We start from the raw sequence: 72,089 nt of genomic DNA on the forward strand, positions 1-72,089 counted from the left end.
CATTTTGACTCCACTGATGGTAAGGTGTAGGTTTAGGGTTTGGGGGTACAGTTTAATAATGCATTTCTCTTCACTGTATGACAGACTGTACAGCTGAAAACAACTCGCTTCACAACTCACCTCTGGCGCCCCTCTGTGGACATTACACCCAGAAAACGGAGCTCACACGTGTCCATACGCCCAACAACACTTACCGCGTTGGCCACTAGGGGCAGTTTTTTGCATTTTGGCAAGCACAGACCGACTTTAACTAAAGAAAGGTCAACCTACTGTTTCCAATTTCACTGTGAGATCAGTCTGCATATGCTGTAGATGGCTCCAAAGCTAACAGACCTGGACTACATTTTTTATTTCCAGTTTTGATTTCATGGGGTATTTAAGTAAGCAGACACACCACCACCAGTAATTGCCAAAATATATATCAGATAAAAATCAAGGATTTGCTGGTACATTTTGTACAATTATACACAATCTGTCATTCAGTACTGAGATTTCCACTGACCGACTGTGGCACTCAGACAGGAAGTGGCCACCCTTCCCTTTCTGTTCTTTCACTTGTTCTCTCCGTCCCCCTCTTCCCCCCAGGATGGCTGCCTGATCTGGGACATTTATAAAGTGCTATGATTACTCTGCAAATCATGCCAGCAAAATAATTCTACAATTTTGTTTTCGTCATTAGAAGTTTCAGAGGTCAACCAACGTGATAGGGTACAATGGGGCTTTTTACCCCATATACTATCCTTCACTTACTGGACAGTTATTGAAAAACTTTTGAATGAATCACCTTGAACGAAACTGAGAACGACAATTAAATACTCTGTCTGAAAATAAATGTGATAATTTTAGGGATTCAAATTAATTTGCAATATTTGAAAAGTTATAACATTTTAGATCAAATTCAAAATAAACACTTAGACCAGAGTCACCAGACTGATCTCACAGTGAATTCGGAAATAATAGGTTGACTATTCTTGAGGTAAACTCGGTCTGTGCTTACCAAAATTTGAAGCTGTTTTTAACCTTAAATTATGTAATACAGTGAAGAAGAATGCATGTCATATTAACATTACCCCCAATCCCCAAACCTAAACCTAACCATCAGTGGAGTAAAATGCAATGTTAGAGGGAAAACAGAACCTCTGAATTGTGCTTGTTACTGTTTATGTGCATGTGATCACTTCCTGGTTTGAACATGGGACGAGAACCCGGGTGTCCCACGTTAATGATGCAACTTGCTATCGCGTCTGAAATGTCCATTTAAGTGAATCAGTTCGACCCTGATTTAACGATATTATTTGTATCGTCACTCAAAAATGTTCACAGAAGTTTCCATGTGGCATTCTTCATATATTAAAATGTTAGTTAAATAATGCTGTTTATGATTTATTGTTAAATTGGTACATATACATTACAATAATTAAATATCATTCTTCCCAGTGTGGAAAAACTTGCCTTGATTAATTTTAACTAATTTTTTTATGTATTTAATTCTTACATTAAACATTTTGAATCTACTTGACAACAATGGCTTGGTTTGTTTAAATGCTTACCCAAACCTAACCATGATGAGATGCTGTTCTGCTCACTACAATTGTACAGAGGGGTTATCTGAGTTACCATAGCCTTTCTGTCAGCTCTAAATAGTCTGGCCATTCTCCATTGACCTCTCTCATCAACAAGGTGTTTCCGTCCGCAGAACTGCCCCTCACTGGATGTTTTTTGTTTTTGGCACCATTCTGAGTAAACTCTAGAGACTGTTGTGCATGAAAGTCCCAGGAGATCAGCAGTTACAGAAATACTCAAACCAGCACGTCTGGGACCAACAATCATGCCATGATCGAAATCACTGAGATTAAAGTTTTTTCCCCATTCTGATGGTTGATGTGAACATTAACTGAAGCTCCTGACCCATATCTGCATGATTTTATGCATTGCACTGCTGCCACATGATTGGCTGATTAGATAATTGCATGAATAAGTAGATGTACAGGTGTGCCTAATAAAGTGTTCGGTAAGTGTATGTTGATATTAATGTATTAAATTTCATCAAAAGGCTGAAAAATATTATTATTTTATTAAGACATGTTCAAAGTTCAACTTTTTTTGCCCCACTTGGTGGACATGCAGTTGGTCTTCAGTTAGCCAAGTACCTAAATCTGGTTGAATTACTTCTGTATACTGCTGTAGAAATGGTGAAGCATGCCACCACTCTCAGTTTCCCATCTCACATGCCATGCAAAACCATTGCAGCTCAGCCGTTGACTCTTGATTATTGATAAACTTATGAAAACATTTCCTAGAAGGTTATTTTACCAGCTTTAGCATTACAGTTTATAGCCGAAGACTGACATATGGCTAACAGGTCTATCAAACAGTCCTGTTTGTGTGTGTTGAACGGGAGTTCCTCCCTCTGTATTTCCCTGCTGCTGTTCAAGTATTATCGGTTAGATACAGTTGTGTTGCAAAGCAACAGAAAGGCTGTGGCCAAAGTCATTAATGTTCCGTTTCAGCGGTCACTAACTTCTTCCTCTGCTCTTTTGTGAGGCTTTGCTTCTGCTCCTCCTTATAGGGTGGTGGCGATTATGCGAAACAACATCAGACACCATCAGCATCTGTGCTGTAGACAGTAGGATTACAAAGAGCCCCTCATCAAGCAGAGTCTTCTTTTCAATGGGCTACCTTTGGTATATCCACCTTGGAGTAAGTGTGATGTTATAAAATGCAATCAGTAGCACTACAGATGCAGAATGATCTTCAACAAATAGCAGTTGTAGTTGTAGGTCATGCACCAAGGAATATATACAGTAAATATAAGCTTAAATGATTACGAATATAAAAGTTTCAAAGCTGTGTGCCTTAGGTTCACCCAAAAACTTCTGTCATTATTTATTCACCCACTCCAAAACTGTCATTTCAAACCTGTACACTGTTACCTATTTTTTTTCTTATGTGAAACAGAAAGGAAAGGCTTTGAATAAATTTCACACAACTCTTTTCTCTACAACAGCCCACAGTCACCATCATGAACTTTTCCATTAATGTAGAGTGGACTTGCTTTTCAGGGGAATTTTTGGCTTTTATGAGCAAAATATTAGGGCATATTTTTTCTAACCATACAAAATATAACAATACTACGTTACTATGGTTTTACTAAAAATATCATGGTTAAACTATGGTTACAGTAGTAAAACCATGGTTAATTTTCGTAAGGGAATGTCACCTTAATTAAAAATATAACTATCAGGTGAAATTACTGAATTCTGCAATCAATGCAGAATTAAATCATCTGGTTTTTAGACATCTAAAAATATGGTCTTCTTTAAATAGGTTCAATGTAGTTAACTTACTTATAACTACTTTTTTAAATGTAGCATGAGTGTAGTTAACTACATTATGTACTGTACTAACTTAAAGGTGCACTCGGTACTCTTTTCCTCATTAAAAAGTTGTATTCCTAAAGAAATGAATAGTAATTTTGAAACATATGTATACAATAATTTTCACATACAGTAAATGATATGAAGACTCCAGTCATATCAGGAACATTTTAAAAGTGGTTTTATTCTACATGGAGAGGGTCCGCTCATGGTGGCTGCCATGTTAGGATCACATGATCAGCTGAATACTACTCACTTAATCTCAGTAGCCACCCTGTTATTGGACACTTTCACTCATGGATTAAATTAATCATGGCTGACTGTGAATACTGAATTTCTACAATGGCACCTGTAACTGAATACTATTGTGTTTGAATGATGCAGCCTCCTGGCCACTAGGTGTCAGTGTAAGTCGAAGGCGTCATGCATAAAAAACTACTACTGAGTGCACCTGTAATGTAGTTAAGTTAGTAACATTGCTACTTTAGTTACGTCACTCCCCAACACTGGACAGATGTGGTCAACATTTAAATTTACTGTATGGAAAAGAGCTTCTTGACTATTCTTCAAAACTTCTTTTGTGTTCCAAAGAAGAACTGACAGCTTAGGAGTTTGGAATAACATGAGTGTGAGTAAATAATGAACCACTCCTTTAAATACAAAGAATATTGTAAAATATAGGCATTTGATGGGAATATTTGTTAACTGTTAGTTTGCTGTTTTCCCCAAGAGCTGTTTGGAGTCAGCATACGCTTAAGAGGGGTCAGTTAAACTGGAGCAGTAATCACAGGTCAACAGCAACAAACCTTTAAGTGACCCTGTTGGGCATTGTGAGACAGCACACATAAACAGGGCGAAAGAGGAAACTCTTGCGGGAAGCATTTCCAGGGCCGGTTGCTGAATGGCCCGATCGCCATGGCAACGGGATCACTTCATCAGTTGAATTGAACAGATGGTGGGTGTGCAACAGGCAACATATGTTCCAATGAGCAGAGGCCATTACTACAGATGGAGGGTGGGGAGAAGGCTGGCTCTGAAACATAACCTGACATTTCCTCCTCATTTGACACCGCATTGTTACGAAGCACAAAGAGAGATTAGCCCCAAGCAGTGAATAGCAGTGCAAAATCTCTTTAAAAGGCAAATAATTAAGAGTCCCTTGCATTTCTCCACATGCTTTACTTAACCAAGCTAGGTGTATGGGCTGTATTTCATGCGGTGGGCTGAGACAGAGGAGGGTCGTGCTGCTCACTGTGACTGATATACAGCTGTCATGTTCCCCTTGGAGATATTTTATGCCATTTCTGAGGAGGTGGGGCTGCTTTTACATGTCTTGGTTTGACATGCCTCCACAAACAGCAACAGGTCACTGCAGCATCAACAGCAGGATTTATCCAAACATCTAAACTTAAAATCAACATGAATAGATATAGAATAGATGGTACTATAAAATAAACTGTAAGTTTCAGAACTCAAAACTTCCTCCTCAATGCAAAAAGAGCATTTGTTGAAACCAAGCTGCCAAAACTCTACTTCCTCCACATTGTGAAGTCACACTGTTGTAGACATTTGTATCAGATCGCCTCCACAACACATCAGCCACTACTTTACATGATCACTTCTATAGCCCCGCACAGTAGCGGTGAGCAGAGAGATGGCAAGAGCAGAGAGAGCAGGTCAGTCAAGAGCAGAGAGCAGGTCAGTCAAGAGCAGAGAGCCAGTCAGGACAGTGGGCGTTTACTGTCACGTCTTAAATGAGAAGCAGCACCAAAACTGAGCGTTTCTGACAGAGGGTCAGAATGTTGGTGGAACATGCGGTTCTCCCGCTCCAGGCAGTCCTCTGACCCTTCCGAGTTTTAGCGGCTGGTAGGTGTCTCCTCCTTCCCTGGCAGCGGTTCTCCCGCTCCAGGCGGTCAGCTAGGAGCCCCTCCTCCCCTCGCGGTCAGCGGCCGTTCCTCCACTCTCAGGCGGTCCGGGCTCCTCCGTCCCCCGGCGGATGGCCGCGGCTGCTCCGTTGGGGCGGATGGTAGTGGCGAGGACTCTACTACAGCGCATCCCTCCTCCTTCCTGGGTTGCGGCACCAGTGTAACAAGGTTACAGGGAAAGGAGGAGGCGAGAACCGGCTTGACAATATAAATAATAGTTTAATAATAAACTTAAACAAAAAGACAAACACAAACACATGCCGGGCAGCTGCCCGTAACTCTCTCTCTCTCAAACCGCCGTCTCCGGTTGCCTTTATACCTCTCGGTTTTGATCAGCCTGATAAGAGGCCGGGTGTGCAGAATCACGGCCCGGCCCCACCCTCCGCCCTGCCACAAACACTAACCACATAATTTTTTCATGTTGCAATGCAAGTTGGGAACTCGTAAATCAGCAACATTGTTCAATATGAAACTGTTAGTTCAGACAACTCTGTTAGGCTAGTTGGGACAACATTTGGGGCGTATTGTTGGTCTAACATGTGTTTTTATGTTGATGCAAAATAATTCACATTTCGTAGTATCTATGACTCTAAAATCCCCATGAGCTGGATAAAATGTAATTATTTTTTTATTTTTTTTACAGTGTACCGACTCAATCATGATGCTTCACACCAGGTATAATGGCATTGGCACCGAAATGACCAGCATGATGTCATGAAAATTACGCGACTGTGGCGACATTTTTACAAAATGGTACTGTCATTCCGGACATGGTGTGGCGCCAAAAGCAAGTTAGATTTTGTCCCAAACAGCTAAGGCTGTCAATGGCTAAGGCTTGTTCTATCAAGTTTTAAACTGACAAAAAATAGATATTGTTAATAACAGATCTATGGAAGTGTTACCTATGAAAGAGATTTCTACTTAGGAATGTGAATGTTGCTCTCTTCATCGGTATGTCTTAAGCTTATATAGGATATTACTAATACAAACAATATTTCAGCAAAACAGCCAACATTTATATACAACTTTGATAGCATGAGCAATGTGAATCATATATAGAGATTTGTCCCTAGTCTGAAAAACACAATGTTATTATTTATTTTTTTTAGTTGTCTATTTGTCTTTTGTTGGTTTGAATCTTGGTATGAGTCCACATACAATTACGGCAAGAACTGGGGCCAGTTCCTGAGTTTTACAGCCCTCTATTCATAGCTTCTGCTGTAAATATCAGTGGCTATATATGTATTCACTACACTTCAGTATTTTTAGAATCATGTGAATTGAAAGCAGTGTTCTCAGAATATAATAACACTACAATACCTGATGTTACTGTAAAATTAGACTTTCCTCTGGTCAGGAAGCAATTACACATCTTCCAAAACAGTGACAGTGGGTCATTTTTAACTATGGAACGACTTTGTGTTTTGACACAAGAACTGCAAGCGAAGTCTTAGGAGGGTGGTTATTACAGAAAACAGAACCAACTATCTATAATTACCATTATTACCACAATCAGAGAAATATAATGAGCGGCATAGTGAAAAGAGATTCGAAAACTGCAGTGGAGGAAAACATTTTCAGTGAACAATTACTTACTTTTCTACAACAGCGATTTAGGGTCACGCTAAAATAAAAAAATCTAAGAAAAAAGTAATAGTATTACGAGAATAGTCTAAATGTTTTGAGCATAATCTAACAACATGCCTTTTATGAGAACAAAGTCATAACATTATCAAATAAAAGTCGTAATATTTTGAGAATGGAGTCAAAATTATTAGAAGTCGTAGCATTATGAGAATAAAATACATTATATTGCGTGAATAAAGCAGAAATATTTCGTTTTTTTTAAAGAGTTCATCATCACAACGATAGAACGGACACCGAGCCAGCAGCTTTATTGATGCAAAAAATTGATGTGGAGGATTTAGCTAAATCATACTTTAGGATCTGATATAGCAATAAAGAAATGCTTTGTCATCTTTTGGCACTTCAGCAGTTATTATCAGCATCCAGATACTACAGCAATTATTTTGGAAATTGAATTTAGGAGAAAGAACCAGACAGACATTCACACAATTCCGTTCGGCGTGGGTGATGCTTGGTCTGCTTTTTTGTTGGTCTTTGCTCTCTAAACAATAGAGTAACTGAGGGGATGTTACCACATATATTGTATTGAAATGGGCCTAATTAATTCACAGCAATTCCAGTTATTTTTCGCATCTCGCGCCTCCATTGACATGCGCCCACAGGTTGAAAACTCTTATACTAATGCACACCTCATTCATGAACACAGAGCTTGCAAAAACTTCCCACAAATTTAGCTTGGTTTACTAGGTAACGAAGTTGCACAGCCAATGTTATCTCCCTGGTCAGTGTATGTTAAGACCCAGACGCTCCACTTTGCTTTTGCCCACCACATCTGTTTGATGTTACTTTCCTTACAATTTATTCTCAAAATACTACAACCTTAATGTCACAATGCTACGACTTTATTTTCAATAAATTACGAATTTAATCTCTAAATGCTACGACTTTATTGTTGTAATTTGGATTTTTTCCTCAACATATTATGACTTTATTCTCAGAACATTATGACTTTATTCTCAAAATGCAACAACCCCATAGTTGTAATTTCTTTGTCATTTTATTACGTTTCTAATTCATAATGCTATGGTTTTTATCGCATAATTTTGACTTTATTCTCAATATATTATGACCTTAATCTCATAATGCTACAACTTCATTCTCATAATTTTTACTTTTTCTCAATATATTACAACTTGAATCTTATAATGCTTTGACTTTATTTTCTTAATTTTGACTTTATTCCAAAACATTAAGACTTTATTCTTGTAATGCTATGATGTTATTCTCGAAATCGCAGATTTTTATTTTATTTTGACGTGGCAGTAAAATGGCGTGGTACATTGCGGTCTGTTCCTCTCACAAAGTTAGCAAATGGCTTCAAAAGAATATAGTCATATGGACTATTTTTATGTTTTGTTTTGCCATTTTGGAGCTTCACAGCCATGGTCAGTCAATATAAATTGTTGTTGTTAGGAAGAGCTGCTTGATGAATCTTTAAAATTTCTCCTTTTGTGTTCCACAGAAAAAAAAAAATTACAGCATAAAGGTTTGAATCAACATAAGGGCAAGTAAATAATTTCGCGCCTGTACAGTTGCTGTTTTTTTGGGGGGGCGTTCTATCTGTCACAGCTAAAACTTCTTTTCCCCAACCCAAAGACGCATCTCTGCATGCCCTTTACGCCACGAGGAGAAAGAGTATATGAATATGTGTGTGAGAGTGAGAGAAACAGTGCCAGATAATTGTTAGCTCTATGCTGTCCCTCCCTCCATCTCTCTTGTGTTCTATGAAGGAAACAGTGATGACAGCGTGCCAAAGTCTGGCTTCTTGTGGCAGCGCGTGTCCCCACCTCCATCCCACAGCGCCGGCTGCGAAACAAATGCTCTGTTCCCCACTGAGGCTGGGAGACTACTGCTGCCCACCCTGAACGGACCGGCACCGGATCGCCCTCACGCTAACTCCAGCGTCAGCCCACTGAGCTGTGACCACACTGCCATGAGAATAGAGGCTATATTTACCATTAGTGTACACACACACACACACACACACACACACACACACACACAGACTCAAATATAAGCTATAATTAAACAGATGAAAAGGACAATGTGTTGCAGTGTTACTAATCTAGTGGTTTTATTTATTTAGTTTGAAAAAGGATAGGATATACAATTGGCACATGGCCTGTGCCAAGACAGCACAGTCTGAATAAACAGATATATAATTAAAGTCAAATACTTCTGAGGAAATAATTTTGTGCATTTAAAAATAAACATCCCTGTCCGGTCCAGCAATATCCCTTTCCAATTGCTTTTGGAGGCCTTAAAAGACAGCGTGAAATAAAAATGGGAGTTTTGTGGCTTTTAGTGCTTGTCTGTTAGCATTGTGGTCATCTATATGCAAGTGTACTCCTAACACTTGGCAAAATAAACTTTTAGCAGATACTGTATATGCATTTAAAATTTAAATCTTTCTCTTCAAGAAAAAAACAAAAAACAGACAAAAAATATCGATGACTCATCTTGTTCACAGGCGCGTATACAAATTTGATTGCTTAAATATGTCCCACCGAAACCGTTTCCATGGTTTAGCATCCACTATGTCAACACTGTGCTCATAAAGTGATTTCATGGGGCTTTAACACTCTTCGTGCCGCCCTTTGGTTTTAATATATGTTTTTATTTTATGTCTGTAACCCTGACTAATACTGAGGTACTGGCAATAATACTAAGTTGCAATGTGAAGTGTTCACACTGAAATAAAGTGCAACAGTCTTTTTCCAGAAGTAAAATCCATTAATTATTCCATAGAGGAATTGATTATTGCAGATAACTTATAAACAGACCTACCGTGAGCTCAGAGGTTGTTAATCATTGGTATATGCTTCTGCTGAAGCCATCAGATAGAGTTATTTAACTTAATTTAAAGAAAAAATACATTTAATTGTGGAGTTCCTAGTGAAGATCTACACTGCCCATGATCCTAAGGCAGAAAATCCACCAATCAAAGAATTGCAGCAAACAAAGCACGCCAAAAGAGCTCTTCAGCGACCAACCACTACCATGTCGCACTGTGCAATCGAGTTGAATATTTTGCAATAAACTTAAAATATTTTTTCTATAATTGTAATCAGCAACGTTAAATCATCAGTTTTATATTTTTCCATCGTTTCAATTTCACAATGCTTCATGGGATTGTATTTCATTCCCTCATTAAAGATGTTAAGTCTTTTGCCTTTGTCTTTTTGTGCAATTTTAAATTTTTGCTTCAAATCAAAGTTTGCAATGTTGTGATTCACCTCAGAGCTGGTTGGTTTATTTAAAAAAAAAAAAAAAACTTCTGGAACCAAGGCGGCTGAAAACATGGGTGTACACTGTTTCACTCTATATTGTGCTTGTGCTTCCTAATGACCATTTAATTCAATATAAATGGCTAATCATCTCATATTTTATTGTGCGATTTTAATTTTATAGATTTATACTTGATCTAAAACTCACTGTTTTTATTACATTCGTCTCTAAGGATTATTTGAGTTCGGAAGTTTGAGAATTAAAAGAAATGATGGCATCACAGTCTTCAATTTCAAAGCTCCTTGTGTCCATTTCAGAACCTGCAAATCTTGTCATTTTATTGGCCAAACAACTTTTCTTTTTGCATTAATAAATCTGTTGCCTCCATTTCCTATGCATGTTTGTCTAGTGCTGTTTTTCATTCCTGTGGGTTTCGTTTTCTGTAGATAAGGGGGAGAGCTGTGCTTTGACCACTTGAGCTGAGGAACTTTCTCCAGATCCTATTTCCGCTCTTGGGTATTTAACAATAGCTAGCAGAGTGACCGTTTCATGGCTTAATGGGCAAAAAGAGGAACAGAGCCAAAAAAAACTCTTTATCTATAAACTGTGTTTTGATCATAGTACATGGTGTTTTTTCTTAATCAGATCCATAAATTACAAGTATCACAATGGGGTTTTTCACTTTGGGAAAATTCACTTAAGAATGACGAGACATTAGCTGATAATGAAAAAACGATTTTTATTTATTTATATCTTTTAATTGTGCCTGAATAGAGGTATCAACCATTTTGTAATGCTTTCATGAAATACTGCCTGAATAAACACACAAGTTATTATGCAATGTTAAAACTTGTGATAGGCATTAAACTGAATATCAGTACAATACGTGAACATTTTCACCACAATATCCTAAAACCACAATCTCAATGGTTCTCAATAATATCAATTCCTGATGCCATTACATAGATTATCATTAACAATTTTCTGTAGTACAGCTGACTGAAAATTCGCCACATCAAAGTGTGTTGAGGGAGGCAGACAAATAATCATTGGAGTTGTGTACAATTGGAGTCAATGCCAAACCAGCAGTTGAAAGGTACGAGATCATCGGAGTCTAATTAGGGTCTGTGCTGAATATTCATCATATATGGGTTTGGCGCATACATTGGGAAGCTTCCTTTTTGGTCACTGATTCATATCATCCACATGGGGGGAAAAAAGTGACTGTAATCTCACTGTAAGACATAATTTTAAGGCCATTTCAGGATATCACTGAAGAGGCAACGGGAGGGTTATAAAATTGCACATAAATGGACAGTTTAACTGTTAACATTGTTTAAGATAGCTCATGTTTTAGTGTGAATATTAATTGATACCGCAGAGACTTCCATCAGTAAATAGCTATAGACAAAACAAAGGAGCAGGATGTAAATAAAGGTGTTCATGAATTTGGCCAATCACACCTGAGTGCAAGGCAAAGCATTTTAATCAGTCAGACAGTGAAAAGCCGATCTTTAGCTTTGAGAATGAGGCCATCTATAACAGAATAAAAAAAAAATGTATTAGGTTTTCAAATGCTTCACTACAGATTGTTTGAAGAATCATCAAACTGCTACATCTTCACACATTTCTAAAGCTCTGTAAAATTACGGATACTCACAATGGCATGCTGTAAATAATCTGATCATTAAGATTATGTTCACATACACAACAATACGCTGATAACTATTCAAAATCAGTTTATTTAAAAACCCTGACAATGCAAGAAAATTGCGTTTACATCAGATTTAGAATTACCCTGTGTTTTTTGTCCTATGCAGGTAAATGTGTTTACAGCAGGGTTATGGGCAAAAATCTACATGCAAAATCTTTCACCAATCTTGCTTAATAACCTGACAATGTGTAAGGTCATGTAAATGCCTTGAACAGGGTTCTTTTATCAGGGAAAGTCATAAACCATAAAAAAAAAATAAAGAAAATAAAAAAATATCAGCACTCATAGATTTTGTCCTATTACTGCGTTTTCACTCTGCATGTTAACACCTTTACCAGCATTCTGCCAGCTTATTCAATGTGCGCAAGCCTGTTTATTTATTTTATCCTAGAATGAGCTTAATTTTGGTAGTTACCAGCATATTGTTGTACATATATTGCCAAAAGTATGGGGCTACCCCTTTCTAATTAATGGGTTTGGCCATTCTGGTACTCTCTGTGAGATCAACACTTAATGCTACTCCATATACAATGATATTTTTCCCAACTGTGTGCTTCAAACTTTGTGGCATCAGTTTGGGGATTGGTCCTTTCCTGTCCCAGCATGACAATACCCCTGTGCACATAGCGAGGTCCATAAAGACATAGTTTACAGTGTCTGGTGTGGAAGAACCTGACTGGCCTGCACAAAGATCATCTCCTAACTAGGGCACGTGTCAAGGTCTGGATAGATTAGATGGTAAGCGAACAATCAGTTCTCGTAGTCAACGTGTTGGATGCAGGAGAAATGGGCAGGAGTAAAGACCTGAGCAACTTTGACAAGGACCAAATTGTTATGGCCAGACGACTGTGCCAGAGCATCTCTGAAATGGCAAGGCTTGTGGAGCGCTCCAGGTCAGCAGTGGTGAGTACCTACTGACAGTGGTCGGAGGAGGGACAAGCAAAACAACTGGCAACAGGTTGTTGGGCACCCAAGGCTCATCGATGCGTTAGGGCAACAAAGGCTATCCCGTCTGGTCCGAACCGAAAGAAGGTCTACTATAGCAAAAGTCATAGAAAATGTTAATGATGGTTACGGGAAGAATGTGTCACAACACACATTTCTGGGAGTGTGATGCTCTGGACAATGTTCTGCTGAGAAACCCTGGGTCCGGCCACTCATGTGGACGCCAATTTGACATGTGCCACCTACTTAAATATTGCTGCAGACCAGGTATACCCCTTCATGGCAATGGTATTCCCTGATGGCAGTGGCCTCTTTCAGCAGGATAATGTGCCCTGCCACTTCGCACACATTGTTCAGGAATGGTTTGAGGAACAAGATGAAGAGTTCAAGGTGTTGCACTGGCCTCCAACTTCCCCAGATCTCAATCCTATTGAGCATCTGTGGGATGTGCTGGAACAACAAGTCTGATACACGGCGGCTCCACCTCGCAGGACTTTCAAGGATTTGCTGCTAATGTCTTGGTGCCAGATATCACAGGACACCTTCAGAGGTCTTGTGGAGTCCATGCCTCGGCAGGCCGGCACTGTTTTGATGGCACACGGAGGACCAACAGCATATTAGGCAGATGGTCATAATGTTTTAGCTCATCGGTGTTTAGCAGCAAATAGAGGGATTTAATGCCGCATATGGGTGTGGTGTTCGGGTGCCCATATACTTTTGGCCATTTTAGTGTCTTACACACTACAATATACTGTATTTTGATGTAAAGGCACTAACTGATACATATTGAGTTTAGTTGTCCGCATAGAGCTCACCTGGGTGCTAGGTGATACCTCCCTCTCTCTCTTGGTCTCGGTCTTGGTCTGTAACCTATGGTAAAGATGAAACATCCAAGTTACACTTTTATTGACTTTCCTTACAAGCCTCAATCATGGTTTTTCTACTGCACTTATGATACCTAATCATGAACTCAGAGTTTAATAGTAGAGTTTGGCTGTGCAGCACACACTACACACACAAAGCTCAATATCTTGCTGCTACCCCTTTTCCACCAATAGGGTGCCAGTGCCCAGTCTGGAAGTTTTCTGGGTGGCAACAAACAGGTGGTTTTCATCAGGAAAAATCATCTCTGCTCTGACGCCTTAAACCCCAATGTCCTCATCAGGTACAATAACAACTTAAAATGCAAAACAAAAACTAAATCGCTCAAATTATAATCAATAGCTATGTTTCCATCCAAGTTGCGAATTTATTGTATGCGTGAAACAATAATATCACAAAAACAATAAGCGAATAAAGTTGCGTTTCCATCCCATGTGTTAAAAAAACCAAAATCGTCACTTCTGGAGAAACTGTAGTCACAGTGACTCTTTTATTAATAAAATACTCACGGTTTAGAGCACAAGACCAAACACTGTAAAGAACTTGTCTCATGTCTGGGAGTGACAGCGCGTCACAGAGTTCTGTGAGCACTATGTGTGCGGTCCTCCATCTTTATGATTTTACCTTGCAAATCTATAAGATATTTTTCAAAAGTGCCAATAAACCTGATCTTCGGCACAGCTCAAGTTTGTATTAGACTTATGTGCCCTACAAACTCTATGCAGCCATTAGATTTTCAGGACACCATATTTCAGGATGATCAGAGCAACATTTCAGATGCGACAATTGGTCTGCTGGTTAGTCCAGTTATGAACAAATTATTTAGACACATGACTTTTTTTAATGAGCATCTTGTATTCCTAAAAATTTCAATAGGAGTTTATTCGGTAAATGTGTTTCCAACATAGTTCATAGTCAAGCGAGCGTATACGTTTTTTATGTGCATTCTGGAGATTTTATTTGCATCTTGGTGTTTCAATCCAGCAGTTTCTATCCAATATCCCAAAATGTGCATAAAATACGTGGATGGAAACCCAGCTATTTCGGTCTACGCATCAAGCGTGCGAAGCGGCGCCCCACAATGCAATGTGCATTCAGTTCATGTACACAGTTGAGTTCATGTTTTTGTCACAGTGCACAGTTACATCAACCACTTTATTTTTGCTGTCCATCTGAGACATGATGTTTTTATTTAAAAATATCATGTGTGTGAATTGATTACTTTACATTTTCCATATTTCAATCACGTCTGACCATTATATCAAAACCAGCTTGTAATTGCAAAACTATGGTGACTTAAATTACTTTGGATGTTCAAATATTCTTTGGATGTTAAAAGTTCTTAAAACAAGGAGTAAACAAAGACTGCGATGTGCTATCTTTGTTATGTCTGTTTCTGGACTAGTTATGTAGTAACATTTCTACGTCATTGATAGCCTCTCAAGTCGTTGGAAAAGTGGGCCGCCCCAGCCCAGCATCGACTTTGGCACCATTTTGGTGGAAAAGAGGTAAACTGTGTACCATGTTTTACCTTGCTGGTAGTGAACAGGACCTCTGTGCAGCTGGCTGAACTCCTGGCGTCCAGTATGATGGAGCTGGGGTCGTCTTTCTCGATTCAGATCATCAACATCCACAGGCCTCTCTGAGGGAATAAAAAAAAAAAAAAAACTTTCAACAGTTTTAATTAGGGGTTTGACTCTCTCCGAATTAGTATTTGCAGTGGAGCAACACTGAAAATACAAAATGTACAATTCTCTGCTGCCTGAACTCCACCACCACGTCTCCAAACCACCGCCTCAAATGCAACATAAATTAAAACCAGACCGTTTTAAACGTCTATCCCGACAACATCATGCAATTGACACTTTAGACAATCTGAGATTCCACACAATCCTCTTTGTGCCAGAGAAACAACAGGATGAATTAACTTCCTGTAGATTAGGAAGAAGAAAAAGAAATGAGATGAGAATTTTAGACGCTTAGAAGAACCACGCTGAAACACAAACTCGTATTTACACTGTTGGGCTTTGAATGCTTTCGCCTTTCAGGGCAATTGTGGGATGACGGTAGTTCTTTTGTTTCTGCTTTGGATTTTCAAGTTGAAAAAACAAGCATTTCTAACCAAAAAGTGGTGCAGTCGATTCTTCAGATCGTTATGATGTTAAAAAACATGTTGTGGAACATAAAAACTCTAGGAACAGCATGTGAAGCTGTTTATCCTGTGATGCATGCTTGAATTCCACACGACCAAAATCAAGTATAAACAAAAGAACATTATTCTCTCTCTCACACATACACTCACACATAAACCTATAGATTCAAAACAAATGCACTGGGCCACTCGGCCATAATGCGACTAAAATATCTGATGACAAAAAAACAGACGGTTTGCCTCTAAGACACAACATGAGCAGTCCATGAGCTGTTCGACATCAAGAGAAAAAACACATGGAGACAATTTCACCATAAGGTCTCTTTTAATCTTTGGACAGAACCACAAAACTCTGGATGGTGGTGAAAAGCAAAAGGGGCTCAAGGAGTTTGTAAAAACCACCACTTTATAATTTTGTTGTCTTGTTATGATACTTAATATAGATCACCTCCTATAAAAAGCAACCCAAAATTATTCTTGTTATGACAAAGCATCCCCTCCATTTAAACTGGTTGTGCCAAACAGAGTGTTTTCACTGTCACAGTCCAAATGGAGGGTGTTATGAAGACTGCTGGCTATTGTTTATATGCAAGTAATGTGGACATCTTGGCATGTATGTATTCCATTTGTCTGAGTCATAACCACATGGAATCTGTACCCGCACAACTCTGCAGATTTCCGTAGAATTGGACGATCCCATATATTACACATATATCCAACCCCTTAAATGGCTGAAATGAACTATTTCTGGCTAATCTGATAATGCTTTTGGCTACCAATAAGAGAGTAGTGCACTCATCTCCATTTAACACATTTTACCATGTTTATAGATATTTTTACCCAAAATCAGTGTGGGACAGTAAAAGTGGGATGATAGAAAGGTCTTTGATATGTCATTTGTTGTGCGTAAAGTCTGGACAGTCAAAAGCCAGACGCATACTTTACGCAAAAACGTGTACGAATAAGTGCTTGGCCAATGCATTGCCAATGCACGATCTGGTTGAACACACATTCTTGTGTTACTGTGGCGATAACAAACCTCAGTACTCAAAGGGGCAAGTAACATTCAAAAGTCTGTGCCATTAAGCTGGATGTGTTATTATTCCAGTAAGTTGCTATACATATATTGCCTTCACCTTGTTGCTCAGCAATATTCTCTTCAAACTGTTGCTTTTAAAGAGAAAACTCAACGTAGAAGCCAACAGTTCACACTAATGTCCGCCATAGCACCCCTTGTGGCAACGGTGAGAATGCAACATTCTTACGTTGTCAAGCTTGCTTTGCAATAAGTGTCTGAGTTTGCGCACTTGTGTAATGTTTAGGCCTCAAATCAACTCTCAATCCAAGTGTTACACAGTAATAATCTAAAAGATCTTCACAAGGGCAGTTTTCATTCCTGTGTTGGTGTATTTCCTACCGAGATAGGAACTTGAGGTGGGATATATTGAAGGGCTCACTGCATTTAAAAAAAAAATAGCCAATAGCATTTCATTTACGTCACTGCTGTGAACCGTGATTTGCTACTTAGCGTTTCTAGCCAGAGGCAGATGGAATCAGGGGGAGGAACATCCTCATATTAGAAAGCATTGGTTTGGACAAAAATGTGGATACGTTTGTGAGTAAAGGATGAGTTATCTGTACTTTAGTTCATTTTTCTGGGAGACACTAAGCTTGAAATGTGTATGTCTGCTAAATATTGTGTAAGCTTTTAGGAGTACTAGCATATATAGTAGTAAAACATTTTTCCTTAAAGGAATATTCTGGGTTCAATACAAGTTAAGCTCAACCGACAGCATTATGTGGCATAATGTTGATTAGAACCAAAATTATTTCAACTTGGCCCTCCTTTACTTAAAAAAAAAAAAAAAAAAAGAAGAAGCATAAATCGAGGTTACAGTGAGGCACTTACAATGAAATTGAATGGGGCCAATCCATAAACATTCAAATACTCAGCGTTTCAAAGGTTTAGCCACAAGACGTAAACAATATGTGTGTTAACATGATTTTAGTGTGATAGAATTGAACCCTAATCTTTTCTGTTTAAAGTTATATGCAATTTTACAACTTTGTTGCCATGACGACGTAATGCTGTAAACCCTAAAACAATTGTAAAATTATTATATAAACAGCTTTCTGATCAAATAAAACACAAGTGAGTTTTAATAGAATATTTAATGTAAGTGCTTTTATAAAATTATAAGCTTCACATTTCTGCCTTTAAACCCTCCAAACATTGGCCCCATTTACTTCCATTGTAAGTGCCTCACTGCAAGTCAAAATATTTTTTTGTGGTAATCATCATTATGCCACAAATGCTGTCGATTGAGCTTGAACCTGGAATATTCCTTAAAGACAGAGTTTTGATGTTCTGTTCTATACTACCATGGTGTGAGGATGAAAATTAATTTAAATCAAGTCAACAGTGAGTGGATAAGAGATGTATGAGGAAGTTTATAGTGATTTAGTGAGGCCACACCCTCACTGTACTGCAGTCTGCGTGGTTGGCTGTGGACAGAGACACCGCGCCTCCTGCAGGCTCCCAGCACCAGCTCTCTGACGGACAGGTACAAAGATGTCCAGGAGGGCTACAAGACAATCCAAAAATGGATATAAGTTGACAATTCACAGTCTCAATTTAACATGAAGCTATTAATACTTGGATATTCAAAGTGTTTCAATACCTGTGATAAAATCATACAGTGGCCTCAAAATGTATTTGGACACTTATGTCACACTTAAAAATGTATGAATGGTGTTGCATTAAATAAAATAAAAAAACATCAAAGCAAGTGCAGTTTACTTTAGAGATATATAGCACAAACACACTTTCCAAGTAAAGCATTTCACCAAAAGTTCAAAATGAAGACCAAAAAGTATTTAGACACTTTCTGGTTGTCAAACGTTAGGTAGGTCCATACACTGCAAGTGAATGGTGACCAGAACTTTGTAGCTCCACAAATCACATAAAGAAAAACATAAAAGTAATCCATACAACTCCAGTGGTTTAATCTATATCTTCAGAAGTTATATAATAGGTGTGGGTGAGAAACTGATCAATATTCAAGCCCCTTTTTTACTCTAAATCTCCACTTTAACTTTTACATATGAAAGTCATATGTGGTACCTGTTTAGTTTCAATTTCACATCTGAAAGTGAAAGTTAAAATGAAGATTTAGAGTAAAAAAGGACTTAAATATTGGTCTGTTTCTCACCCACACCTATTATATCACTTCTGAAGACATCGATTAAACCACTTGAGTCATATGGATTACTTTTATATTTCTTTTATGTGATTTTTGGAACTACAAAGTTTTGATCACCATTCACTTGCATTGTATGGACCTACAGTGCTGAGATATTTTTCTAAAAATCTTCGTTTGTGTTCTGCAGAAGAAAGAAAGTCATACACATCTGGGATGGCATGAGGGTGAGGAAATGATGAGAGAATTTTCCTTTTTGGGTGAACTATCCCTTTAAGTGTCCAAATACTTGGGCCACTGTGAACAGAAAAGCGGTTATATTTTGTTATGTGTTAATCTGCTAATTCAAGTAACTGGAGGCAGCTTAATGTTAACAGCAAATCTGTTGGAGACCTCCATGAGGATGAGAGGTTATTCGAGTTAGTTCTTGATTGCATTCATAATTGAGAACTTGTTTTGGTCCCTTGGCTCTGGTAAAAAAACATTACAGCAATCAAAAACAAAAGAGATCCAATAAACCAAAGATTAGTAAACAGAAGAAAGAAGCAAAAATCCAGTAAATAAAATATGTGTGGGCCATACAATGACCCGATTTTCTTTGAGTGTTTTCTAGTCTTTATGCGCTCTTCTTCAGTAGAAGAACAATGCTGCGAGGACTTTTAAGGCCGGGTTCCCACTTACATTAACATCTGTATCAAGTGGACAGCACTAAATACATGTCCGATCACTCAAACCACATTCAGAGGTAGTCAGAAAGTGACCAGAGTAGTGTAAACATTAAAGCATTCTGATGCACTCCAATGTGTCCTGGACAACAGAAAAAGACTGCCCAAAAAACTTTACTGGCTATGTGCTACTTTGAAAGAAAATAACTGTAAATGCAGCTGCTCGACTAAAATAAATAGAGTTATTTTAGTATTAAACCAGGTGTAAACAGGGTTATTAAACAGGGCCTAAATGAATCTCCTGTACTTACATTGCCCTCTAGAAGCTCCTCACTTGGACAACCCGAGTGGGCTTTCAGATATTTGGAATGGAAAAGCAAGCCATCAAAGGTCCTCCATGGCATGAGCTCACCCACTGGAAAAGGGAATCCACAAGCACTGTTGGCAGCATTGAGGTAGGTCAGACCCCGCACAAAGAGCGAGCCGAGCTGAACAGCCCTAGGGTCTACAACAGGGGTCTACACAGGGGGAGGAATTATAGTTTATTTAAGCCACGTGAGGCAGTGTGTTACAGTGATTTAACCTTGTGTAAAGATGTGGTCACATTTACCTTTGTAAGGCAAAATTCTGCAGGTGAAGGCGGCATGGGTGGATGTTAAGCAGGTGTGAAACCAGCAAAAACCGAATTGCCAAGCAGCCTCTTTATAATGTTGCACTTTATACTTTATACAGGGGAGTGAAATTAAAAAGAAACTCACTGCTAAAATTATTTCCTTGTCCACTGTGAATATTAGGTGTAGCTTTGTACGAAGCTCCACCCACACAGAGGTCACTGCCAAACCAAGCAACATCCTACTGGTCAATGTGGCGAATTCGCCTGTTAAAGTTCACCAAACTTGAACTCCAAGCAAAATCCAAGATGGGAAATACTTCACTACCGCAAGTCCATCATGCAAAATTAACAATTTGAGATTTGTTCCATTGAGATTACTGTATTTGGCCTGCGGAATTTAGCCGTGCAAAGGAAAATGTGACCGCGCCTTCAGGGGTGTTCTTAAGCATGACGTGAACTGGGGTAAAATCACTGTAACACACGGCCTCTCGTGGCTTATTGCTTTTAGAAAACACTGGCAACAGCAACATGATAAAAGACACCAATTTTTGATAAATATTAATCATGTTATCATCAAAATAATCAGAATAAACAATTCTTCCGGCAAGTAATATAGTTCAAATAGCCTAATTGTAGCTGTTTACAGCTGCCAAGCAACGCAGTAACTTAGCGCAATGGGGCCATTCACACTGAACATGTTTTCGCAACCATGCATGCTGCTTTTCAATTGCTTTCCTGTATAAACGTGCTAGACGGCCACATTTTGATGGGGGGGGGGGGGTTTGCAGCTCGAGCCAAAGCAACATGTTTTTAAGATGTGTTTTTCAGGTAGCCTTACTTTTAAAAACATGTATCGAGACAATTCATTCTGTTCTATTCTTGGCGCTGCCTCTAGCTTTTATAGGCCATGTCCACACTAAACCATTTAAGTCTGAAAACTAAAGTCTGAGACCCCCTCAGGAGTCTCGCCACTATAATATGGGACAATAGGCATCCTGTATGGAATGTCGAAAGTTCGGCCACAAAGACGGGATGTTGGCAACCCTACTAACATTATTGTTTTCCAGAGTATGTGGTTATGGAGAGCATTTTATAAGACTCCATTTTTGGTGGAGGCCGTTGCAATGTAAATGTGAGGCATGAACGTAGCAAAATCAATGCGTTTTCAAGTGAAAATGGATTAGTGTAGATGTGGAACGTTTGATATGAACAGCCCCCTAATATAGAATGTAAGATCACAGATTTATCAGGATTTTACAAAGACTTTGAATGTGACTCAGAATTTAAAGTCAGAATCTGTTTTATAAAACAGCTTTCATGATTTGTGTAAAAGCATAAGCTTATTTGAAACCATGCAACACCACAAAACATGCGGTCAAGATAAAGGCAATGAAGGATCATAACAAAGAGACAAAATGGCATTAAACTGAAAACAAATATACAGAGTTTTACAGTAGTCTTTTTCAAACTCTGTTAATACCTATTGTGTCTTTCTCCCAGGTTAGGAGGGAGGCAGGGTGTGACCCCATAGAACTCACCTGAAGTGGCAGTACGGATAAGAGGATGTTTACAAAGGACCCCCACCCCCCACCTAACTGTCCGCTGGTCACCTGTCCCCCCACCCCCAGGACATAAGAGAGGGACTGATTAGCTTCCGTGACATCAAAACGTGAAATCGGCCTGCCACCTGCTCTGCTCTCAAACACAGCTTAGACTAAAGCAAACAAAAGGGAGGCTGGAGATAAAGCCAAAGTGACAGCAGCGACCCGCTACCCACGCCTTCCTGGCGCACAGATTGAGACCTGGGCCATCATTTGAAATATTACGCTGTTTGCTCAGGCAGTTGTGCCTGACTTCCTCTTTGAAACTGTGCCTCTTCAAGTAAACAAGAGCATTTAATGACATTCACTTTTATGCATAAGGTTTTGAAAGCGGGATAAAGTAGACTGGCTTTGATTAAAGCACTTAAAAGGACACGTAAAATCTTAGCACCTTTAAAGCTGCTAATTGCTCAGCGTGGAAGTCAATAGGCCTCAGGACAATGCTGATGCCACCCTGCTGCTGTAAAGGTATCAGGACAACAAACCAGAAGAGCAGCTGCTCTGCAAGCATTTCAACAGTGAACAATGGAAGCTGCTCCAGCCAGATGCTTGAAGGACTTCTGGACCCCTGAGGACACGCAGCTGAACATTAATGGCAAACTACGGCCTTGTGATCAGGCTCTGCACCTGTGCTATTCCTAATACACATCTGCTGAATGTTACTACTGTAAACATTGATGCATGACAAGACAAGGCTTGTGCAAATGTTGTGTGGTATTTGGAGAGGTTGGATGAACTTTCAATTTGAGATTTACCAAATAAACATGCTGGGCTGTTTTTGAACCACGTCTTGCGCAGTTACTAGGGGTGGGTATAAAGAATCGATTCTTGAACGTCTGCATTCTTCCACCAGTGTGGACGGAACACAACACTAAAATACTCGAACAGTGTTTCCTGTGCCGCTATTGGATCCACAGCACCAAGACAAAAGAAAACATGTTTTAGTTGAGTTGTCAGCTCTTGTAGTCTGAATTGAATGCAATAAACATACAAAGTGACTAGTGTAGTCTGATTTGTAAACAAATGACTCTTATGAGCAGATTCTGTTTAATTAATCGGTCAAAAAGCCTCACGGATCAGTCTCGAATTCATGAGGGTGTTTCTTCAATTTCGGACACTTTTTAGCACAGTGGACTTCTAGAAAATATCATCTTGTTAAAAATTTTTTCACAGAATGCGCGCTATGAAATGACATTTTTAAAGTTTTTATATGTTAAAATAAATAAAATGACTGACTTCGTTTTCTTTCTAAGACTGGTTTCATAGCTAACACTTTATGTATCCTAAATACAAAGAATTAAATAATATTTTCACACTTAATTTGCTCGCATAATTTAGCAAAATTATAGCTTGATTGGAAATGACGGCCAATAAAAATATTCAGCTCAACAGAGATTTTTACCTTGATTTTTCTCTTGTCTCATATTTCATCTTAAGTATGCTCTTCACTAACACATTTTCCTACTTAGTAAACAAGTACACTAACTTTAAAAATAATAATAATTTATTAGGGTCAAAATTGTTCGATGTGACGGAAATGACGTCACAACTGTGGGACAGTCGTAATTTTCGAAAAATTGCTATAAATCATTTTCACACAGTATATAGTAAATGTATACTAAAATGGTTTATGTATATTTGACTCTTTGTTAGGCCTGTCGCGATTAATAAATAATCTTCTGATCGCGGTTCTTTGATCTAACTGCGGTTATTTTAGACAACCTCGATAATGGTGCACTTCAAATTCCAATCACATTTTAATGACCAAATAAGGGAATTTTAGTCGAATATTTAAATGCCATGAATGGCGCGATTGCATTTGAACTCATAGCATCACTGAGCCGCACTGCGGACATCAACCAGAGCAGCTCCTGTCTGGAAGAGTGTGTGAAGTGCTTCTCAAGTGCTCTGATGCGAGCGCCGTCAGCAGAGGCTCGTGCCAAACTCCGGCAAAAATATAAATAAACAAATTTAAACTTTGATAGTGAACACAAAGCGCTCCGGCTTCACTTTAAATGATCATGTGATGGAAAACGATCCTGGTCAAATCAGGTTCATACACGGAGTGTTAATGACAGGCAGTGACACAGAGGAGGAGATGCACGCTTACTCTATTTCTGTGGATTGATAAAATGATTAAATGAAATTGCCTCCTGACAAATAAGGGCTTGTGGGCTAAATCAAAGATCATTAAAATAATGTGTGAAAGTGAAGAAATTAGGACAGAAATATTTTACCAGTGCATAGTATAGTATAAGATAATATTATATAATATTAACATAATAAAAATATATTTACAAAATAATATAAAATATACTGTATGAGTTCCAAAAACAATAGTGTAAATGTAAAACTTTCCCAAACTAAAGTTGACCAAAAAGAGAGTATTTAGATATATTTTGATATTTAAAACATTATTTTTAATGTCATTCATACGTTTTTAAAGCCAATATAACATTTATAAGGAAATCATATATCCAATTTTATTATTCTGATTTATATTTTTGAAGTTAAATATGTAAAAATGATTTCTTAAGGTGTATGAAGCACACATGCACCTTAAGAAATATGACAATTTATTTGACAATTAATCGTGAAAGCCCTGAATATGACTATTAATCGTCATAGCCTAAAACAGACAATTAATCGTCATAACTACAATTATTTGTTGGATAATTAATCGTCAGCCAAATTTCATAATCGTGACAGCCCTACTCTTTGTTTAAATTATCATAGTTTTAAACATGTTGTAATTTACATTTTTATAATGGATTTTCATAGTTTAATATTGAAAATCTGAGCCTGGGACAAGGTTACAATAGTAAAACCTTTTCATTAGATAAATGATGAAGGCCTGGTAAAAGTTTTCAAGTCAGTTTAATGTGATCCTTATGTTACAATAAATTAATAAATAAATACAATAATTGAAATCTGTTCGTTTTAATAAAATACAACCTGTGGGACATGAAGTTGCCCTAAGTTGAAGAAACACCAACTTAAAGCTTGTGAGACTTTAACAGTGTAAAAAAAAAAAAAAAACACATTAAAAATATGCTACCAAACATAGTGCTGTTTTAGTATAATGTTAGTACCAGTTATTGGGGGTTGTGCGGGGATGCTACCTCAAAAGCACTTGAGGAACTGTTAATGGAATCGGAACCTTAATCAAATTATGTGTAGAGGCATCCTTAGCTTGCATTTACATTCCCTTACTATGACAATGCAACACAAGGGGAAAGAGATTTGAGGGGGATATCAGGCAGCCTCTGGAGACTCTCTTGCCATCTGTCTGACTCTTACAGCCTCCTAATACTCCCCCCCGTCACCCCACCCCAGTCCTTTTCACATTTCAGGCAGATGTGACAGTGTTACTCCCGATGGGAGGCAACAATGGCGCGTGTAACAGGTGCTCGCCACCCCATGGCACATGGGAGGCTGGAGAGCTTACACACTTTCATCTGGCCAGCGGCAGGCTGTCGCCACCGTGCCTTAAGCACACACGCGTCTCTGGGTCAGCAAGCAATATGGCACCTGTCGCTGTGCGCGCCCTCTAAACACACAATTGCGCAATGCTATTACTCATTGGCCAACATGAACTGAGCCATATCGCTCCACTTATTGCCAAAACGTAAACATGCGGGAGCGTATCAACATAAATACAGAGGCCAAGTTCACAATAAACAGCCATTATGAGACATAAGAGACACAACATCAACCACTGTCTACCTGGGTGATTAAAATCTTTCACCATTAAGAAAAGTCAACATACAATCTGAACCGATATAAATACAACTTCATAGTACATTTACACTGTCGACAGCTTGACTTCTTATGTTTCAAGGATGAAATAAGCATCTGTATCTGAATACAACAAACAGACTGGAGGGATTCACACCAGTCATAGACACAGGAGGAAGAGGCTTCCTGGATATCTCCCAAGAGGCTCTAATTTGTCTCTCTATCATCCATTATCTGTGCCATAGGGAGATTGCTCTCAATCCAAGCACTGCACAACCACAGGCCGCCCTTGGCAGCTGTGTCTGAAATAGCGCACATAGGAGGCTTAAATTAGGGTGGGAGCTGAAATAGTCCTGTGGTCGTCGGCGGGGACGACGCAGAGCCTGTCACCAGAGCATTGCTCTCAGGTTCAGACCACAATTAGAGTCGTTTTTGGGAGGAATGTTGCAAAGCAACCAAAAATGATCCCTCCAGTCTCTTTGCTCATTTTCTTTTCTTTTAAATAGCAAAAGTATCTGATGCATCTCTCAAGAGAAAGGCCATGATTTGTTGAATCTTCAAGTTGCTGTGCAGATTTGGCATGGAAGGAAAGTGTTTATCAAGTATCATCTACTGTAACTCACTGTTCTCTTTGTAAGACATCCCTAATGTGATCTAAAGTGTCAACAACACTTGAATGTTTATACAAACCACTGCATAAAGGCATTAAATAGTATGATTTTTTTGTTAAAATACTCTTCTATACTAGCTTAATATGCAGCGACAACTACAAGTAAACCATTAATAGGTTGTTTGCAATGTAAAGTATAAACATTGTGGCGTAGGGTTATCACGATACTAAAATTTCAGTAGTCGGTACCGTTTCCAGTGAAATTTCACGGTTCTCGATACCAATTTAGATACCACAGCAAAAATATGCTAATATGGTAATGTGCTATTGAACATACTTTTTAGCCCATTTGAAAAGTAAACTTTCAATGTAAATAAAAAAACTGAACAAATGCATGTTTACTTCGTGTTTCTCAATTAAGTATGCATTGCTTTTTAAGTCAGCTTTATTTCTCCCAAATCCTTTTTTTTTTTTTTCAGAATTCCATGTTTTAAAGTTTCATTTCATCATCAAAATTGTGTCTAATCAAATTAATTCCTAAAACTTTTAACAAATAAAAATAGAACAATTATTTTTCAACATACCATTGCATTTTTTTAACCAAACTTTTTTTCAGCACAACTGCACTCTTGCTTGTAATATATTGATTCATTTTATTACTATTATTATTATTTATTAATAATAATAAATATTATTATTATTTATTATTATTATTACTACAGTGGATATCACATTTTACTATACATTTGTAATATATTTCGGTCGCAATTTCTTCAATTTTAGGCATCTAGCTTTTATTTTGACGTGAGCTTTCATTTTTAGTTTTTTTTTTTTTTTTGACGGAAGCTTCACACCTCCAGATAAACAGTTCGCTACATGGCCCTTTATGCTCATTAAAGCGCAAATGCTGCACAGTTTTAAGTATAAATATATAGTTTGCATGTGCTGCACGTTTCACAGTGGATGAGTGCTCCGCTCTGTCATTTAATACAACACACACAGCGTGCATGATTCTCAATATATGTGGCTTCACACATTCACTTTAAAGCACGCAGCTCATGCAGACTAAGACTGAAGCCTTTTGTGGTTTAATAATCACACTAGGATATATCATGGTTTTAATTTGATTCATTGTGCATTATTTTTTTTTCCAAATATGTCAAATTCGTGTATGAGCATTTGGAAGTGTTCGTGTGTCAGTCAGGTAGCATGCGGGTAGCGAACCGAGTCGTACTACCGGTACTGCCCAAAAACTGGTATCGTGACATCTTTTTTCTTTTAGTATCGTTTTGGTACTGAAATACCAGTACTTTTGACATCCCTACTGTGGCACTATCAAAACACTGCTTTTTGTTTTAAGCATCATAATTAGCTGCACACAGCCACATTGGCTCAACCAATGGCATGAGTTTAGGGCAGGACTATCTGTTTTGCCAACCAGTGGCAGATGGGGGGAGTGCTTGGAAAATTTGTTTGAAAGCAATCATTCTATTCCAATTCTGTTGGAGACGCAGGTCGCTAAGAAATAACACACTTCACTTTTTTTTAGTTAAGAGTGCTTCAAACTAGAGCTTTTGGTCAAACTTTGAAATCAAACTGAATGCAAAAACAGCCTTAGGAGCCATTCACACAGGATGTGATTTTTTTTGCAATTGTTTTTCTAAATAAACATGTTCTAGATGAATGTCTTTGACCATCGGCAACGCAGTTTTTCTACATCTCGTGCCATGACCACAGCATTTTAAAGACACTGTGTCAAGTTTTAAAAACTTGTCTTGAGACACCTGCATTCTTTTCCATTTATTGTGCTGTGTCTAGCTATTTCTTTAGACAAGAATGTCTGTGTGAACAGTCCCTTAGGCCCAGTTTACCCCTGGCATTAAGATGCATTTTGGGCGATATGTTTTAAACCGTTCGGGACATTGCTAAAATCAGGTGTAAACAGGGTCCAAAACTATCTGAGATTTGTCCAATTAAACCACTTTCGAAGGGGGTCAAAATGCATGTGACCACACTGTTCGAGTGTGCCTACTCACCTGTCAATCAACCACTACGCATAGACGAGAGTTTTAAACTTTGCTGGTTACATACTTGACTAATTAAAAGGAAAAAAATGTCCATCAACTGTTACACACATTTACTGTATATGCACAAGAACTTCACAGAACTTTTTCAGTGTGCCTGATATCAACATGCAGTAACACAAATAAAAAGAAGCACGCACTGAATGCTGAAGAGGTACTCCAGCAAAATGACAGAAATTCTGCTCTAAACGTCATGTTTGTTCTGAGATAAGTATAATTGGGAGAAACAGTATGCCGTTTTTTCCATGCTTTCTTTTTCTTTTTACTTTATTGTGCTTTATTATCATGCAGTAATACACTGACATAATGATTGCTTCTTAATACCACCACATGTAAACAGGGTCTTAGTCTTTTTTTTTGGTATGTTACAAAATAACATGCATGACCACAGTTGTTTTGAAGACAACTCAAAATGGGTGAAAGCATGGGTGGGAGTAAAATAAAAACAATGCTTTATGCAATGGCAGTTAACATGACTCACCCTGAGCTGTTGCAGTTGTGTGAAGGATTTGAATCTGACACAAACAGCTTGGCACAGATAAGCATCTATGTCTTCCAGAGAAAGGCGTCTCGTCTAGATCCAAAAGCAAACAGTGTTTTTATTCAACGTGCAATCTGTGAAAATCACACTCAAGTATACACAACAAGCAGCGATCATTTAGAAAGATGTCACTGCACACTTATACACAATGCATGGGTATGCGAGCTGTGGTTGGGGATACATCAATAGTCTGATAAGAACTATACACAATAAACAGGGTAGAACAGACAGAGTCGACACCTGAACTCTATTGACATGCATATGTCATTAATAAATAAAGGCTAATAGAGCATAAGTGGTGTGAATGGACACAAACAAAGCCATTTGTTTACATTCAAGTGAAATCTTCAGCAGTCCATGGCATCAGTGATGAAAAGTTAAACACACCTGAATGGCGATGTAGGTTACAAGACAAAACACGGCAATCAAAGGGCTGTCAAACTGCTGCAGCTCTTCAGTTAAATCGTACAGGTCAAAGACACCCAGGAGTGTTGATACTTGGTTTCTTTTCACCTCTGGGTACGTCCGAAACCACAGAGCCATTAGATCAGGGGGCTCTTCTGTTGATACATACCACAAGTTTAACTTATGTATGAGAAAAAATGAAAGATATACAACTAAATATTTGTTGTTGTTTTTTAAGCTAAATATAATGACAGGCTTATTCTAAAACCAGGGTTCGCAAACCTTTTGACCAATGAATTTCCATGACTTTTCATATCATTCTAAAGAGATTGCACTCTTTTATCTTTTTACTTTATTTTAAAGTTGAGAATAACTAGAAAAAATATATTTACAATAGACATTTCCATGACGTTTTAAGATGTTTTTAATTTCCATGACTTTTATTGGCCTGGAGATCACAACTTTAAAATTTCCAAACCAAATGGTGTGTCTTTTTTTTTTTTTTTTTACTCAAAGCATCTGTTTCATGTAATCACTGATACAAGCAAATACAAAAGAGCAAACATAAGGAATTATTTACAATAACATCAAAACTGATCTATTGAGATTATAGGATTTCAAGAACAAGTACTACTTACAGGAATGTATGTGGTTCAATAAAAGCTAAGCTTAATCGGCAGCATTTGCGGCATAATGTCAATTACCACCAAAAAATTTCTTTAAACTAGCCTTTCATTTACTTAAAGCACAAATCGCAGTTACAATCAGGCACTTACAATAGATGTGAATTGGGCAAGTCCATCAACAGTAAAATACATCCTGTTTCAAAAGAATAGCCAGATGATTTAAAAAAATTATGTGTGCTAACATGATTTTTATGTGATAAAATCAGGGATTTACCAGCATTACAGCACTTAACCCCCTCCGTGGATCATCGTGGTGGAAGGATGTGCATGCCCCAATGTCTGGAGCATTGGCTCCTGGTAGGGTCTCCCTTGGCAAATTGGTCCCAGGTGAGAGACCAGACGAAGAGTGACCCAAAACTCCCCAATATTGCGGCCAGCAGGAAGAAAAGTGACTTTGCCCAGAACAGGGAACCCTGGGCCCTTTCCTGGAGCCCGGGAGAGAAGCTCACAGGCGAACACCTGGTGGCCGGGCTTTGACCCATGGGGCCCAGCCGGGCTTAGCCCAGAAAAACAATGTGGGGCCACCTCCTTGTGGGCCCACCACCAAATAGGGGACAAGTACGATGCCCAACGGGTAGCAGGCGAGGGCTTGGGCCTGTGCGGACTGGACCTTGGTTACAGAAACTAGCTTTTGGAAAATGGAATGTGACCTCACTGGTGGGGAAGGAGCCAGAGTTAGTGTGTGAGGTTGAGAGATAACAGCTAGATATAGTTGGACTCACTCTACGCACTGTTCTGGCTCCGGAACCGAACTCCTGGACAGGGGTTGGACACTCTCCTTCTCTGGAGTTGCTCAGGGTGAAAGGCGTCGAGCAGGTGTGGGAATACTCACAAGCCCCCAGCTTGGCGCTACAATCTTGGAGTTTAGCCCAGTAGATGAGAGGGTCACCTCATTGCGACTTCGTGTTTCGGGGGAAAAGCTCTGACTGTGGTCTGTGCTTATGCACCGAACCGCAGTCCAGCATATTCAGCCTTCTTGGAGACCCTAGGAGGGGCCCTGGAGTGCCAGCAGGGGACTCCATAGTATAGTTCTGCTGGGTGACTTCAATGCCCATGTTGACAATAATGGAGATACCTGGAGGGGAGTGATTGGGAGGAACGGCCTGCCTGATCTGAACTCAAGCGGTGTTCTGTTATTGGATTTCTGTGCAAGTCATGCATTGGCCATAACAAACACCATGTTCGAACATAAGGTTGTTCATAAGTGTACTTGGTACCAAAGCAACTTAGGCCAAAGGCCGATGATCGACTTTATTGTTGTATCATCAGACCTGTGGCCATATGTTCTGGACTCTCGTGTGAAGAGAGGAGCTGAGCTGTCAACCAATCACCACCTGGTGGTAAGTTGAATCAGATGACTGGGAAACTGCTAGATAGACCTGGCAAACCCAAACAGATTGTGAGGGTGAACTGGGAATGTTTGACGGAGAACCCTGTCCAGAAGATTTTTAATCACCACCTCCAGAGGAGCTTCTCCCACATCCCCGAGAAGGCTAGAGACATGGAGTCCAAGTGGACCCTGTTTAAGACCTCCATCGCAGAGGCGGCCGCTGTGAGCTGTGGCTGGAAGGTTGTTGGTGCCTGCCACTGTGAGCTGTGGTTGGAAGGTTGTTGGTGCCTGTCGGGGTGGCAATCCTAGAACATGCTGGTGAAGTGAAGGAAGCCGTCATGCTGAAGGAGGCTTTTCGGGATTGGTTAGCCCGTAGAACTCCGGAGTCAGCTGACAGGTAAAGGCATGTCAGAAGGACTACAGGGGCAGCAGTTGTGGAAGCGAAAACCCAGGTGAGGGAGGAGTTTGGGGACGCCATGGAGAAGGACCTTTGGTAGGCCTCAAAGAGGTTCTGGCAAACCATAAGACGGCTTAGGCGTGGAAAGCAGGGATTTGTCCAGGCCATTATTGGCTGGGGCGCAGAACTGTTGACCTCACCTGACGATATAGTCGAGTGCTGGAAGGAACACTTTGAGGAACTCCCAAATCCGACTAACACGCACTCTGTGGAAGAGGCAGGGACGAAGGACTTGGGGGGGTTGACACCCATTTCCCTGGCAGAGGTCACTGAGGTAGTCAAAGAGCTCAGAAGTGGCAAGGTGCCAGGGGTGGATGCGATTCGCCCTGAGATGCTGAAGGCCCTGGAGGTTGTTGGGCTGTCATGGCTGACACAGTTTTTCAGCATTGTGTGGACATCTGGGATGGTACCAATGGATTGGCAGACAGGTGTTGTGGTTCCAATTTTTTTAAAAAGCGACCGGAGGGTGTGTTCCAACTATCGCGGGATCACACTTCTCAGCCTACCTGGGAAAGCTTATGCCAGGGTGCTGGTGAGGAGACTTCGGCCGATTGTTGAACCTCAGATTGAGGAGGAACAATGCAGATTCCGTCCCGGTCATGGAACAGTGGATCAGCTCTTTACCTTAGTGCGGGTCCTAGAGGGGGTATGGGAATTTTCTTATCCAGTTTACATATGATTTGTGGACTTGGAAAAGGCATATGACTGTGTCCCCTGGGATGTCCTGTGGGGGACGCTGTGGGAGTATGGGGTTCCGGGGCTGCTAGTGTGTGCCATTCAGTCCCTGTATAACCACTGCGAGAGCTGTGTCCGCATCCTCGGCATTAAATCAAGCTTGTTCACAGTGGGCACTGGACTCCGACAGGGCTGTCCCTTGTTACCGATAATGTTTGTGATATTCATGGATATTAACTCAAGGCGCAGCCGAGGTGTGGAGTGTGTCCATTTTGGGGGCCTCAGGATTGCATCCCTGCTATTTACACATGATGTGGTCCTGTTGGCATCAACACGCTTTGACCTCCTGCGTGCACTTGGGAGGTTTGTGGCCGAGCGTGAAGTGGCTGGGATGCGGGTGCTAACATGAGGGTCAGCACCTCCAAGTCTGAGGCCCTGGTTCTCTGCTGGAAAAGGGTGGATTGCTCTCGTCAGGTAGGGAGAGAGCAGCTGCACCAAGTGGAGGAGTTCAAGTATCTCGGGGTCTTGTTCACGAGTAAGGGAAAGTTGGAGCATGAGAACGACAGGCGGATCGGGACAGCATCTGCAGTAATGCGGTCACTCTACCAGACCGTGGTGGTGAAGAAGGAGCTGAGCCTGAAGGCAAAGCTCTCAATTTACCAGTCGGTGTACGTTCCAACCCTCACCTATGGTCATGAGCTTTGGGTAGTGACTGAAAGGATAAGATCGCGAATACAAGCAGCCAAAATTAGCTTTCTTCATAGGGTGTCAGGGCTCACCCTAAGGGATAGGGTGCGAAGCTCTGTCATCTGAGAGGGGCTCGGAGTAGAACCGCTGCTCCTCTGCATTGAAAGGAGCCAGTTGAGGTGGTTCAGGCATCTGATCAGAATGCCTTCTGGACGCCTTCCTGTGGAGGTGTTTGGGGCATGTCCAACTGGGAGGAGGCCCAGAGGAAGACACAGAACACGATGGAGGGATTATATCTCTCGGCTGGCCTGGAAACACCTCAGGATCCCCCAAGATGAGCTGGAGGATATGGCCGGGGAAAAGGATTTATGGGCTACTTTGCTTAGTCTGCTGCCACCACGACCTGGTCCTGGATTAGCGATCGAAGATGGATGCATGACAGCGCTTAACAGATTACAGGGTAAATAATGGTGTTAATGTCATGACAAAAAGTTGTAATATTGGATACAATTTTAAACAGATAGGGTTAGTAAGTGATTTTAATACAATAAAATCATGTTAACACATAGTCAGTTATATAATTAAAACACACCTTGAGGCTATACTTTTGAAACAGTGTGTACCATTGTAAGTGCCTTACTGTAGCCATGATTTGGATAAAAGTGTCTTTAAAATGAATATATGTAAATGTAACTATTTAATTATGTACTTGGATGGTTGAGGGGTTTTGGAGTGACTCTGTTTGGCTCCTTAAGTGGATTTCCTGGGAAGACAAACCATTCATTGACTGACACAGAACAATCTATAACAGAGAGAGGAAAGAGGCAGAAAAAAGTAAACAAACTGACATTAAAAATACTCCACAAAACTAACTAATAAAGTAAACTTAAAGCAGCATTGAAAGGGAATCCATGCATTCGGCTTGTGTATAGGAAATAATATGATTGACAGATCCAAGTACTTCCAAAATTAGTCTCCACTGTTTGAAATCTGATATGTTTGTCCCCACTGGTCTGCCTCTACTTCGTCAATGGCACGTTCATCACATATTTGCCCACACCACAAATATTGGACAGTATATACTGGGACAATTCCCAGAATACTATGAAGCAATGAAGTTATTTTCGGTAAACATGACAGTAAGAGGGCAGCATATATTTCAAGACCTCAACTCAATGCCTAGATTTTAAGGAAAAAGACAAATGATACAGTGTAGGCAAATAATATTTAAATAATAATGATAAATTATCGGGGATGATGGAATAATTAACTTCAGTCCCTTTACTTTACCAATGAATTTTTATAACTTTTCCAGTTGTTTATTATTACTGGATAAGGATTTCTAAAAATCATTTTCTAGTGATGCACTCACAAGGAGTACTGTCTAGCCGATGAAATAGGCCTATTTTAAATCTGAAAACAAGAAAAATATTCTATTCACTAAATTTCTATGACTTTTTATGATTGTATTAATTTCAACTGAAATATTATGATATGTTTTCCATGTTTTCATGAGATGGGACTTAAGGCCAAAGTGTACTTCGGTTTTCTGGGTGTCTGTACATCTGACAGAAATGTTTACATCAGCCCAGTACGCGACTATGCGCAGGCTGTACGTATGCAGCCTAGTTTATCTAGACACGCAGACAGTCCGCGCCTTTGCTTTTCATCAGCGCATGCGGTTGCTGCTGATTGTAGCACTCGTAGCGCACATGTATTGAAGGCGTCCGTGTGGGCTCGCAGTCAAAAGAGCATACTTTGGAAGGCTGAACACTTGTCCGTGCGCAAGATGCAACAGTGAGTGTGAAAACGAAGTATACGCTAGCCTAAGGGCGCTTACACACTAGGGAAAGCTTAGATGGAGCGTTTGACGCATGGGAGTACGAAATGTCCCTTTGGAAGGCGTGCACTTGAAGGAGGAGGTGGTTCAGTTTGAAAACAAGCGACAATCACCAATACAGATGGCTATCCAAAATATAATGCACTAGTGAACATTGAAACACTTCTCAAGGCTCTCTCTCTACAACTACTATCTTTTTAGCCTGGCAGATAAAAATAATAAAGAACAGGGAATGAATACAATGCATGTAATGAGTTTTTTTTTTCACAGCGCAACTAATCCCACCTTTCCGAAAATTCTGGTCGCAAACCCTTGTATTTTCCCTTTCCATCATTCCGACGCACCATCCCCATTGAAATCAATGCATTTGCAGCATTCTCTGATGCAGCGTAAACTCCAGTGTGCAGGCCCCCTCAAATGTGCTGACAGCACGCAAACAAATTAGGCTGCATGTGGATTGTCCACATGAGAAGTTTGCGTCACGCGCACTGTGCATGAGACCTACTCGCACGTGACAAAGTGAAATGTACTATGGCCTAAACTGGGCTGCATGCAGACAATACACGCATACTCAACCGATGACAAAATTTTCATCACCCAAAGTCGCAAAGCGCGATACTTAGCGGCATGCAGAAAACCAAAGTGCTATGCCTTTTCTGCTGTCATTCCAAATACTCTCCTTTAATCAGTTGGCTTCCTCACAAATGTATTCAAAATAACAGATAGGAAACACAAACAAAAAAATAGGCTAAATTCTCAGTGGAAAAGAGTTCAAACACACCTGACTGTATTGGCAGGAAAAGGCCATAGATGCGCTCTCGGACGGGCAGATATAAGATGGCCTGCGGTGGTAACTCAAACTCATCCTCATCCTCTAATGTGTTACTGCAATCCACGACTCCATCATACAGCACATTATAGATCATAAAACACTCTGCGCGTTTGTGCTTCTCTTTCGCTGCCTGCAACATGGAAATCCGTAGTGTAAAAACTCACATCACCTCTGGAGTGATATTGTTGTGTGTTTTTATCATTTACAGTGGGGTCGGAAAGTTGGAGACCACATTGAAAATCTGAGATTTTTTTAAATTTATACCAGAAAATAAACAGAATTGTTTAGGATTTTAAAACATTTAGTAGCATTCCCATTGGAAGATTTTGCACGAAGATGTTATGTTGTGTTCCAGTCATTTTGTCCTGGACGACTTTATTTTTCTTAAACATTTTTTTTTACTTAATTTAATTGGAATAAAATTCCTTGACATTCTTCACATATGGTGTCTGAAAAACACCAAAAGATCGATTTTATTTCACTTTGTTACACCTGTTGTGTTCCCGGTCAAAAATGACCGGCCACTGGAAATGAATGGATTAGACTGCAAAATACAGAAATATTAAGTGTTCAGGAGCATTACAGTCTTTTAGGTGAGCACATACAGGTGCATCTCAATAAATTAGAATGTCGTGGAAAAGTTCATTTATTTCAGTAATTCAACTCAAATTGTGAAACTCGTGTATTAAATAAATTCAATGCACACAGACTGAAGTAGTTTAAGTCTTTGGTTCTTTTAATTGTGATGATTTTGGCTCACATTTAGCAAAAACCCACCAATTCACTATCTCAAAAAATTAGAATACATCATAAGACCAATAAAAAAAACATTTTTATTGAATTGTTGGCCTTCTGGAAAGTATGTTCATTTACTGTATATGTACTCAATACTTGGTAGGAGCTCCTTTTGCTTTAATTACTGCCTCAATTCGGCGTGGCATGGAGGTGATCAGTTTGTGGCACTGCTGAGGTGGTATGGAAGCCCAGGTTTCTTTGACAGTGGCCTTCAGCTCATCTGCATTTTTTGGTCTCTTGTTTCTCATTCTCCTCTTGACAATACCCCATAGATTCTCTATGGGGTTCAGGTCTGGTGAGTTTGCTGGCCAGTCAAGCACACCAACACCATGGTCATTTAACCAACTTTTGGTGCTTTTGGCAGTGTGGGCAGGTGCCAAATCCTGCTGGAAAATGAAATCAGCATCTTTAAAAAGCTGGTCAGCAGAAGGAAGCATGAAGTGCTCCAAAATTTCTTGGTAAACGGGTGCAGTGACTTTGGTTTTCAAAAAACACAATGGACCAACACCAGCAGATGACATTGCACCCCAAATCATCACAGACTGTGGAAACTTAACACTGAACTTCAAGCAACTTGGGCTATGAGCTTCTCCACCCTTCCTCCAGACTCTAGGACCTTGGTTTCCATATGAAATACAAAACTTGCTCTCATCTGAAAAGAGGACTTTGGACCACTGGGCAACAGTCCAGTTCTTCTTCTCCTTAGCCCAGGTAAGACACCTCTGACGTTGTCTGTGGTTAAGGAGTGGCTTAACAAGAGGAATACAACAACTGTAGCCAAATTCCTTGACATGTCTGTGTCTTGATGCCTTGACCCCAGCCTCAGTCCATTCCTTGTGAAGTTCACCCAAATTCTTGAATCGATTTTGCTTGACAATCATAAGGCTGCGGTTCTCTCTGTTGGTTGTGCATCTTTTTCTTCCACACTTTTTCCTTCCACTCAACTTTCTGTTAACATGCTTGGATACAGCACTCTGTGAACAGCCAGCTTCTTTGGCAATGAATGTTTGTGGCTTACCCTCCTTGTGAAGGGTGTCAATGATTGTCTTCTGGACAACTGTCAGATCAGCAGTCTTCCCCATGATCAGGAAACCTTTGCAGGTGTTTTGAGTTGATTAGCTGATTGGCATGTCACCATATTCTAATTTTTTGAGATAGTGAATTGGTGGGTTTTTGTTAAATGTGAGCCAAAATCATCACAATTAAAAGAACCAAAGACTTAAACTACTTCAGTCTGTGTGCATTGAATTTATTTAATACACGAGTTTCACAATTTGAGTTGAATTACTGAAATAAATGAACTTTTCCACGACATTCTAATTTATTGAGATGCACCTGTATGTGGATGTGTGTTTGCACATATAACATCAACAGACATGTGCGCACACAAAACACACATACACACACAATGTGCATACCTGCCAACATCGGATTTTGAAAAATAAGGAGATTTAGTTTCTGGTGCCGTATGCGTGAGGAACGGCAGCCGGTGGAATTTATGGTCTTTTATTAGATCTGATGATCTAATTCTTTTATTTACTTAATATGTTGTACTTGTCTTTGACTCAGCGATTGTATTCATACAGTACATTGTTGTATCAGTGTAATTTTGTACATCTTATTGAACATTTTGAACCTTCTGTTTTTCAGTAAAACCAATCCACAGCATTAGCACAATGTGTGGAATTTTCACATTTCAGCACAATGTGTGGACTTTTCAGACAACCACTTACCCACCGAATGAAAATTTCCCAAGTTATATCAATGTTAAATGAACGATCTGTAACAATTTTGCAGTGACGACATCTGACCAGTTCATGGGACAAATCGCATCCCGTTCTGATTAGATACAGGATGCATCATTTCATATTTAAATATGGGATGATCCCGTATTTTATGGAGGAGGGGTAGAACAACGGGAGAAATCCGGTAAAATAGGGAGTGTTGGCAGGTATGATAATGTGTGTTGAGCACCCTTTTGTGCATTGTCTTTCCATGTACACTCTTTGAGTAATATTTCAAGATCTACATATCATATTATGTTGTGTTCAGGCTCTTTGAATCTGGATAGTCTGCTGTAAGTTACGATATTTCATTGTCTATATGTATGTTTCAGGAAGTAATAAGAAAAAAACGTGACAAAAAGCCACTCCTGTTTATTATATTTATATGTGTCAGTGGGAATTTCATACACTAATACTCACTGCAGTATGGCCTCTGAGTGAAACAAATTTGCTTATTGCATTCTACTAATTGACACCTTTCCAACTATATATAACACATGGCTATCTCATCTTTTTTATGGTTTTACCAACTCTGAATATAATTGTTTGATAACAAATTGCAAATGATGAGAACGAAATGGTTCTTATTTGTAAGCAAATTAAAAAGCATTTTTTAAGAACTGGTAGGATCAGCTATATGCATTGTAAAGTCCAGATCCTAAACTTCAAAATGACACCTATTTTGTTCAGATCAAGCAAGTGGTTATTCATTTATTATGTAATTATTATTATTATTTTTTGTTTTCTGCAGGGAGTGCCCCCCACTGGCCCAGTATAAGCTCAGTTCAATGAATCCTATCAATAAAAAAAAAATAATAAATAAAAAAAAAAAACAACAAAAAAAAATATATATATATATATTTTATAAAATAATGTTAAAAACAGTAGTACAAAACCTGTCATTATTACTAAAAATAATTTTTACCAGGAACACAAAATGTGTTAGCACAAAATGAACACAACACAACCAAAAGGGGACAAATCATATCCTAAAAAAAATCTGATATTCATACTAATTTTTCAGTTCAATCTTTCACTCAAATTAATATGCAGACAATATAATTTATAATTTTAAAATATTGTAGCAAATCAGCATTTCACTAATGGTCTCATAATTTTGGACCCTATTGTATACTTTTTCTTTTTACCTGTAATATGTCATGAGGAACGTACTTGGCCATCAAACACACTGACTCTGGAGAGGGACGGCGGCACTGTAACCAAGGGGACATTTGCCCAGGAAGTAGATACATGTGGATTCCTTTTTCTAAAGCCTCTTTCTCTGCTTCAATTAACGGCAGTGAGGAAACACCAAACGTTCCCTCGCTGCGAGGTCGATGAACATTGATGAAATCTGCGACAGCAAAGACTTTGTCTCCTTGAACTTGCCCGTGTTTCTTGCGATATAATGCCAAAGCACTGTTGCGGAGACGTTGCATTTGCTGTTCAGACACTATGTCATTACCCAACATACAGGCCAAGAGAGGGAGGTCAGACATATGAAGCTTTAGGACCTGACATAATGTCTCTCTGGACAACAGAACAGTTGTCATATTGTCTAAATTGAGTTTACTGATGGAAAGGTAAGGGACTGTGTTGTATATGACAAAGTCTGTGTCTTGACCCAAGATGCCCATGCAGTTGTGAGAGAGGGAATAGTCAGCAATCTCATAATCTCCTTCACGCACAGAGCACCATGTTTCTTGGCCAAGAGTTTTGAGGGCAAATCTGGAGAAGGTTGCGATTCCAGAGGGTAGACAGAAAAGGTCTCTGCTATTCGGCTGTTGATTGTGAGCCTTAATGTGCTGAAAAATTCTCGCGATGTCTTGGTTGACTCTCAGACGCCTCTTCACCCACTCGGCACGCTTTTGTTCCTCAACTGTTCCGTCAAAGAAAAAGACCAATCGTATGCCTGCAGCCGTAAACGCATTGATGAATTCCTGAAGGATGTGCATATACTCTTGCCATTGACCTCCATGTACCCAAGCTTGACAGCGATACCAGTATCTTAAACAGGCCATTCCATCCACTACAACTGTAGCGTTACTGTCAGGATGGTCTTTGACGTGATTCTCTGCCATCTGTTTTAGGTCAACCGGTACACAAGTACCTGGGCAACATGCCTCCATAAAGTATTGTAAGCCCTTCACACCCATGTTCAGTTGTGTGAGAGGTCCTCTGCATTTACAAGTTCATAAATGCACCTAAATTGAAACATACAAGTGAACACATAAGCATTTGATAAACTATCTACATCCTTACAGTGAGGAAACTTGGAAAGAAACTGCAGTGCATAATAATAGTTAAGCTATAATTGATATAATATATATATATATATATACACACACACTGGTGGCCGAATGTTTGGAATAATGTACAGATTTTGCTCTTATGGAAAGAAATTGGTATTTTTATTCACCAAAGTGGCATTCAACTGATCACAATGTATAGTCAGGACATTAATAATGTGAAAAATTACTATTACAATTTGAAAAAAATGTTCAGAACTTCTTAAACTACTCAAAGAGTTCTCATCAAAAAATCCTCCGTGTGCAGCAATGACAGCTTTGCAGATCCTTGTTATTCTAGCTGTCAGTTTGTCCAGATACTCAGGTGACATTTCACCCCACACTTCCTGTAGCACTTGCCATAGATGTGGCTGTCTTGTCGGGCACTTCTCACGCACCTTACATTCTAGCTGATCCCACAAAAGCTCAATGGGGTTAAGATCCATAACACTCTTTTCCAATTAGCTGTTGTCCAATGTCTGTGTTTCTTTGCCCACTCTAACCTTTTCTTTTTGTTTTTCTGTTTCAAAAGTGGCTTTTTCTTTGCAATTCTTCCCATAAGGCCTGCACCCCTGAGTCTTCTCTTTACTGGTGTACATGAAACTGGTGTTGAGCGGGTAGAATTCAATGAAGCTGTCAGCTGAGGACATGTGAGGCATCTATTTCTCAAACTAGAGACTCTGATGTACTTATCCTCTTATTTAGTTGTACATCTGGCCTTCCACATCTCTTTCTGTCCTTGTTAGAGCCAGCTGTCCTTTGTCTTTGAAGACTTTAGTGTACACCTTTGTATGAAATCTTCCATTTTTTGGCAATTTCAAGCATTGTATAGCCTTCAATCCTCAAAACAATGATTGACTGACGAGTTTCTAGAGAAAGCTATTTCTGTTTAGCCATTTTTGACCTAATATTGACCTTAAGACACGCCAGTCTATTGCATAGAGTGGCAACTCAAAAACAAACACAAAGACAATGTTAAGCTTCATTTAATGAACCAAATAGCTTTCAGCTGTGTTTGATATGATGGCAAGTGATTTTCTAGTACCAATTTAGCAATTTAGCATGATTACTCAAGGATAAGGTGTTGGATTAATGGCTGCTGGAAATGGGACCTGTCTAGATTTGATCAAAAATGACTTTTTTCAAATAGTGATGGTGCTGTTTTTTACATCGGTAATATCCTGACTATACTTTGTGATCAGTTGAATGCCACTTTGGTGAATTAAAGTACCAATTTCCTCCTGAAACAGCAAACTCTGTACATTATTCCAAACTTTTGGCCACCAGTGTATGTATATATTTTTTTTTTACATATATTCTTAGTTTACATTATATGAATGGTTGACATGAAATACTTTTGGAAAGAACAGTGCGACACGCTAAATTCCAGCTATTTTTGGGGACCCCCAAGGAGGGCGCAAAGAGCTGCAGGGGGTCCACAGAAAATTTCTGAGAAAAATTGTGTGAAAAAGTACATTGTTTCATGCTACTTTTTGAAGACTACAAATACATTTTAGAAGAAATTGAAAAAAAAAAAAAAAGTCTTCAGGTATATACCAAAACTCTACTAGTGGGTAGAATAAAAGAAATACTGTAAACTATGGAGTAAATATTGTCCAGATAATATTTTGATTATTTATTTGGGCTTTAATGCAATGGCACTATAAATGCCAATTTCTTATTTTTGAAAACACAATGTTGTCTTAATAATATCACACTTACTATTTTATCACACAGTATAAATGGGTCTTTATATCTCAAGAAGGGGTCCCTTGCAAAAGGATCATCACATTTGGGGTTTTTTGTCATCAAAAAGTTTGAAACCCCTGGAATATTCCATCTAAAACTTTTTTATACAGCATTAATTATTTTTTATAATTTTTATGCATGCTGCATGTATGATCTGATAATAATTTTAAGACTATATAGAATATTTACACTTTTAGAAAAATCAATTTATCACCATGCATGACCATTTAAAATGAACTAGTGAAGGCAAACGGTAATTAAAAAGATGAAATACTTCAGTTCCAGCTCCCATGATATACACTCTTCCTTATTTTAACCTGAAATCATGTAGACAAAAAATAAAAGTTCATGGACACGTACGCGTCAAATATAAACATATTAATTATAAAATCCAAATGATTAAATATGAATTATTTATCTTTGTATTATTTCTAACTGGTGACGTACATCAGTTAATAAATAAACGATCTGAGAATCCTGTAACATTCACTGTGACCAACTGTGTGTCAGTGATGGAATATCATTATGCAGCAGCGATGCTTCCAGACAAGATAAAGAAGGATATTTTTATCATTTACTGCCACAAATAATTAACTTAAGGCTCCCTAAGAAACAAAAACGGACTCACTATTCGGTGGGGTGAGATGTACAGTTCAACTGGAATACTTAAGTTACTAAACGTTCTTTAAGCGTTGACTGGTTGACATGCTAAGCTAAACCCGCTCTGTTTACAATGTTGCGCTCACTTCCTCTTCCGGAAACGACAATCCCAACAACCAACCAATCAGCATCATCCTTTATGATCCTTATTAATCCTTCTTGTAAACAAAACAAAATGACCACATCAAAAACAATGTTATAGGCTTCGAATAAAAAAAAAAAAAAAAAAAAAAAAATATGATTGATTTATCGATTAGGCTACTCTGCCAAAACATCTCTTATTTTAGAAAATGACGACTGTAAGTTTCTATCCGAGGAAAATAGCCTAATTTGTAAGTCCATGCACTCCAAAAAAAAAAAAAAATTATATATATCTATACACACACACACACACACACACACACACACACACACACACACACACACACACACACACACACAAACACACACACACACACACACTGACCACAAAAAAGTTTGAATAATGTACAGATTTTGCTCTTATGGAAAGAAATTGGTACTTTTATTCACCAAAGTGGCATTCAACTGATCACAATGTATAGTCAGGACATTAATAACGTGAAATATTTCTATTACAATTTGAAAAAAAAATTTCAGAACTTCTTAAACTACTTCAAAGAGTTCACATCAAAAAATCCTCCACGTGCAGCAATGACAGCTTTGCAGATCCTTGGCATTCTAGCTGTCAGTTTGTCCAGATACTCAGGTGACATTTCACCCCACGCTTCCTGTAGCACTTGCCATAGATGTGGCTTGTCGGGCACTTCTCACACACCTTACTGTCTAGCTGATCCCACAAAAGCTCAATGGGGTTAAGATCCATAACACTCTTTTCCAATTATCTGTTGTCCAATGTCTGTGTTTCTTTGCCCACTCTAACCTTTTCTTTTTGTTTTTCTGTTTCAAAAGTGGCTTTTTCTTTGCAATTCTTCCCATAAGGCCTGCACCCCTGAGTCTTCTCTTTACTGTTGTACATGAAACTGGTGTTGAGCGGGTAGAATTCAATGAAGCTGTCAGCTGAGGACATGTGAGGTGTCTATTTCTCAAACTAGAGACTCTGATGTACTTATCCTCTTGTTTAGTTGTACATCTGGCCTTCCACATCTCTTTCTGTCCTTGTTAGAGCCAGTTGTCCTTTGTCTTTGAAGACTGTAGTGTACACCTTTGTATGAAATCTTCAGTCTTTTGGCAATTTCAAGCATTGTATAGCCTTCATTCCTCAAAACAATGATTGACTGATGAGTTTCTAGAGAAATCTGTTTCTTTTTTTTTTCTTTTTCTTTTTTTTCTTTTTGCCATTTTTGCCATATTGACCTTAAGACATGCCAGTCTATTGCATACTGTGGCAACTGGCCATGGTAATACTTTAACAGCTTATATGTAGTTGTCAAAAAAGTAAAACAAAAAATAGCCTATGTGTGTGTTCATGAATGAACGGTATAAAAAGCAATTAAGACCAGGCTGATTTTTATTTAATCTAATATATGATAGATTGAAGTCAACACTTTACTTTGCAGTAGCATGAACGCTGTTCGCATATTGATGGGGGAATAAATCTACAGAATTAAGGCCTTTAGCTATGCTAGAGCTTGAGATTCATCACAATTGAATGGGGGGTTAACTATTGATTTCTCTGTCTCTTTGAACCAAAGTTTCACTCATAAACAAAACAACCCCAAGAAAAGGGGCAGATGTTCACAAAGGACAGCGGCACGCGACAGTCCTCATGTTGAAGAATGCAAACCCCTCCTTGATGAGTCTCACACACATTCACACCCACGGGTAACCAGCCCAACTTCATCAGGACATATACAACAGCTCAAATACACCCATACCATCTAAAGTAACCAGATTGCAAAGTTTAAAGTATTTCAAAAAGTTACTTTGTAGATTGGATGCAGTTGATTTGTTGCACGTCTCAGTTTTTCTTCTTGCTTGTTGCTTTTCCATCGTGTGTGCGCCACTCGAGCCACGCGACACATCCTTTGTTATTTTAATCAGTGCGAGTCATTGCTGCGTCATGTTGGGTAACCTAAACCTCTAAACAAAAAACAAACAAACAAACAAACAAATGTGTACTGTTCTTAAAACAAAATAAAGATTACATTTAAATGCATAGGCATGCACGGTCAATCAGTGCATCACTGTTGCACGCGCAGGCTCAGTCAGGGTTGTTGGTAACGTGAAATTAACTTTCATGCCATCCGGACGATCATGTTCTGTAGCTTTGCGCTCTATTTGGTTTGACAGATCTGTACCGATTCTCAGACACTCTCGCACAGGCTGTTACTGTGGTCGTTATTGTAAACTCGTAAATTGCTGCTGTTCCCACGGCCACTTACTCCAGCATCCCTAACCATATGGCCCAGTGCCATTCATGTGCTGCTTCTTTAGCATGCTTCCAGTCTCATTTGGAGGAAGCCTGCGTGTGCGCACTGCCCAGATCGAGGCAGTGGAGACATGCAGCGGTGATGTGAAAAAACGCCATTTGGTTGGGAGCAGATGGTTGGCTTGGGGGCTGTCCGCGTCTTCAGAGAGAATCCCCGAGGGCTCCCCTTGTATTCAGAATCAATGAAAATTAAAGCGCAAAGAAAAGATGAAGAGTCAGACCTCGAGTCCCGGCTTTGTTCGTCGCAACTACTGGTGGGCAGGAGTTAAAGTACAACAGCCCCCTATAGAAACACTTAAGTTAAACAGTCTCCCCATAGTCCACCTTCAGAAAGAAGGAGGAATGCGAGAAAGGAGCTTTCTGCTTGATTTAACCAGGACAGTATCGCGTGGCATAAATTACGCCTGATAAGAATAAACGGAGTGGGCATAAATCTGAGGGTTTTCACGATGCTTTTCAGTTACGCTTTGCTGCAGTAATCGGGAAATGTGTGCGATGTCAGTGTAAAGAATTGTTGGGGAAAGTGTGATGATAGCTGGGTGACATGCTTCCACTCTTATTTATGGTCAACAGTTCAATAACTGTCATGGTGTGTGGAGGCATTGAGCGAATCCCACAGTGTGTTGCAATGACACCTGTCGCCCGATGGCATCTTCGAAGTCCATGCTTTTGTTCGAAAACTGCATTATTATTCAAACAAAGTTTAAATGTTTCATTATTTTTGCAACCATACATAAAATGCCGAAATTAAGTTGAATCCAAAACGGTGGGCAAATCTGTGCGCATCTGAGAAGTGCATGCGCATGCCGTTACTCCGCGTCACAAACGCACATATTGTCGCATTCCTCTAAAACGGTAATTAACGCACTAATGAAGACCACCCTCACGCATACACACAAAAACGCGCATCTCATGCGTGAGACAGAGCGGAAAAAGTGAGACCTCGGTTAAATGAACAATATGGACGATTAAAAGCGCGCATCGGAAAGAGGACAGCGTAACTTCCTCGTCAAATTAAATGCGAAATAATTGATAAAACACAAAAAACAACAGAAGCTGGTAGGTACTTTTGTCGGAGATGACGTGTAGGGGTGTTCTTTCTCCCCGCTACATTGTGAGAGGAGCAGGTGCTGTCTGAATTACCATACAGCTGAGAGCACACACACACACAAACAGAGAGAGAGAGAGAGAGAGAGAGAGAGAGAGAGAGAGAGAGAGAGACTTATTCTCCCCTCACACAATAACAAAGTGCCTTAATGACAGCCACGCGAACGACACACACCAGTCCAGCTCAGAGATGGAAACTCTGGATGTATAGAGTCACCAAAACTTTAAGCACTGAGATGATGTGTGGTAAAAAGTGACGAGACAAGGACAGAAAACTAAAGAATGTTCAGAGGGATGCTGTAAATGTTCACTTTACATGACCTAATTATGCGAGGCGCCAACACATTCTGCGTACTCCGACTTAATTCAACTTGTTCTGCATTTAAAAGGGTGGAAGCCACATACATTTTTTTTTTTCAACTGACCAAGTTGATTAAGGGTCAATAACGTGACGCTCAATGTTTTGTCCAGATCAGTTCAATTATTATTCTTCTTTTTAAATACATTAAAAACGCATTCTACATAAAAACATTCTACAATTACTTTGAACTCAGTAACTGAGCTCAAAGTAATTTTGATATTTTTTTCCTGGACTTACAATAACAAATGTCATGTGGTGTAACCGTCTGAAGACAGTAAGTGAAATAAAAGTCTAAAAGCGGAATAATCAAAATAATCTTTTAATATAGTATCTAAAAAAAAAAAAAAAATTAAATATTATTAATATTTATACAACTTTTGTCCAACATATTAAAGTCAAGCGGTGTAACCAACATGCAGGTATAGCCATCTTGTTGTCATGTAACAAAAATAACAATAAAATAATAAAGATTAAAATAGAGAGCACCCCTTTTGACCCCTTATAGTTAAAAAACAACAACAACAACAACAACAACAACTTTATTTTGTCATATTATTAAATATCAATATTTTGACATTGTTTTGTAAATGTAAATTTTGTTGAGGTCATATGGAGTAAACCCGAGAAAACTTTATATTCTTGACTAAAAAATTCCTGATATTTGAAAAAAATAAATAAAAACATAATAATAATAATAATAATAAATAATAATAATAATAATAATTATATATATATACACACACACACACATCGATCAGCCACAACATTAAAACCACCTGCCTAATATTGTGTAGGTCCCCCTCCTGCAGCCAAAACAGCGGCAACCCGCATCTCAGATCAGCATTCTGAGATGATATTCTTCTCACCACAATTATACAGAGTGGTTATCTGAGTTACCGTAGACTTTGTCAGCTCAAACCAGTCTGGCCATTTTCTGTTGACCTCTCTCATCAACAAAACATTTCTGTCCACAGAACTGCTGCTCACTGGATGTGTTTTTGTTTTTGGCACCATTCTGAGTAAATTCTAGAGACTATTGTGTGTGAAAATCCAAGAAGATCAGCAGTTACAGAAATACTCAAACCAGCCCATCTGGCACCAATATACAGTATATATATAATAGGGGTAAAATAGACAGGGCTAACTAAGCTTTTTTATTTATTTATTTATTTATTTATTTACAATATTTTATTTTACAACTTTGCAAATAAATATAATAAAAAAGTTTAGCCCTGTCTATTTTACCCCAGAAATCATGTTGGAAATACATGCTTCAAAAACGAATGATCAAATTCATGGCGATTTTTTAAAGTTTCAGTCATGTTTTAGTAAAGCAGAACCGTTGTTCCCAAACATGCAAGAACACCCGCACTACAGATTTTGCCCCATGATAAGGAATGCGCTTTGCTTGCGCAATGTGTGATGTAATTTGCGGTTTAATGTCAGAGTGGGATGTACAGGATTCTCAAGCGTGCTTATTTTCCTGTATGTAAATTAGACTTTTTTTTTCTCCTACCCCACTCTTTCCTTTTTAGCAGTGGCTAAGATTTGCACATTTTACAGCTCACTGACCATTTGCCGAATTTTTTTTTCTTTCTTTTCTTTTCTTTTCTTTTCTTGGAGGGTTGGGGGTGGTGTAGACTGAAAAGTGTCCCTTTGTGACAACCAGAGTCAGATTGGGGAGTAGCTCATTTGCATCTCATTACCCTAGCAGGCGCAGTCTGTATATAACCCGCTGCGGGAGGACTGGGACATTAAACACGCAGAGTCAACCAGTCTCTTACATGGACACAAGAGTACCGGAGGAAAGTTTGGATCAGTAGTTTTGGATCATCTCCACGCCAAGTGCATACACGGAGAATAAGCAATACATGCGTAGACAACCCCGTGTCTCTGTTTTCTGCATTTTTTTCAACTAACCACAAGTGGACTGCAAACTTTTGACAACTTGGAGTATTCGTCTTCTGAGGGAATTTCCTGTTCATCACCCTTTTGCACGTCGGGGTTTCCTCTTTTTATTCGTATTTGGGATTTATTGGCTTGAACATATCCAAGGGGTACTTTGATGGGCTTGCATGCGCAGATAAAGTGAATACAAGAGAACATCAGAAAGAGCTCCCAGTGAGTTTCAATGATTTATTGGCCCGTGGACGCTTAACAACACAGTACAGATCCTCTCCACCATGGGACGACTTATGATTGCAGCTTTCCTCTGTATCATGATAAGCCAGGTAATGAAAGTCTGTATGTGGTTGATGATGCTCTCACATGCCTATAGCTGTTAAGTAGCCTATAACATGGACAGGAGGAGGTTCATGATGGCAACTGTTAGTCATTACTTATAGTCATTTCCATTCCTTTTCAGGGGTTTTGTTCTGGCGTTTTCGAGTTAAAGCTGCAGGAGTTTCTTAACAAGAGAGGGGTGACAGGCAACGCAAACTGCTGCAAAGAATCTGCGTCCGCGTCAGGGATTCAGCAATGTGAATGCAAAACCTTTTTTAGGATTTGCCTTAAACATTACCAAGCCAATGTCTCTCCGGATCCTCCATGCACATACGGTGGCGCAGTCACCCCGGTGCTCGGATCAAACTCTTTCCAAGTTCCCGAGACCTCTCCAGACAGTTCTTTCACCAACCCCATTCAGTTCTCATTCGGATTCACATGGCCGGTGAGTACTTGCCATCTTCTTCTCTTGGATTGAACGAGACGGGTTTAACTTGTTTTGTAATATGTTTAGCACTCAAGAAGGATTTCTGTACTCAGGACATAGGTGTTTAGAGGATTTAACACTTGTTGGTGGGTGGGAAATGTCACATCCCCTGGGTTGGAATATAAGCTAATTGTCAGCTCAGTGTGAAGTTCTTAAACCTTTCATTTTACTGCAATAAGTAAGTGTGAAATCCGAGAAATGAGGCTTGAATCCCCAATGTGATCACACCTCTTGTCACTCACATCTTCCGTTATATGTAAAACAGAAGGGAACCTACATGTGGAGGAATGTTTCTAATCAATTCCTTTTATTTTTTTTTAACATAATCTTCTGTGATGTTTCAGGGTACCTTTTCGCTTATTATTGAAGCGCTGCACACCGAATCCAACGACGATCTGTCAACAGGTAAGCCGAGCTGAAATGCATACATTTAATGTAAAAATAGAGCATTCATTCTTGACATTCTTATGCAAATAATAAATAAATAAATAGATAATGCAAAAATGTCTATAAACTTTCATAGAAAACCCAGACAGACTCATCAGTCGTATGACCACCCAGAGGCATTTGACAGTGGGTGAGGAATGGTCCCAGGATCTACAGGTTGGTGGGAGGACAGAGTTTAAGTACTTGTACAGATTCGTCTGTGATGAGCATTACTACGGCGAGGGCTGCTCGGTCTTCTGCCGTTCCCGCGACGACACCTTTGGCCACTTTACCTGTGGAGAGCGCGGAGAGATCATCTGCAATTCCGGATGGAAAGGACAGTACTGCACAGAACGTAAGTACACACAATATTGGTAATCATTTTGTGTGAAACAGCGTTGTATTTTGTGTGTGGAAGTTATTTAAGTGGGTACGTTGCTGTATTTCGCAAGAAAAACAACAACAAACTCTGTCACTACAGTCGCAACAGGCATTTTGTGTGATTCAAATGAGGGACGTTGGCCAAATAATGGCACGCGTGCCATAGATTAAATGAAACGCCTGATTGGTTACTTGGCAGAGCGCTGGGCACTGATTGGCTCAGCGCACTGAGGTATTGTTGGAAGGGGGCAGCTGCAGAGTGAACATAGACAATAGAGCAGCTGTCCTGCACTGGCACCATGTACACCAGCTGTCCACCTTTATCTGCGCAGACTCTGGGAGTTAAGGGGCGGGGGGGTTGGATGAACAGAGTGAAAAAGGGGACTTCTGTCCCACAGTTAGGGGAGAAGGGAGCTTTTGTTTGGGAAGCTTTTATATAGTGTAACTGTGTTAACCAGAGTGTCCTTCCAATGGTAGTGAGGAGAGCATTTTTGTTGTTGCCTACACAGTAAGGGTGAGCAGCTTGGTAAGAATTGGCATCAGATTCTTCAGATGGGGAAGTGTTATTAATCAATATATTCCTCTTTATAGCAAACTGTCTTCCGGGATGTGATGAGGACCATGGATTTTGCGACAAACCTGGAGAATGCAAGTAAGTGTGATGGAGATTTACAGTTCTTGCATTTTTAACACTCATCACTATGGAGATCAATAACATACTAACTGGTCCTCTGTCATGTTTTTAGGTGCAGAGTGGGCTTTAGTGGAAAGTACTGTGATGACTGCATTCGTTATCCTGGTTGCTTGCATGGCACCTGTCAACAGCCATGGCAATGCAACTGCCAAGAGGGTTGGGGAGGCCTCTTCTGTAACCAAGGTGAGGATTATTGTTATAGTAGATTGACATTATTTTTGAAAAACCTACTTTTTTGAACATGTCCAAGGCATTTTGTCTTATTTGCACGAAATTTAGTATGTATTATCTAGATATGTTATTGACAAAAAGTTTTCAAAAGAATTTGATTTGTTAAGTCGTTAACAAGCCAATATGTTTTTGGTTTAGGGCCAGAATGTCTAATTGGTCTTGATCTTGTGAGCACAATATTCAAACTTAAAACTTGGTACACATGGACAACAGAACATTCTGAGGTCACATGCCAAATTGAATAAATGTATGATGCTTGGGGGCACTATAACATAAGACAATTAAACTTATGCAACTGTGATCAAAGTAGTTGAAATCTGGCCCCAACACAACTGTATCCACTGTATCCACAGGATCTATTTTGTCAAATCTGGCTCTTTTGGACATCTTCTCTTTACATGGGATTGGACCCCAGTAATTGTCGCTTGCGGCTATATTTATTGTCATGGTAGATCAAGATGTAAATGGTGAAGTTGTTGATTTAGAGTTGTCCATTGGCAAAGGAGACTAACCTGCATTCATGTTTTCTTGCAGATCTCAATTACTGCACACATCACAAACCCTGTCAGAATGGGGCCACTTGCACCAACACTGGCCAGGGAAGCTACACCTGCTCATGCAGACCTGGCTTCACTGGTGCCAGCTGTGAAATTGAGGTCAACGAATGTTCTGGAAGCCCGTGCAGAAATGGAGGAAGCTGCTCTGTAAGTATTCATTGGCCTAATATATGAAATATTTCATTTTCTGTAATATAATTTAAAACAGTCAGTTGTGTTCAATACAAACCTCTTCTCAACCATATCTTTGATTTCGCAGGATCTTGAAAACACATACAGCTGTACATGTCCCCCTGGTTTCTATGGAAGAAACTGTGAGCTGAGCGCCATGACTTGTGCTGATGGCCCCTGCTTCAATGGTGGACGCTGCGCTGACAACCCTGATGGAGGATACTTTTGTCAGTGTCCGACAGGCTACGCCGGCTTCAACTGTGAAAAGAAGATTGATCACTGTAGCTCCAATCCATGCTCAAATGGTAAGTTGAATGCTCCCATTCAAAAGGCAGATCTGAAATGCAATTACAAATGATGGGCATTTCTAATGTCTTCCATTTGAACTATTTTCCAGGTGCTCAGTGTCTCGATCTTGTGGACTCCTATCTTTGTCAGTGTTCAGAAGGTTTTAGTGGAATGCACTGCGAAGACAACATTGATGACTGTGCTGCCTATCCCTGCCAGAATGGTGGCACGTGCCAGGATGGACTCAATGACTACACCTGCACCTGCCCACCTGGATACACTGGCAAGAACTGCAGCTCTCTGGTCAACAAGTGCATCCACAACCCTTGCCACAATGGGGCCACTTGCCACGAAAGGGACAACCGTTATGTGTGCGCTTGCGTTCCGGGATATGGTGGTCGTAACTGTCAGTTCATGCTGCCAGATAACCCTCAGGGTCAAGCTGTTGTAGAGGGACCCAACAGGTACGATGAGGACAATGGTGCCTTTCCTTGGATGGCAGTTTGTGCTGGGATTATTTTGGTGCTTTTAGTCCTGATCAGTGGTGCTGTCTTGGTTGTCTACATCCGTCTTAAGGTGCAGCAAAGGAGCCAGCAAGTTGACAGCCATAATGAAATTGAGACAATGAACAACTTGACCAACAACTGCAGCCGAGACAAGGACTTGTCCGTGAGCATCATCGGAACCACGCAAGTGAAGAACATCAACAAGAAAGTGGACTTTCAGAGCGATGCCACAGGTGGAGAAAAAAATGGATTCAAATCTCGTTACTCGCTAGTGGATTACAATCTTGTTCACGAGTTAAAGCAGGAGGATTCGGTAAAAGAGGACTCAGAGAAGTGTGAAACGACAAAATCCGAGGCTCTCGATCCGGATTCGGACGAGAAGCACAGAAATCATTTAAAAAGGTAAATGTCATCACATGAGGATTTTCGACAAGGGTCATTGATGATGAGGTGTTTTTATGCAGTACTAAAGTTTGTTCTTTTCTCTTCCAGTGATTCTTCAGAGACAAAATGCACAGAATCTTTGTGCAAAGACACAAAGTACCAGTCAGTCTTTGTTATATCAGAGCAAAAGGATGAATGTATTATTGCAACCGAGGTGAGTCGAGAAACCAGTACTTAATGTCTTGACACGTTGGTCTGCAAATCTAGTTTTTCGAAAGCTAACTTTGCGGCATTTCTCTCTTTACAGGTGTAACGCCACAACGGAGCTGTAGCTCATCTTGTTCTACAGGAGGTTTTACTCCAGTAATGCTGCTCTAACCAGAGGGAAGTTTCCCTTCATGTGACTGCTGCTGTGAAACTTATGTTGATGGTGACATTCAGAATGAGCTGGTTCTCAACTGAAGTAAACACAGTGACTGCAGGAAAGGACGTTGGGCCATACTGGCTCGGACTCTCAAAGTTTGTTTCCCAGGAATGTGCCAAATGGACTTGTTGCACTTCCTGTAGGGACGGTTTTACCTCATTGCACTACGATGGGTTGTATTTTTAATGTATTAACACACAATTGAAATGAATACTGTGTATGCATATGCACTGACCGCAGTGTGTATCTGGAAGTTCTCTGATCCATTCTAGATCAGGAGAGGAAAAACACTGCCATCAAATATGTTTGTAACTGATTTGCTTTTTTCAAAGGTTGTATTTCTTTTATTTAAATGCTTATTGTGATCGATGTGTTTGTGACTTTGATGTAATTTAATATCTGTTTCATTTTGCAGATTTGTCTATTGTAAATAAGGCACTTCGGGTCAATGTGACTGTGTTCGGATGTAAATGTATTTAAACATGCTGTCAAAATGTACAGGAATTGTTTTATGACTGTTGTTCATGAAGAAAATCACCTTAATATTTTTCCAAATAAATCCTGTATGATAAAATATGAGTTGGGGCAGATAGTTCTGAATTAATGAACAGTTTGTTCACTCTGTTGGACAGTTTCGGCTCTGTGCATAATTAAAAAATGCTGTGCTTACTAAGAAACTGGAGGAAATAATGCTAACAATATGTCAAGATCTCTGGATAATTTTGCACAATCAATCTGCATCTTGTGGCCTGGCACAAATGTGTGTGTATTGTTGCGTGGAGTCTTGATCTGATGAAATGGTCAACTGTTTCCTTTTTGTACCTCACTATATGTGAGACAAAGACACACCCGGTAATCGCAAATTACAGCTTTCATCTTGATGGCAGGATATTTTGGGGATGAAAGAGCACTCTGACAAAAACATGAGAAACCACTTTTTGTAAATGGTTTGGTCAAAGTTTCTAACTTTTTATGTTTAAGATGCAGCCATGCTCATTAAGTGGCTTAAACAGTGCAATGGGAGATTAGTGCAAAAGGAACACTCCCATAGGATCTTAATAAGAATTTAATATGCAATGTGGAAGCCAAATCGAAGTATTTAAGGGTAAAATTAGGCTCACCAGAAATATACTTTCTATCTTGTTTTCAACAATAGTTGGTTTGCGATAATTTACAGAATATTCTCATTATCTCAGAATCTCTTAGAATGATCAGGCTCAGGGTGAAAATGTGAAAAACTTTAAATATGACAAGTTCACTTATGTGCCGAACTAGGTATTTAAGACTAAATAGGACTATGAAGTCATTCTAATGGTGATATCAACTTCACACATTTGTAACTATGTCAGCTTACAGTGTCAGGCACACTGTGGAATTATTTCCATGATCCATAATGGTAGACAGTGGTAAGTGGTATATAGTCCAATACATTGTCTTTATAAAATCATGTCATTATAGGAAGTAATTCATTATCTTTACTACAGGGCTCTCTGGAATACTTGATTGTGCTATTTTCATGTTTCTTGCATCACTCCAAGGCCTCTCTCTCTCTCTCTCTCTCTCTTCTTTTTTTTTTTTTTTAACAAAATCAAATCAAACAACCATCAAATCCATTTATCTATTTGGTTTGTAGCCATGTAATAAGTGGGATAAAGTACAGTCAGCCAGTGATTATTGCAAAATAATCCCAGTGATACAAGACCCCTACACTGTGCATCAGGATCCTGATTATTTATATTATGTTATAATGATGGGCTGACATTATCCCCCACTTCATCTAATATTTCCATTAGACCAATTACTGCAAACATTAGAAGTTTCACACCTCAGCTCTGTAAATAGAACCGTCTTGTTGTGAGGGCAGTGAGGATACAGGGAAACGTATTTGCTGGTATTACCCATCTGTTGGACTGTTGCTTTCACATACCGCGCTAAGCTTTTAACTGAACTTTTTTTCACTCGCACAATAGGATTTCGCTGAGTTGGAAAATATCAGGAGACAGCAGCTCTTTTGTTTCTTCATTCAGTGTGGGCCTGTTGCACTGCTCAGTAGCCGGTGGCAGATATCTTCTATTTGATCTTCTTTCAGTTATGTGTTTTGAACAATGTATTTGGTTTTGGATAAATCTTATTATATATATTATATTATATATAGTCTTATTTTGAAACAAAATAGATTTGCTCGTGATTATCACTCACAGAATATTCTTAATGCTCTGAGAATGATAAGGCTCAGGGTCAAAAGGTTTAAATGGTATTAAAGGTTTTGATGACAAGTTCACTTATGTGCTCAACTATGCTAACAAATGATGTAGGCTCCAGTGGAAACTGTTTTCATGGTTGCTATATTGTTCACAACAGTACAGTTCTATATTTTGGTGCAATCCTCATTAGTTTGTACAGTTTAATCCAGGCACTAAAAACACATCCTTAGCTGGCTGTCAATAAAGTTTTACAACCATCATACAAAAGCACTGTTATAGAAGACATGCATTTGTGTATTTGGACGTGAATTTTGGGATTGTTGCATGTGTTTTAAGTATGGATACCTGTGGTGATGCTCTTATTGCAACTATGAAAACAGGACATAATAATGATAATAATATTTTATTGTCCAATTTCTTGGAAATTTGCTTCGCGTCAGATTACACGATCACCACCATCTAAAAATGTACAATACGTAAACAAACTGACAAGTACATTGCATTAATACGACATCACATCATCACCCATTATTACAAGTCACATCACATTATTTCCAGTACAACATCTCATTATTAAGAATGATAACCCCTCTCATTGAGTAGTCCAATGGACATCGGAATAAAGAAGCACCTGAATAGTCTATGTCTTGGCATCCTTAACCTCCATCCTGATAGCAGAAGTTGGTACTCATGGTGAAACACATGTTGGCTATCCCCAATGATGTTATGTGCTATTCTCAAAACCCTCTGCTTGTTTTCATTTGGAAATATCTCTAAAACAGATATTTCAATACAGAATAAAATAGTTTGCAGCCCTAAAAAGACTATGAGATAATTTCCCCTCCCCTACTCTCTCTCACTGTGAAATTATTAATAGACATTATAATTTATTGTATCCTGATTGGTAGCTTTCAAATCACAAGAGTTTACAACAGGATCTGTCAGGTGAAACTGGAACATAACTATATTTCAGCTCTAATACAATGCAACATCAAAACCTGAAGTAAAAAAGATAAATTGTTTCAGTGTACAGTTCTTTATCAGTTTTACGTACAGTATCTTACAGCTGAAGAGTGTCATTTCCAACCCGATTTCATGACAAGATGTAATAACAATATGAAATGGCAAAATCGAAAGAAATTGTAAAAGATGGCTCGTACAAAAACTTACAGCTTTTACTCCCATAGAGGGGTGATTCTCATGAAACCTGTCAAGAAAATATCTTGGCGATTGTTTTAATTTTCTTAATTTTTTTAAGGATATTAGATTTTTTCATAAAGTAAATGAAGCCTGCTTTAAGGACCATTAAGATTTTTGCATTGTGACATTATTTTCAGGACACATAATCACATTTTCCCCCTTTCCAAAGGTGATTCTCATTACCTTGGCAGTCATTTTCTTACTGTATTACAGTTAAAAAGATGCTGTTGTACAATGATTTGTAATCATTTTAAATTAAAATCAACAAAAATGAAAGGCAGTATCAAGGAAATACTATTATGCATAATTACGCTACAATTTAAATAATATACCATTTTTTCACATTGCGGTAATGAGAATATCATTATCATTTTTCGCATTTCGGAAACAAGAACTGGGGGTAATATGTGCAGAACTGTCATAAAAATAATGTCACAAAAATCTGTCTATATGCAAAATATAATTTTTTATTTGATTCTTTTGATTTTGGAGAAAAATAGGACCAGGACAGGTTTCATAAGAATCACCCAGAGAAAAATAAATGAACCAACCAACGATGTTATTACGATTTTCTCCTGAGTTTAATTCATAAAACAAACCTAAAACTAACCATAAAGTGTAACCCCTTATGCAAACCCTAAAACTAACCATGATTTTACTAAGGGAAAAAAAGAAAAGATTTGGAGTGAGACATACATCAATCATTTGTATTGCATAAATCAACATGAAATGAGTAACCAGATGTGTTCACTGACGCAATTCTGTTTGTTGATTGGTTGGTCTCTATGGAAATCAAATTCATACCTTTTTGTACAAACCAAGGCATACGATATCTTAAGATTTTGCCATCTCGGACAAATTATTTCATTAGATGTCATGAGACTATGTTGATAATATCTACGGCACTATCGGCACCAAACGGAATGTCAAAAATAAATGCTGTTGCCAAAGAGATTCCAGAAAACTCTCCTAATCTTCTGAACAAAGAGTTAGCCCTGCCCCAAACTCACACCGTAGGTGGAGCCAGTATTGCTGTGTTGGGCTGGATGAGCTATTAAAACAAACAGAAGAATGATAGCACCACAGGGTTAAAGGTTTAGATGAAATCAACCTATGAATGGCTTGCTTATACTTAATGGTGCACTCAGTAATTTTTTTCCCCATTAAAAAAGTTTTACTCCTAAAGAAATACATTTTAATTTTGAAACATATGTATAAAATCATGACCGCTCACATAAGATGAGGACTCTTATAAACCTTATAAAAGCTCTTTTATTCAACATGGGGCAGGGGTGCCCTCATGGGGGATGCCATTTTAGAATCACATGACCAGCTGAATACTACTCTCTTAATCTCATTAACCATATTGTTATTGGAAACTTTCCCTCTTGGATTAAATTAATCATGGATGATTGTGTATAGTGAATTTCTACAATTGCATCTGCAACTGAAAACTATTGATTTTGAATGATGCTGCATCCACACCACTAGGTGTCACTGTAAGTCCAAGATGACACAAACAAAAAGTTACTTGAGTTTTTGACCTAACCAGCTGCAACAAGCAACAAGAATTATTGTTGGTCGGTTGATTTCTATTTCTGTGACGTCATGCTGATAGCCCCACCCATGCTGAACTAACATTGGTCCAAAGTTCTGCTCCATATAATTGCATGTTAAATATAAAATATGTTCTGTTTGGCTGTGACTCTGTTGCGTTACGTAGAATTTTTGTTTTCAGTGTGGACAGACAAATTACTGGTGTAAGAAGAACATATTCCACTCTGTTTATTTATATGTTTGTTGTCAAGCCATTCTAACAGTTGTACCGTTTCCATTTGCAGTTTAACTACAGAATCTTTGTTCTGTTCAGGTTATTATGTCTTTTATCTGCAGGTCGCTACCATGACGGCACAAGACCTTTCATGGTGAAGTACATTTACATGACAAGAAAACAATTTCAGCTGAGTTTGGTTGTTTAAGTGTTTCCACTTCAAGGGCAGATCTCGTCACAGATTAAAGTTCTTCTATATGTTTCTTCTATGCTGTCTTTCTTCTTCGTTCTGGGAAACGTCTAGTCATAGTAGTGTACGACATGCCTCCAAATCGGTCTGTATGTGCAGTCTTACTTCTGCTTGGCATAGTCACTATAAAGCTATTTTCTGCTGCCAAGCCCTTCAATGGCAAGTTACATTTTGACAGATTGTGGTGAGAGGGGAACACGAGCATCAGAAAAGGGATTTTGCAGCAGCAATGACCCATCCTTTGTTCTGGCGTAGTGGTCACCTGTCAGTCCTCACAATGCAGAGCCGCCCCCTTTCAACTGTTGCAACCTGGGCCCTTAGATCTCATTTGCTCTGGTAGAGAAGCGATTCAGAGTCCTGCAAGGGAAGTTTCAGGGAACAAAACTGTTTCATCCAGGACAATTGAAAGCAAACAAAAAGAAGTCAGTGGGTGTAAGAGCCACTGTTGGTACACTGAATGTCAGTAAATGCACCAATGTGACATCTGGGACTAACGCAAAAACTTGTATCCTGTACTATTAAAGCAACTTGGTTTTGTTTTGCTTTTGTGGACACACATATAGTACTGTATATATAAACAAACTAAAAAAATGTAGTGGTAATGTTATAAAATTGTGTCCTACTCCACCTGGGATGGCATGAGGGTGAGTAAATAATGAGAGAATTTTCATTTTTGGGTGAACTATCCCTTTAAACAACTTACTTCCAATGATCAATGACATCAGTGGGTATGACCAGGTGCCCCACCTACTCTGATGGCAAAAATTTGCTTCTCTGTTGGTTTCTTCACAGTCAAGACCAGTCAACATCAACACGTGTGTACATAGTTGCCAAGTTGGTGGAACTTACCTACATCTGTATGATCGTTCATGTAGAGACATTTTACAAGACCATGTTGTGTGATATTGTGGCAGCGGGGGCATGGTCAAGCGTCCGTCCGGAGAGAGAGAAAGCGGTGAGGGTGCTTGCACCTGAGCTAGATTATGTTTAACACCTGTCTCTAATTCCAGTGAGCATGGGGAGAGCGGCATATAAACAGCCATGCCACCAGCAGCAGAGAGAGAGAGACTGGCACAAGGAAGGCCACAGTGCTACAGAAGCTGTTAATCTATTGTGTTTGTGAAGCTGAAGTGTTTAAGTAACTATATGCCTGTGAAGCTGATGTGTTTAAGTAACTCTGTGCCTGTGAGACTGATGAGTTTGTGAAATTGTAAAGCACTGAGGTGGCCAATTAAAACGCGTACCTGAATCTGGAAACCTCGCTTCCCTGTGTTCTCCTTCCTTTCTGCCTGTGAGGCGGTGTTACACTGGTGCCGAAACCTGGGAATTAAAACTGAAGTACGTCCCATGGAGTCCTCCCAGGTGGCCGAGATCCTCCAGTCCCTCGCCAGTATGTATCAATCCAACCAGCAATCACTGCTTGAGCTACGCTAAGACCAGGAATGGCGCTTCTTTGAGATCGTACGGGCTCAAGCAGAGGACCGGCTCGCAATCCGGAGCCTCCTCGGCCAGGCGAAAAAGAGAGCCGTGACCCCGGACCACCGCAGCCAACTGCCTCCCCCCACACTCCTGAAGATGGGAGCCGACGACGATGCTGAGGCTTTCCTCGACTTATTCGAGAGAACCACGGAAATCTGAGGCTGGCCGCATGATCAGTGGGCCGGCGACTAATCTCCTGGCCTATGATGACGTGAAAAAGTCCATCCTGCAGCGGGTGGGTCATAGCCTGGAACAGTATCGCCAGCTATTCTGGACCTTGAAGCTGGGGAAGACCGACCGCCTGTTTGCTTTTTCCCAACGGCTCCAAGATGCGTGCCGGAAATGGCTGCTGGCGGGGAATCGCGACGTCGCGGGAGTTGTCGACCAGGTGGTACAGCGGAGTGGGTCCAGTGCCACCGCCCGGCATTGCTGGAGGAAGCCATTCGTCTGGCGGAGGATCATTTGGCGGCGTACCAGAGGGCGGAAGAGCCCTCCCACTCTCTCTCCCCCTCGACTATGTTTTCCTTGATCTCTACCCCCTCCCCTTCTCTCTCTCACTCTGCTCTCTCCCCAGAGCCCATTCCTGCCCCGCGGAGGGAGGAGTCCTGCCACCAAAGCCAGTTCCACGTGCGCAGGGTTTCCCGTCATCCACAGCAGCAACAGTGCCCCGCCGCTCTCCCCCTCAGATGGAAGTGCCCGCCGATGCAGGTGCAGGTGTGGCGCCTGGGTCAGCCTGCTGGAGTTGCGGGGATCCGGGACACTTCCGGGATCAGTGCCCTGTCATGGAGCTGGGAACGGTGGTCTGGATCCCCGACACTCCGCAGACTGCCCCTGATCGGGCTGGAGTGTACCGGATACCGGTAAGTATCAAGGGGGTTACTCACCAAGCATTGGTGGACACGGGTTGTAATCAAACCACTATCCACAAATGCTTGGTTCAATGCAAGGCTTTGGGCACAGCTAAAACAGTGAGGATGAAGTGTGTGCATGGGGATATTTACAACTACCCGGTGGTGACCACTGTTATTAAATTTTGGGGAACAAAACATAGAGTGGAGGTCGCGGTTAGTTCCCACCTCACCTATCCGCTGATTTTGGGGACTAATTGGCCTGAGTTTAGAAATGTATTAAAGGGAATATGCGCGGATGGGTCCTGCACTAAAGCTACGAGATGTGAGATGTGTGATGCTCTGGCAGGCAAGGCGGAGCCAGGGCCGTCTTCGTCTGCTCCACGTCAGGATGACGTGAGGGGGGAGAGGCTGCAGCCCCTCCCATCCTCTGGGAATTTCCCGAACCCAGCTCTTAATACCATGGAGCCGTCGGGAAATGGTGTGCCAGGTGGCTCATTATAATCCCATGGTGGGTCATCTAGGGGAAAGGAAAACGCTGAACTGTCTAATAATCCGTTTTTATTGGCCGGACATTGGCGGCGATGTCCACAGGTGGTGTGCGGCATGCCGCGAATGCCAGCTGGTGAATCCACCAGCCATCCCAAAAGCGCCATTGCACCCCCTTCCGTTGATCGAGGTCCCCTTTGAAAGAATTGGAATGGACCTCGTTGGACCATTAGAGCGGTCTGCATGCGGACATCACTTTGTATTGGTCCTAGTGGACTATGCAACGTGATATCCGGAAGCAGTGCCTCTGCGCAACATCTCAGCATGCAGTGTTGTGGAGGCACTCTTCAAAATAATCTCCCGGGTGGGGATTCTGAAATAAATCCTCACCGATCAAGGCACAACCTTTATGTCACGAACACTACGCAAGCTTTACGAATTATTGGGCATTAAATCAATCCGCACCAGCATCTATCATCCACAAATGGATGGCCTGGTGGAGTGATTTAATAAAACCCTTAAAAATATGATTCGTAAGTTTGTACACGAGGATGCTAGAAACTGGGACAAATGGCTTGATCCCCTGTTATTCGCAGTACAAGGGGTCCCGCAAGCCTCCACGGGGTTTTCCCCATTCGAGCTATTATACGGGCGGCGCCCGCACGGCGTGCTTGATGTTATGCGTGAAGCTTGGGAGAAGGGTCCTTCAAACAGTAAGAATGAAATTCAATACGTTCTTGATCTTAGAGCAAAACTCCACACCTTGGGGCAACTAACACAGGAGAATTTGCTCCAAGCTCAAGAACGACAGAGCTGACTGTATGACGGGAACTCGGCTGCGGGAATTTGCACCGGGAGATAAGGTACTCGTATTACTTCCCACATCGAGCTCCAAATTACTCGCAAAGTGGCAAGGACACTTTAAGGTCACACGACGAGTGGGGGATCTCGATTATGAGGTAAAGTGAACAGATAGAGGGGGCACACGTCAAATATACCACCTCAACCTCCTGAAATTGTGGAGCGAGGCGGTCCCTGTGACGTTGGCTACGGTAGTCCCGGAGAGGGCAGAGCTCGGGCCAGAGGTGAATACAAAACACAATCATTTCACACTAATCACTTGCGGAGACCACCTCTCACCGTATCAACTCGCAGAGGTTGCCAAGTTGCAGAAGGAGTTTGCAGATGTGTTTTCCCCTCTACCGGGTCATACGAACCTCATACAGCACCACATCGAGACCGAGCCGGGGGTGGTGGTATGTAGCTGTCCCTACCGATTGCCCCAGCACAAATAGAAAATTGTCCGGGAAGAATTGGATGCTATGCTCGATATGGAGGTAATAGAGGAATCCCACAGCGATTGGTCCAGCCCAGTTGTTCTTGTTCCTAAGAGCGACGGGTCTGTACGATTCTGTGTGGATTATAGAAAAGTCAACACGGTGTCTAAATTTGACGCATACCCAATGCCTCGCGTTGATGAGTTGCTCGATCGGTTGGGCACCTCTCGATTTTATTCGACACTGTATTTGACCAAGGGTTATTGGTAGATCCCCTTGACACCAATTTCCCGTGAAAAAACGGCTTTCTCCACACCGTTCGGATTACACCAATTTGTGACACTTCCGTTTGGTTTGTTTGGAGCCCCGGCTACGTTTCAGCATCTCATGGACCGAATCTTCAGACCATATTCGGCTTACGCTACTGCATACTTGGATGACATCATCATTTACAGCAATGATTGGCAGTGGCACATGCAACATATGAGGGCGGTTCTGAGATTGCTGCGACAGGCCGGACTCACAGCAAACCCCATGAAGTGCACGATTGGGTGGGTGGAGGTATGGTATCTGGGGTTCCACTTGGGCCATGGGCAGGTGCGTCCCCAAATTGACAAGACTGTGGTGATTATGGCCTGCCCAAGGCCCAAGACCAAAACGGGGGTGAGACAGTTCCTGGGGCTGGCTGGCTATTATAGGAGATTCATGCCTAATTATTCGGACATCACCAGCCCATTCACTGATCTCACTAAAAAGGGAGCTCCAGACCCGGTCCAGTGGACGAAGCAGTGTCAACAGGCGTTTATGCAAGTGAAAGCCGCACTTTGTGGGGGGCCTCTTTTACATTCACCCGATTTCTCTCTCCCTTTTGTCTTGCAGACGGATGCTTCAGACAGAGGGCTGGGGGCCATACTCTCGCAGGTGGTGGAGGGGGAGGAGCGCCCGGTGCTGTACATTAGCCGTAAGCTCTTGTTGAGAGAGACTAAGTACAGCACCGTGGAAAAGGATTGTCTCGCCATGAAGTGGGTGGTCCTCACTCTCCTATACTACCTGTTGGGGTGGGCCTTCACTCTCTGCTCGGATCACGGCCCACTCCAATGGCTCCACCGCATGAAGGATTCCAACGCGCGGATCACCTGTTGGTATCTGGCTCTTCAGCCATTTGAGTTCAAGGTGGTCCACAGACCGGGAGTGCAGATGGCTGTCGCCGACTTCCTTTCCAGAAATGGGGGGGGGGAGTGGTAGACAGGCCAGATGCCTACTATATATATAAATATATATATATAGTAAGCCTACAAATGTCTATAAATCACAACAACAGATGGCAACTGGTGCATATGGCCACGTATAGTGTGTTAGCATTAGCATTAGCACCATGAATACAGAATGTAAACAAACATTAAAAACGGCTTCTTTTACTGTCGACCTCATGTGTGTTCTATCAGAATGAGGTATGTAGTTAGTGATAACACATTTTAATTTCACATTGGTTAATGTTTTATAAGTAGGACAGGGTGCATCTCCCTATACAAAAAGCATAGTGCTGCCACCTTACCGCACATGTCCTACTCATTATTTTCAAATACAAATGAGTTTGTGATTTGCCACAAATGTTTTCCAGAAGTTTGCAGCTCTTCACCAGTTGTGGTAAACCTACAGCAAACCTTTGGCAACAATGAAGAGTTTGCTGCAAAGCTCATTTGCATGTGAAAATAATGAGTGCCAAATTTGTGGCAAGGTGGCAGCGATTCTGTGAGAACACTCGATTTTTGTAAGAGCTCGTATTTAAATGCTATTCTAAATGCTGGCACCAGCAGCGTTTACAATGTTCTAATGTTTGCAAACAGCATAAAGTTGCTCAGCTGTGTCGAACTTCTAACTCTGAACGAAAAACTTTACAGTAAATCTATCAGAGCATGTACTTGTAAATAATGTAAAGCAGTCCTGCCCATTGATAGCCACCTATAATAAATTTTATAACGGAATAAAAGTTTTAGCGAAACTTCTACCAGTTGACACACATCGCAGGGTATATACTGTTATACTGCCTAGCCCTAGCTTGACCCAAATACTGTATGGGAGTGTGAGATTAAAAGCAAAATAAAAGCAGTTGATTTCAGTAAAAAATTCAGGACATTCAAATAAAAATTCCTTGAAGGATTCCTGAAGAAACAAATGGCTGTCCCATTGAGAGGTCCCTGACCACAACATCTGACAGCATTTAGCCAAATGGACCTGTGATTTCTACTGAAGCAATCAGCAGAACTGTTTGACTATGTGTCAAGTATTTGGGTGTTTCTTCAAGTGTGGGTAAACTCCCTTAAAACACACTTTTTTCAATAGTGTATTTACAAAGACTACTAACAATGCACTCTCAGAAAAAAACTGCTTAACTGTACCTTTTAAGGTACAAGGGCCAGCAGTGGGGTGGTACCACACTAGTGAGAGTTTATCACTCGTTTTGGATCATAATTATACATTTCCAACCTAATGTGTACCTTTAAAGTTACACTTTTATGTTTTGTTCCTCTTGGAACAATAATATACATGTGCAGTACCTTTTCTTTTTCTGATGGTGTGCCCAACAGTGGATATACATGCGTCACAGGAGAATTCTTGTAATTTTTTTCTGACCAACAACTGTCATTTTTACCACATCTCGAATTATGTCTTCCGTTTGATAACATTCTGTGGTGGGAATGTCCTTCCAAACATTTCTGAAATAAAATGGTTGTATTGGTTGTATATCTCAAAAATTTATTTAAATAATTTTCATGCTACAAAATGGTTTAAATGGTGTCTGATTACTTCACACTTTGTTTATCTTGAAACACTTTATTTATCTTGAGCGCTGCACAGGTAGGTTTAGAGAACACTTTGTGATCCTCTCCATTCTGTACCAAAAGTGCCCATTGACATTGCCCAGGAGAGACCACAGAGCCAGGAGAAGACAGTGTACCTCAGGCCCTGAAGATCATCAGTCACTCTCACTCTCGATGAGGGACCTAAAGACCTCTTGACTGATGTGAACCCTCTTCCCAAATAAACCCAGTGATCTAGAGAGGGTGACGTTTTTGTATTTTAAACACAGAAGGACCTATGCTTGTCAAGCAGTCTTGGGTGAGTTTGCCAGCCTCAAATGCTCATTAACTAGTTTCCGTCAAAGCTGTGAACTTCTGGTAATGACAAATATATTATGACAAATTTCTTCAATTTCGGGCACGTTCAGCCCTGTGAATTTCTAGGAGGTAAAGTCTCTTAAAACACTTTCACTAACAATGTGCAACAGTGTTTGTATGTGGACCACAGAGGATTGTCATTTTTGTCATGAAAATTCCCAGCACAGTGCCATTTCCAGCACATCTCAAATTCTGTATTGAGTTTAATAGAATTCTGTGCTGGAAATGACACTGATGGAAATTATTATTATTATTATTTTATTTATTATTTTACATTTTTTTTAAACAAAATGGCTCTGACTCCTTTGTCTTGCTAAGATTAATTTCATAGCTAAAATTTTATGTTTCCTAAATAGAATTAAATAATATTTCACACTTTTTGCATAATTTGGCAAAAATCCAACTTAATAGGAAATATTCTGCTCACATGTGATATTTACCTTGATTTATCTTAGTTTGTCTCATATTTCATTTCAAGCATGCTCTTCACTCACACTTTTCTCCACTTGGTTTAAGGGATATTTCACCCAGAACTGAAAATTCTCTCATCATTTACTCGACCTCATGCCATCCCAGATGTGTATGAATTTCTTTCTTCTACAGAACACAAATGAAGATTTTTAGAAGAATATTTCAGTTCTGTAGGTCCTTACAATACAAGTGAATGGTGATCAGACCATTGTAGCTCAAAAAATCACATGAAGGAAACATAAAAGTAATCCATAAGACTCCCAGTGGTTAAATCCATATCTTCAGAAGCGATAACAGAAACAGATCAATATTGAAGTCCTTTTTTACTCTAAATCTCCACTTTAACTTACACTTTCAGAAAATAATTATATAGCTTCTGAAGATATGGATTTAACCACTGGAGTCATATGGATTACTTATGTTTCCTTTATGTGAGTTTTTACCATAAATTATCCCCCTGCCCAGTAGGTGGTGATATGCATGAAGAATGTGAATCATCAAAAACAAAAGAAGAAGAATGTAAAAGTACAAGTAAAAGTAAAAGTGGAGATTTATAGTAAAAAAGGACTTAAATATTGAACTGTTTCTCACACACCTATCATATCACTTCTGAAGACATGGATTTAACCATTTGAGTCATATGGATTACTTTTATGTTGCCTTTATGTGCATTTTGGAGTTTCAAAATGTTTCACCCTTTCGCTTGCATTGTTTGGACTTACAGAGCTGAGATATTCTTCTTCAGAAGAAAGAAAGTCTTACACACCTGGGATGGCATGAGGGTGAGTAAATGATGAGATAATTTTCATTTTTGGGTGAATTATCCCACCAAGCACACTAAATTTATAAAAAGGGGCAAAATTGTTTGGAGTGGTGGAAATGACGCCACAACTGTGGGACAGACGTAATTTTCGAAAAATGTATCTAAATAATTTTCACACAAAAAATATTGAAAGTTTACGTTTATTTCACTCTTTAAATTTTAGATTATCATAGTTTTAAACATAATAATTTGTAATTTTATAATGGATTTTCATAGTTTAATATTGACAAAGGTAAAACAGTAAACCCTAAATTAAAAAAACTATTAAAAAATGTGAAAAGTACCAACAGTAAATAATGAAGGCCTGGTAAAATGTTTATAAGTCAGTTTTAATGTGACCTTCATATAACAAAAAGAAAAAAGTTGAAATCTGCTAGTTTTAATGAAAATCAACCCAAGGGACATGAAATTGCCCAAAGTTGATATACTGTATATATAGTTCACCCCAAAATGAAAATTTAATCAACCTCATGTTGTTGCAAACCTCAGATCCTGTTATATTTTCTGTGGAACACTAAAGGATTTTTTATCTTCACAAAGCTCTTTGCTATACAGTTCAAAGTGATCCTAGCCTGTAAAACAGCACTATTAAAGCACCAGAAAAGTAGTTCATTAAATTGTGTGCATTACACAAAAGTCTTTTCAGCCATAGGATAGCTTTGTGTGAGGAACAGACCGAATTTTAAGTCATTATGCAGCTTTCAAATATGGTGCCTGCACAGGTTGGACACCAATATCATGAAACTTTATTGGTGTCTAGTTACAAACTTCATGAAATCAAACCTGCGCAATAGCAGCTCTATTGATTTTTTCCTTTTTTTTTTTTCCTTTTCTTTTTTCTTCAAAAGACTTGGAACATAGCAATTATGGACTTTTGGACTACTTACTATTTAAGATTTTTTTTCGTCCTTTATAGTGATTATACAGCCCTGGTCACTGTATGAACTATCATTGTGGGGCAAGAGCTGCGTAACGATTCTCCAAAAAATTCTACTTTTTTGACCCATGTCAAAAATAAATAATTAAAAACAGCATAAGGGTTTGGAATAAAATGAGGGTGAGTTATCACTTAATTTTCAGTTTGCTGTGATTTTTTCTTTTAAATGCACACACAGAATAAACTTTTTATTATGATTGCTTGTGATTTCTGGATTTTTCTTTGACAAAAGCTGTCTTGGAATGCTTGTAATGAAGTGTTTACAAGCTCAAAAAGAGAGACCAGCGGTCACGAAGGAAGCAACACTGAGCAAGGTTTATTATTAACATCTGCTGTGTCTTCACAAGCAGTTCCATGGTGAACCTCTCTCAGGGCATTGGGGACATTGTCAGAAGATAAAGGTCACAGTGCCTTTTAGCCCCCCGTGCTCCTCTTTCTTACAAGGGATTCCTGGAAGTATCATCAGAGGACAGATACGCATGATGTCAATAGCTTTTGAAACATAAACCAAAGTTAATTATGTGTATCTTAGGCATCAAGTGCTCTTAAACTCAATGTTTATTTATTTCCATGCTTAAAGGGATAGTCATCGTTTACGCACCCTCAGCCTGATTTTACATTTTTGGGTCAGCTATCCCTATAAGCAGTGTTCCAAACTGTTACTCACTGCACGATGCCACTTCTCTTATATATACTAACATATACTATCAAAATTTGTGATATCATGCATGATATATGTCCAAAATCAGATTAGTCCGCTTTGATGGCACTCAGATCTGACAGTTGTTGTGTGGCAACAGGTTTGTAGGCATGCCGATAACTTCCTCTGCATCGTGGGAACTGTGCGTGAAAGACAATGACTGAATTCACAATGGTGCATACAAAGGCCACCTTTGGGAGAATCCATATCCCACGGCATGCTGGGAAAGGGGAGCAATAGCAGCAGATGTTGTGAAGACTATAAGCGACAGATGCCTCTAAAGCTAGCATTCAGCCAATATGTGCCGGGCACACATCCCTGCATCCAGCGTAATAGAGAATTAGAGTAGGGGACGAATGGAACAAGCACACAAATAATAGCAGAAGAGTTTCTATTTAGATAGAGAGAAACACTACTTATAATGTGTACTTGTGTACTTATAATTGTTTCAGATTGTTCTAAAGGCTCTTTGTGGGGCACCAAAAACTTTTGTTAAAATTCCGCTGTTGGGACAGAGACTTAAGCATAAATTTGTGGTCATACAGTGGCCCCATGAAGTATTTGGACATTTAAGCCAAAAAGATAACACAAGCACACTTGACAAAACATTTCACAAAAAGATATTTGTTAGGTTTCCATTGCCCAATGCATAAAACAAGACATATTCTCAGTGGCGGTCCTGACTTGCATGGTGTCCTGGGAGAGATCAAACACATGAGCCGCTCCCCCACCCCACACAAAATACATTTTATTTTACAGAGTTGAGAACATAGTGATAATCAGCTGCAATTAAATACTGCGCTTCCTAAAAGAAGACGTAATAACCTCCGAAAAAATAGGTTGACTTTTCTTAAGCTAAAATCGGTATGTACTTACCGAAATGCGAAACATTGCCCCCAGTGGCCAAAGTGTTTTTGGGCGTATGGGCACGTGTGAGCTCCATTTTCCTGGTGAAATGTCTACATGTGCACCAAAAGTGAGATGTGAACTGAGATGTTTTCAGATGTACAGGCTACAGTGAAGAGGACTGCATATTTTTAAACTGTATCCCCCAACCCTAACCCCAAACCTAACCATCAGAGTAAAAATGTGATGTTAGAGGAGAAATCCAACCTCGCATCACTGATTATGTGAATGTGTTTGTTTTCTGGTTTCACCGATGGATCCGAACCAGGGCCTACCACACTGCTGATGCAATGCGCTTCCGGTCGCACCACAAGGGAAGGTAAACATGCTGGAACTGATGCAAAAATGTCTTATAGAAGATGGTGCTTGTCGGTGAGTCGGCATAATGCAGCCGATCCTAGAGTAACGGAACTTTTGGAACCAACATGCCGACTTCCCGTGTGATCATGTTGCGGCTGAAGCAGATCGGTGAATCACCAATTTAAACTGGTTCATAACAACCAACCAAATGGTTTACTTAAATAATTTGGACTTCCCAACACTTGAACATTTAAGTCAATTGGTGAATCGTTCACAATCATTTACATGAACTATCTGAACGAATCAATTAACTTAAATGTTTCTGAATTCCCATGAGATGGACAAAAAATTTAGTCCAAACTCCCGAAAATCAGAAAAGTATAAATGACAGTAATTATTGTAACTAAATGTATGAAAGCATAGATATTGTTATAACAATGTGAGGAAAAGAGAACCTGTCTCTGTTCCAAAGATTTCCAAAGATTTTCATGGATCAAAAATGAAAATATAGGCAAACCCAACCAATAATGACATCATTTACCATTTCAATGAGTCCACAAGTACAAAAAATATAAATATGCACACACAATATGCATTCTTCCCAAAGAGCACAAAAGCCACCTAGAAAAAACTTGGAGACACCAACAAATGCAAATTAATAGCATGTAAAATGTAGTTGGTGGAGTTAATAGCTATTTGTACTTTATGGCTGTTATATGTTGACTTTTGGCCTGTGTGCACCAAACTCAAGAGTCATATGCAGCTGCTGGCCTTGAATATGAAGACCCATCAGTGACCAGTGAAGGACACTGCATAATGTGTTCAAGAGAGTCCGACTGACATTATTCTCGAAGCTCTCAACCAATGGCCAAGTATCATGAAAACATGCAAAGTATACTGTATAATTAAAATACTTTGGGCTGAATTCACTATACGTTGTGCCACTTTTGTTACATAATTCCACATTTTTGGTGCAATCACACTGAAGTCAAGAGGTGAAATCTGGGGATAGAGAGCAGTCTGGAGTCAGAAGAACGATGAGAGCATGCTGTGTGAATGGATGTATCAGATTACGTAAGTAGAGAGGAGCCAGATCATGAAGATCTTTGAAAGTTAAATGGAGCATTTTGAACTGAATAAGACATGAGACAGGCAACCAGTGAAGACTAAACAAAATGGGAGTAATATGTGCAGACTGCTTGGTGTTTGTGAGGACCCTAGTGCGGAGTCTTGAATATATTGCAATCTGACAATGCATTTATCAGGTAGGCTGATGAAGAGACAGTTGCAGTAATCAAGACGTGATGTTATGAATGGATAAACTAGTGATTCAGCATCCTTCGGAGCCAAGCAATGTTGCGAAGATGGAAAAAAGAATTTTTGGTGATGGATCTGATATGAGCTTCAAAAGTGAGAGATGGATCAAAAGTAATGCCCTGATTCTTAATGGTTTTCAAGGGGTTTGGTGTGATTTCCATCAATATCAATAGTAATA

General features: G+C 39.8%; 2 protein-coding genes across 4 annotated transcripts; one reads left to right on the forward strand and one right to left on the reverse strand.

The window, feature by feature from the left end:
- Window positions 1-10,896: 10,896 nt before the first annotated feature.
- fam120b (family with sequence similarity 120B) lies at window positions 10,897-43,201 on the reverse strand. Of its 3 annotated transcripts, XM_051651503.1 has the most exons (13): window positions 43,079-43,153; window positions 42,725-42,767; window positions 42,424-42,547; window positions 39,562-40,617; window positions 35,784-35,964; window positions 33,872-33,964; window positions 29,310-29,482; window positions 28,863-28,955; window positions 20,047-20,253; window positions 18,347-18,455; window positions 15,250-15,360; window positions 13,652-13,706; window positions 10,897-11,713 (listed from the first exon to the last, which is right to left on the reverse strand). In XM_051651503.1, the coding sequence occupies exons 4-13, from the start codon at window positions 40,567-40,569 to the stop codon at window positions 11,692-11,694; spliced, it is 2,052 nt and encodes a 683-aa protein (XP_051507463.1). In that variant the 5' UTR covers window positions 40,570-40,617; window positions 42,424-42,547; window positions 42,725-42,767; window positions 43,079-43,153; the 3' UTR covers window positions 10,897-11,691. The 3 variants fall into 3 exon arrangements, with proteins under 3 accessions (XP_051507463.1, XP_051507462.1, XP_051507464.1); XM_051651502.1 differs by lacking the exons at window positions 42,424-42,547; window positions 42,725-42,767 and having other exon boundaries at window positions 43,079-43,201; XM_051651504.1 differs by lacking the exons at window positions 42,725-42,767; window positions 43,079-43,153 and having other exon boundaries at window positions 33,872-33,925; window positions 42,424-42,707.
- Window positions 43,202-48,763: 5,562 nt separating this feature from the next.
- LOC127413924 (delta-like protein D) lies at window positions 48,764-54,315 on the forward strand. The gene is made up of 11 exons (XM_051651496.1): window positions 48,764-49,219; window positions 49,354-49,656; window positions 50,043-50,103; window positions 50,222-50,479; window positions 51,097-51,157; window positions 51,252-51,382; window positions 51,965-52,134; window positions 52,247-52,463; window positions 52,556-53,354; window positions 53,445-53,550; window positions 53,644-54,315. The coding sequence occupies exons 1-11, from the start codon at window positions 49,172-49,174 to the stop codon at window positions 53,647-53,649; spliced, it is 2,160 nt and encodes a 719-aa protein (XP_051507456.1). The 5' UTR covers window positions 48,764-49,171; the 3' UTR covers window positions 53,650-54,315.
- Window positions 54,316-72,089: the final 17,774 nt, after the last annotated feature.

This window comes from Myxocyprinus asiaticus, chromosome 23 (assembly GCF_019703515.2).
Source record: "Myxocyprinus asiaticus isolate MX2 ecotype Aquarium Trade chromosome 23, UBuf_Myxa_2, whole genome shotgun sequence".
Lineage (NCBI taxonomy): Eukaryota > Metazoa > Chordata > Actinopteri > Cypriniformes > Catostomidae > Myxocyprinus > Myxocyprinus asiaticus.

Excerpts from the sequence above, each read along its gene's own strand:
- LOC127413924 (XM_051651496.1), top strand. The coding sequence starts at position 49,172 with ATGGGACGACTTATGATTGCAGCTTTCCTCTGTATCATGATAAGCCAG. Across the intron at positions 52,135-52,246 it reads GAAATGGAGGAAGCTGCTCT|GATCTTGAAAACACATACAG; the intron begins GTAAGTATTCAT and ends TTGATTTCGCAG. Across the intron at positions 52,464-52,555 it reads CTCCAATCCATGCTCAAATG|GTGCTCAGTGTCTCGATCTT; the intron begins GTAAGTTGAATG and ends ACTATTTTCCAG.
- fam120b (XM_051651502.1), bottom strand. The coding sequence starts at position 40,569 with ATGGGTGTGAAGGGCTTACAATACTTTATGGAGGCATGTTGCCCAGGT. Across the intron at positions 33,965-35,783 it reads TTTCCTGCCAATACAGTCAG|ATTGTTCTGTGTCAGTCAAT; the intron begins GTGTGTTTGAAC and ends TCTCTGTTATAG. Across the intron at positions 28,956-29,309 it reads TAACCTACATCGCCATTCAG|ACGAGACGCCTTTCTCTGGA; the intron begins GTGTGTTTAACT and ends TTTTGGATCTAG.